The sequence below is a fragment of the Vidua chalybeata genome, chromosome 4 (genome assembly GCF_026979565.1).
Source record: "Vidua chalybeata isolate OUT-0048 chromosome 4, bVidCha1 merged haplotype, whole genome shotgun sequence".
Classification (NCBI taxonomy): domain Eukaryota; kingdom Metazoa; phylum Chordata; class Aves; order Passeriformes; family Viduidae; genus Vidua; species Vidua chalybeata.
Genome location: NC_071533.1, coordinates 94668 through 166756, shown reverse-complemented (window position 1 = coordinate 166756; position 72089 = coordinate 94668). Strand labels below are relative to the sequence as shown.

The window sequence follows — 72089 nt, the reverse complement described above, 5'->3', positions numbered from 1 at the left end:
GTCAAAGCTTATCTCAATCTCATAATTATGTAGTCTGCAGAGAATAATTAATTTACAGTGTGCTTTCTTATATTGCGTACCACAACACTAAAAGCCATTTTACTTGGGAATTTTCTTTTTTTATGTTGCAGAGAGAAATAATATCAAAGGCTTCCAATTTTCTCTTTGGGGACCAGGGGGGGAAGGGGAGGCACAGTTCTTTATTTTCCATAGCAACACCAAGTTAAGATTAAGCACCAAAAATACTGCCTTTTAATTACTAAAATGCAATTCAATTTTGGTGTTTAGGAATGAGATTGCTGTGCCCAACAGCTGCCTCGCATTACAAGAACAGAAGTGTTTGAACAATTTCCATGAAGCAAGCAGTACTGCAAGTATTCAGTTAAAGCACACAGCTCCCTCCAGAGGGTTACAGTGGATATGATATCTGTAAATTACTGAAGGCCTGTGCTGGGGATGGGAAGTGCCATCCAGAGCAGAGGTTATGAAGCTGGAAGCATCACAAGCCAGGATACAAACCTGTGTCTGAGGTGCTGGTGGGAAGTTGGGAAACCAGTGCTCTGTGAGTTCTGTCACTGTAAATCTCATCTTCTCCATCCACTGGGCCAGCTCTGTTTTTCTCTCTCTGCCAAAAAGGACAATTTCTCAACTTTGTAAGAACAGCACCCTCCAAGAGCTGACGTTCAGAGCAGACCATGCTACGTTATGCAAGCTCTTTTCACACCTATTTTTAAATACTCATTACACATACAGAGTTTTTAAAGAGTGGTCCTCTGACCTAAGCCTCAAGAGAGCACCTCTCTAAGTAATAGGATGAGATGTTTGTGTTCTTTCAAATCCAAGGGATCTTATTCCTTACTCTCAAATATTTGATCATTTTGAGCTGGAAGCTAAATAGAGCTGCTTGGGAATCAGATGGGGTCACACTGCACAGATGACAGAAAAACCACCATGACCAAGAAGCAATAATTATGTTACAAGAAGCCATTTTTTACACAATTAACTGAGGGTTAATTGGTCCCACAGGAAGTCTCATTTATAAGGAACTTGAACTCCCCAGTTCCAGCTTCAGTTCCTTTAGCTTATTTTTCCTTGTGTTTTCTAGCAAGCTGCATGCTTGTAGTTGCTTCTAGGGAACCTGAACAACATGATCTTCACGGGACGCAGTGGTCTCTAAAGCTCATTCACTGCTGCTTGCACAGGTCAGAACAACTGTTGTGTGGTTTTTACCTCCTTTATGTGACAAACTTGCACACAGGCAAGCACCTTTCCCCATCCCTAGAGGTCATGTGTCACTGTAACCTCAAGTATTCATCACAAGATGCAGAACTAGACCAGTGGCAACACCATCCAAACTCACATAGATCCAGCTGTCCTCATGTCAGTTACCTTCACACACTCCAAATGCAACACCAGCAAGTTCCAGAGAAGGTGAAAATGCTGCAGAGTAGTTAATGCTGGCAGTAGTTGCTAAAAGGTCATTTGGAGACATTCATTAGTTGTTTGCTGTAGCAGACAGTCATTATTATTGGCAGCAGAAATTGGCAGAAATCACTGTTATTGTCAGAAAGCATTAGAAGGGTGACATTTGTCAATATGGGCTCTTCCACAGAGCAGCAGGTTAAGAGAACTCCATCTCTCAATTTAAATGGAAAAAAATAGCATAAATACCCTGACATGCTTGTATCTGCATCTCCTGATACGGGCATTGAAGATTCTTTAGGAACTCTGTATCAGCCCATATCCCATCTGGGAGCAGAAAAGCAGAAAACATGCAGAAGGATTTTATCCTGAATTTCAGTTTTGAGGATTCTGCTCTGAGTTTTTCCAGAATGAACAATCTCTGTGACTATCAGTCAGGCACATTTAGCACTACACTTCTAAGCACTGATACCTAGATGTTGCTATGTACATGAACTCAAATCTGCTTGCCCTTTATTAGGAAGGAGAAAAATACATGGAGATTGAAGATCGCTTTTTTTCCCCCCTCCACGTATTTAAGCAAATGCAACCTTAATACATTAAAGACTCAGAACGTGGAAGTGTAAACCAAGTTGCATCTGTTTATAATCTTCCACTACAGCAGTACAATAATGGAATTAATAAAACTTTCATTTTAATGCTGTCAAGTAACATGAAAAAGCATGATTTAGCCCTCCCCAAGCCTACACTCTAATAAACATCAAGTCCCCAGTTATTAGGTGTTTAAGTATTTGTACAAAGAGCTTTTAATAACAAGAACACACACTGCAGATACGTGTGCTGTTGTACTATTAAACTGAGATAAATACCTGGGACAGTTATTCCCAGTCTGAATAAAGCTGATTTTCTAATCAAATGTCAATAAAATGACTGGTTTTCAATATGGACACAATTGCACTAATAACTTAGAGTCATTAAATAATGGCTTTCAGAATGAACACAGAAGCGCTGTTATTTTTTTATGACACCCTTCATTCTCCTGCTGGCTTCCTTCACCTCAAGCCCTCAGAATCCTTTTCATTCAGTAAAGCAGTCCAAGGCTGGCACTTAACTTTCATTTCCCTCTTTGTCCTTGTCACAGAAGAAGGGACGAGCAAGAAGATGGGAGAGATAACAGAAGAGAGAGAATGGTTTATAGCACAGCGCCTTTGGTTTGCAGTCTATCTCACTGCTCACCAGCCAGGCCTCCATCTTCAGTTAGATTGTCCCAACACTTTTCTGTAAGAGAGAAGCTGAGCCAATTGCTGTAGCACACTTTCCCTGGCTCAGTCCTTCATTTGACTGTCTGCTGGATGCATTCAGTTTTCCAGAAGTTCAACAGCTGAAAGCCAGTGTAATACCATGGGACAGGAATTACAAAGCAACTAAATGGGAACCGGCAATAGCAGAAGTGCTGATGTAAATCTTATGTCTTCAGGGGTGCTGACAGCTTTGAGTACTAATTCTGACCTTGACCATAACTCTCTTCCTAATTCAAGAGCTTTCCTTTTTATTCTATTCATTAACAATGAAATTGAATTTTTAAATGGATTTACACAGTGAAAGAGGGTGACATGCTTTCACTTCGAAGACTTACATATTCTTAAGGGACTTGTTCATGTACCCTGTTGGTGAATCAATGAGGAAAAGATGGTTACTGTGTTACAAAAGCAATAAAACATGCAATTTACTAAAACACTATCTGAAAATATTATCCTTGGTAGAATGAGTCTGACTAGCTAACAGCAACAGATAGGTTTATGATTCCAAGTTTTATGGCTCTTTGATAACATAAAGCACTTTTTTCTCAAAAGGAAGTTGCAGCACTTAATGCATTTGCTGAGCTTAGTGTTGTCAGCACTATAAATCACTCAACAAGTTACCCTCCTCAGAAATAAACCTGCAGCGTATGGTTAGAAATTTACAGTGTGCTAATAAATTACTTGAGAGACAATTTCTGATTTTCAATATCTAATCCAAAGAACACTTATTCCTACAGTCAAAGCATTTATTACTGATAAAAATGTAAATAATATCACCAGTTACTTACATTCAATAATGACCATAACTGACCTGGAGCAAGTTGTTCCTTACATGTAAAACCAGCAAAAGATGATCTTCTCTGATGATGGGTTTCAATTACACTTGCAAGATGCAATAGCACAAGATAACTAGACTGTACACTTGGCTGACAGTTTTTTATAACATTTCCCTGGTTGGAAATGAAAAAAGAAATTGTTTTCTAGACTTACCTCAGCTTTGGAGCAGACCAAATGATTCAGTTGTTTCTATGTATCCACAAATCACATTTTCTTAGTGTTTGTTTCAAGCTCTGTTGTGTTGATTTTATCACAAACAAATATTAATGGAATGCCATAATCACACTTGCACAGAAAGGAGATCTTGAGGCACTACATCCTGGCACTGCCATACAGTACCCAAGGGCAAGTGATTCCTTGATTGCAGGAATAATATTTGTTTTTATTCTACTATTGCTATTTTAAAGACTGATATTTATTTAAGGACTAGTTATTATTATATTGCCACATCAAAGACCTTACTGACAAGACAGTGTTTGACCCAAGAATGAAGTTCAAAGAAATTAAAATCAGTGCTGCACCATCTCTAGAGTATCTCTTTGACTTGATCTTATGTCAAGGAAAAATTAGCCAGAATGCAGCTGAAGAGGTGGTGGCAGATCAGAATTATCCAAGCACTAAAGAATAGCAATGTAAAATAATAACCTGGCAGGCAATTTAGTAGAAATGACAGGATAACCTTTGCTAGGTGTGTGGTCTGAGGTTCCATTAAGGCAGAAGTTCCCAGACTATTTTCAGTGGAGATGCAGGTATGGAGACTGCAGCTATTCCATTGGCCACACAGTGACACTCTGCTCACCAGGCTCCTTCAGGCTGAGAAACTCCAAAGATGCATAACAAAAACACATTAAAAAGTGTGTTACTGATGTCATATTTATCCATAATGATGATTTCACTATTACAGAGAGGCCTCTGTGTCAAAGGCAGTCCTCAGAGAGACACTAAGTGCTCCTAGAGCAATCTCTATTAGAAGCAGGGCTCATCCTGCAGAGCTCTGCAGCATTCCCACTTGCAGCTGCTCCATTTGCCTCACAGGAAGCTCTCCCTGCAGCCACATGGAAGCAACTGCTCACTCCACCTGCTTCCCTCCCACCTCATGTGCATTAACTGCTCATCTACCAGCACAGGGATGAGTCCTGTCCCATTGCTTTAGCACCAGCCTAACCAATGCAAACAACAAATTTCCTATTTGAACTGACACTCCAAGGCTCATGCAGTGCACTATGAATGACTTCTTAATTTTTTTAAATCTCGAAGGAGCACAAGAAGACATGCAAATGAAGACTATAGAACTTTGGAGTGCCTGATATTGGAATGATGAGCTACTAACAGCTGAAAGTGCAATAAGATTATTTTGTTAGTCTGAATTGTGTTTAATAAAGTATATTTTAAAAAATCAGATTCTTCTCAAATCCATCAGTTTTACTTTACAATGCTCTGGTCTGTCTGACACACAAATCTGCAGATCAATTAGTCCTCTGAAAGAGCTACGTGAACACAAATTTCTGTCTAAATAAAAACCCCTTCCAAGCTGGCTTTCCTGCTTCTGTGGCTCAAGAAACCATCTGTTCAACTGGAAACAACAGATAAATAGCCCTTAACTGCAGCTGCTTGCATGTTTTCTGGTCTATTTACATATCCTTGAAACTATTATGCCCAATTAGTAGTTTGGTTTCTCCCTTCTAGCAGTAAGACGAGAAGAACCCCTTTAAAAATGTGGTGTCTCTTAGGCTTTCCATTGAGTATGCCTAAGCCACCCTTAGGCCACTGCTATAAGGTTAAAAGCTGTGCCTTAATAAACCAGTTGCTCATTTTCCCTGTACCTTGTAGTGTGTACTAGGTGCACACACAGTACAGACACTACCAGCTGAGTACACTCTATAGTAAACAACCTGAAAGCAACTCTAATTTAAATTAGTACAAATTATATGCACATTATCCCTGAAGAAATTGAGAATACTTGTGAAATATTGTTTGTAAGAGTCGTGGTTTAACTACTGAAATGCCTACACACCTAAAAAAAAAAAAACATAGTATAACTAGTAAAATTCTATGCTTTACTACATGGCTACAGTAAAACAAAATCAATTATTTTGGTGCCAGATTGAGTATTTTAACAGGAACATTTAAAGTAAGTATTCTCTTGAATAGCACCAGAATATCAAAATACTTAGTGCCATGCAGGAGTTTCCTTTTACACATAGCAGATAAGCAAAGACTGCACAACAGTACATTAAATACTCAGATGTTCATGTTCCTCAGACCAGTTCCACTTATCAGCTATACATAATTCCAGTGTCTCATAATTCCAATAATAAATAAATTCCCCTGTCCAGTAATTCCAATTCCTCATGAAACCACAGCTCCCTGCAGTTCTCTCCCAAGCAATGAAGACAGACTGAACTCAGAACCCAGGCAATGCTGCCACCCTGGATTCCCAGTGTAACCGCAGGGAGAGCCGGCCAAGGAGCTGTTCCTCCCGCAGTGCTGGAGGGAAGTCCAGGGCTGGCAGAGGGCAAGATGTCTTACAGTCCGTCCTGAGGGGCAGTTCCTCAACAGGAATGGAGAAATGTTTCAGTAGTAGACTCTCCTGTGTATCTGGGAAGGAGTTCAGCAGGCTCCTTACCTGAGTTGACCACTTTGCTTCCTAAGTGTATTCTCCCCATCTGCTCTCCTCCTCCAAGTGATGTTACTGCTCCTCTGAGGCTGAATTCCCACTGCCAGGGCAATGGCTCTTTTGCTGCCTAGCAGCAGGCCTTAGGGATCTTCTGTTGTGCAACTCCTTTGCAAAAGGAGGTGCCAAGTCACCATTTGGATCCCCTGTCAGAATGGCCTTCGGAGATGGGTGATGTGCACCAGCCACCAAAGCCTCTGCAATGACCAGCGGCTGTAGAAGCTGGGACTCTGTCCCTCTCCAGAACCAGCCATCTGCCTTGCTTTGAGGACACATTTTCCTGCTGCTGTCAGCACAGCAGCTTCAGGAAAACACCGTGACTGGTGTTTCACATGGCTTGTTCCCCTTCAGCCCTGGTGTTCAGGCTGACTGCTTGTCACTTTGACTGGCCTCAGACTACACAGGCCTTGGCAGTGCACTCACCTGCAACATGCCTACAAAAATCAGCATCCCCAAACCACTTCACAGGTCATGGGGAAGGTTTTAATCAAGTAAAAAAATCTTCTGAGAACACAGAAAAATCAGTGAATTTGTCAATGGTTACAGTTATGACAGATTGAATTTTCATTTATAATTTTCTACTATTTTACCTGTATTTTACTCATTTCAGAGGGATACAGTTGCCTCAGATATTCAGCATACAAATTTGGCTGCCATTACATGTATCAAAGAATATTTTTGCAGCCGCCTTCTTCATCTCCAGCCCAGCATTTGCAAATAAAGTTCCCTTAGGGAACTTCTGCTTACATGGTATGCCCATGGATTTGTGTTGTCTTCTAATGCACTGCATTTAAAGTCTTTTATTGCAGCACATTTTTCAATAAGCTCTTGCTGCATCAGAACCACAAACATTTTACAGATGTTAATAATCAATATAAATCTTGACTGCATATAAATAAGATGGAATGACAGATCAGTTGCTCTCTGGCATTTCTGGTTTAAAGCAGCTTAGGAAATACATGCCATGATAATGACACAGGAGGGAAGAAAAGGAATCTGCCCATTATTAGAAGTACTAAAAGAGCAGAAGGATAAACCAGGTCAGTGTTGACATTATGTAACATCCTCCACCAATTGTAACAGACACTGTTTTCGGTCTTAAAAATACAACTTTAAAAAAGGGTTGTGTCCCACTCTTGCAGCTGAGCACTTGAGTTTAGAAATTTCTAGTCTAAGCTCCAAGTCAAGAACTCATTTTAGGTACTGGCTGCAGCCAATCTCTACACCTCATTTAAACAATTACACCATTAAGTGCTTGGATTAACAACTTTTGTAGTGCCTCTGCACAATTAAATACCAGCAGCTTTACGGTGGGAAGCCTCTTGCTACACTGAAAGCAGAAGCCCATCACATCGACATGCTAGCCAGCCATCCTCTCATTCCCTACATCACGCACAGAAAGAAAAACTTATCATACTATGCCAAATGCACATGACAACACAAAGTGCTTCCAGCTTTACAGTATCCATTGCAATTAATTATCCAGAAGTCCTTGGCATAAACAGTGAAAAACCCTTTCTTTTTGAATAAGTGGACTCCATCAAAATTCTGCAGGCACCTGAACTGACTGCAGATGAACACCAATACTCACTGGCATTTTGTTAAAGGCCTTTTCTCTATGAAGGTGTCTGACACAGGATTTTACTGCCCTGGATTTCTAATATAACAGAGCATCACGTTCCTGCTAGCAGATAAAGCTAAGAATGTGTGGTTTATGGTATTTCAAGACATAAGACCAGTAACAGGAGAAAATACTAATGTTTTTTGTAATTCTTTGGCCTTCATAAAGTCAGTAGAGCTATTTACCATCACTCAGTTTATTCAGGGTTAATTGCACTGCTCATGAGGCCATCGTAAATCAAGTAATATATGAGAAATCTCCCTTCTCTTCTTGTATTATCAGGATCTCTGATAATACAAGAAGAGAAAGAACATCCAAGTAGACTAAAAGCTAGAAACTTTTAAGTGGAAGGGACAAACTAAATTAGTGTGTAGAACTCACCTAAGCAGTAGAGTTCTGTTTAATTGGAAGGCTACTGAGTTGACAACAGCTCAAAAATTAGTAATGAATTCTTTCTTCCTTCAGGATTGGAATAGCAGAAAAGAAAATCAGCATTTTACCATTTCAGTTCTGTGTTAAATCCTGTCTTTTTGACACTTCATTTGTCAAGGTTATTATTTGTCTTTCATTGTCCCTAAATAAATTCTGCTTATTATACTTACTAAAGTTACCTGGCATTTTACAGTAGAGTCAGCATTTGCTCTGTTTTGAGCTCTGCATTGTAGATATTTTAAACTCACTCCTTCCTCTGGGTGAAATCATTCCTGTACAAATGGCTATTCTAGGTGTCTATTTTGGGATGGGCCGATATTAAAGCTGCTGCAAAAAGGTTGTCATAAAAACACAAATGCAGAAGAAATACACTCCTCAGATTGCTTCACCCTTGTTACGTTTGTATTGATTTTATAATGAATGCACATGAGATGAGGCAAGTGCTGACTTTTTTTGCTCTGCCATGTCCACTTTTCTTGTCTAAGTGAGGTGCAGTGTCTCACTGAACTATTAAAACAGAATGACTAACAATAGGGGAATTAGTTTCTCTTACAGCAAAACCATTACAGAGCTTCTCTCCTAAGGCACTAGGTGTTAAGCAGCTTAGTGCATTTTAAAAAAGTGACCCCTGTGATTTAGTGTTTTCTAGCTTGGAAAAAGGCAGTTTGTAACACTGGTAAAACATGGACTGAAGCACCACTAGCAAGCATGTTCCCATCCCTTCATCCTCAGCATACAGAGATTCCATGGATTGTATTGCGTAGATTCTCCAGGTGGGGATGGTGATGAGTCAGGCTGAAATAAGGTACTAAAACACTGCCAGTCAGAGGTTTGAGAACTTTTCCCAGGACATGAGTCCCATTTTTTTTAGCTGTGAGACCTCCTGAAGATGTCATTTAGAGATAATACCTGAACCATTAGCTGGCACTAGGAAGATGGAGATGGCAATTCAGTGCCAGTGTAAGCACAGCTCAGAATGCCAAAGGAGAGCAATGCTGAAGTCACACTTCAACGCTGACCTTAAACACAAACCCTGCCAATAAGATACTTTCCCAAAGGCAATGCACAAGGCAAATCATCATAATAGTCTTGTTTCTTGACAATTAGTTCACCTAATGGGTTTAATACCGCTAGAAATACCATTTGCCACAAGACAATTAAAACCAGGTGACAGAAAGTCAAAGCTTATTCCCAGGGACTCTGCTTCTGAGACAGTTTCCTGTTTGCTTAGCAGGCCTCATCAGAGCACACTGCAGGCTGACAAGGGCCAGCACATTCACACTGAAATTTGTGCAGGTAAAAAACCCTGAAATATTACACTTTAGCTCCTGAAATGTTTGTTTGTACGGTACATCAAATGAGAAGAAACTTTGGCGGCTGTGCACTCCATGCAAGAAAAAGAAAATAAAATTATTATTACCTGAAAATTCACTGTTATGCTAGAAGGAGTTACAAGTAAAATAAAAACACCCCACCTTTTCTGCTTGACACATGATCAGTTATGAATTCTCCTGTTCTGAGAAACTGCAGAGGTTAAAGACTTCCTGATGTAACAATATTTACTTAACCAATCCAGGTCCCAAAGCTGTTTACAGACACTACTACAGGAATCACAACCAGGAAAGCCAGGCCACCACATCACGTATGCCAACGGCACATGCCCAGGGCTTTTTATAACTAGAAATCTGCTTCATTTTAAACCAAGTGGGAAGTCTGAACCTACCCATAGATACAGAAGGTTTTTTGTAAGGATGTTACTGTAGCTTTTTTCATGCCACCAATTCAGCAATATTCTAAAACTTTGTGGGGAGGAAGAAATAGAAATAGTGTAGCTGCACGAGGTCTGCTTTGGCAAATTAAAAAGTCTCATACTTCTGTTGCCCATTCCAGTACTTCACTGTTATCAGTTACAGATTAAACCTCTTCACAAATACACCTGTGGCTGAGTTTTGAATTGAACACCTTGGATATAGATAGAGTTTGGTCAAGATGTACCTGGTGCTCCATTTCTATTAATTTTATCTACCCCTCTACCTGGGTTTTTAGTACCTTCAGCACACGACCTCAGATCACAAAGACAAGGTTAACTGGCCTCCACAGAAGGCAGAGAAAAGAAAACATTACAATCTTCTGAGCATCACTCTCAAAGGCTTTTTATGTCAAAGAGGCTTTCCTCCTTTTCAAGAGAAGCAGTCCCCTGCCAACTTTCTCACAAGAACAGTTTAAATAAGTCACAAAAGCACAGCAAGGAGTAACAGGCTGCTCCCTCATACCAGTGCTCCCAGCTGGGACACACCTGGGGCTGGTCACTGGCCAGAGCCCCAAGCTGGGAAACAGAAGCGTTACAGAGGGTGCTGAAATGCTGTGCAATGACCTTGGAATGGGATCCACAGCTGAGAGTGAGATGGAATTACAGGACACACTGAAAAGTCTGGGAAACCTACGACAGCAATTGCATCAGTCATTTTAAATTTGGTTAGGTACCACCTCTCTGTTGTAAGCAGGAACAAGCAGGCCCAAGGGTACCTAATGCTGTGATCACCTGCTCAAAATGTAACTCTTCTCCAGTAAATATTACATTATTGACCGGATAAATATGGTCCCCCAGCACTACTGTGACAAGAAGGAAGCTTACATCTAAACTTGTACTTACAGTGCCACTTCAGACAAGTTCTCAGGAAGTCTTTTTTCAGCTGCTGTTCCACAGAGAAGGAAAGAGAATAGACCATTACAAGCTACCCCAGGTTCCAAACTAAGGAGATTTCACAACTAAAATACTACTCAAGCAAATTATATCCTTCTTTTACTTGAAAAAAGCTTCCAAGATAGCTTATTTCATAGATAAAAATGGTTGCAGTAAAATTGATTAAAATGTATTGCATTATTTATAGTTCAGAGTTATCTCTGCTTCAGGCAAGGTATTTATACCTTTCATCAGGATTAACTATTTTTACCAAGTATTTTTTAAACATATGCCACTCAATTTTAATTCAATCCATTACATCTGTAAGTCTACTTTGGAGAGATTTCTGAGGATTTATTTCACAACAGATGAGCTTAATGTGTATTTCAGTGAGAGACAGTATGGGCGCTTGGAGAGATATGGAGAGATGATCCATGTATTAGTCTCCCAACAGAAGAATTTAGTATTAAAAGAGAGAGACAGGAAATGCACACACTGGCAGGTATTTCAAGCTTGTTTCAATCCATCTTCTTTCATACCTGAAAAAATATGCTGAAGCCACTGATAACATTTCCTTTGGGAGCACATATGATTAATGGCTATTAATACACACTGCCTGGTGTGTTTGTCAACTGAATTTCACAGCAGTGCAGTTACATCCAGAAAGCAATTTCTGTGTTGGTTTCCTGAATTTGAACAAAAGGCTCCCATCTGTTGCTCACAGACCATCGGGCACTTCTGTATTTACTTTCTGTTAGCTGCCAAGGGGAGCTCCTATATCAAAACCAGAAGTCTTGAAGAACTTGAGGCAAACTGTACATTTTGATTACATACTGATGAAGCCTGTTATAGAAATGTCACGGTTTTCAGGTCATTCCTAGAAAGTGTGGAATTCTGCTCTTATAACCAATAGATCATACTTTTTCTTTTCCTCATATCAAAAGGAAGAGCTGCATTACATTTCCTTGTGCTGCAACACCTGCATGTTGATTCCATTTTACAACATTTAGGTATTTGTACAGCAACTTCCTCTACACAGAAGGATTTTTCCCCCAAAGCAAAAAAAAAAAAAAAGCCCCAAACTCATCTTCTCCCAAGCACAAATGGAATGCCTGATACTAAAAAACCAGCCAGGCTAGTACTTTTCAGCTACATTTCTACACACACCAACAGAGGAAATGCCTTTCACTCCCAGTCTTCTAAAGTAAATTGATTTGGTTTGGTAAGCACTACCCAGCTGCCTCGGTGTCATCTGGAATAAGTAGATACATCCTTTGCTTTGTAAGATCCATGCTCACAAATTGCTGTGCATCATACCTGCCTCAACATTTCCCTGAGCAGCGTAATGAGATCCTTGTCGACTTCAATCTCACCAGGTGTAAACCCAAAGCTGCTGTTGGAAGCTCCTGGCATTCGTTCAATGTTTACTTGGCACATTGTACACTCAATATTTCAGTTGAGAAATGACTGCTGCTGTGTTTTGCACAACATGCCCAGACAGCTTACAAGGACACTAGGGCTAAACACAGCCCTTCGGCTTGTTTGATTGTTTTGGGGGAGTTTCCCACCTCCCTGCCATACATTTCTGCTTTATGCAGCAGCATTTGTTTACATTTGCATGACACATCAAACACACCAAAATTTCTTTGTCATGTGTTATCAATGTTTCCCAGATTGTGTCCTGCTTCCACACAGACAAATTAGACAATGAAATTTTTGTTGGACAGCAAAGTAACGAAACTCACAAAATTTCTTCATATTTTTGCACATAGATTATAGTCTGCTTTTCCCTTAAGGGACAAAATGCACATGAAGAAAACTAAAAAATATTTTTCTCTCAAGAAACAACTCAAGCTACTTAGCAAGTAGTAAGAAACAAAATAGTGCCAATTGATTGCTTTTGAACCCTTTCACTCAGAAAACAATCCATCTTGCCTTGCTTCTTGGGTGAAGGGTTTAAAAATAAAAATACAGAGGTAAGGCTTAAGAAAAAAAAAAAAACACCTATTGGCAATGGACAGCTAAAGAATACTACCTCTAAAAAAACATGTCTGTGAAAGACACTTTTCCTGAAGCAATGAGAGTTACATTTGTGTCATTCTTGCAGAGACAGTACCTCAGTAACTCACAGCAGATTGTTACTCACCCCATTATCCAGCTTTCAGACAGACTCACATCAGGATTCACTACACCACACTACAGACTGCACTCCCCATGGGAGATGTAACACATCCACCACACTATGTAGAAAGAAGTCATAAAGGTAGCCTGAACTATCATCAAACAAAACTCCTGTTATTTGCTAGTAAGCTGCTTTCATTTCACATAACCTGGATACTCTATTTTTCAATAATAAGTACAGGTTCCTGCAAAAAGCAGTAACTTAGCTCCAAAACTCTGCTAAAAGCTGTTTAATTAGACACTGAATATGCCATCAAAATTCACTTAATAGGTGACACCAATAGCAATTCTTTTACTGTCTATTTCTGATCATCATAATATCTATGTATTTCCACACAAAATTCTTTGGCAATAGAGTTACTTTTGGATTTCTCTCAATCCTATGAAGTTGTGGATGTTACCTTTCAAAACATGGCTTGCTCACAAATTTCAGGACAGAAAAAGTAAACATAGATGACTTTGGATTAGCCTCAGCTTGATAAAGTAGTCAAAGTTAAACAGTGTTTTCTACAGGATTTTGGAGTTGTATACCCCTTCTTTCAAAATCACCTTCTCTAGTTCAAACACTCTACAAGGAAACAAGGAACTTCTTAAAGCAAGAAAACAGACCTTTTTTACTGGTCAAACGCAAACAGAAAGTTTTTAGTTTTAGTAATGCAAAGCAAGAAGTCTTTTTAGAAAACTAATTTCAAATTCTCCAGTCCCAAACTAGAATTTTTTATTCCAATAAGAAAGCCAGCTTTATCTCTAAGCAATGTTGCCAATGTATTCTCAAGGTTAAAGCTGAAAACAGTCACAAAATGCGAGCAGCAAGAGCTGTACTTTGCCAGTAACCTTTTCACTGACAGCAGAAATAAGAAAAGTGACACCATGATACTTGTTACATTAATAAGAGTGGTAATAAAATACAGTTGGGATTTGAGAAGCTAAGGCTTGCAAACCAAAATGCCTGCTGAAAGCTGTGCCTGATCAATTGCTTCTTAACAGAAGTTCTTAAAATAATGAGAACCAAATCTGACATTTAAAGAAGAGAACAAGAACATTTGTCTACTTAATTAAGCCTGAAAGCGTTTCGGTTCTCTAGTTTTTCTTTCATTATACATGAGCAGCATTAGAACAAGAAAATACTATATATTATACTTCAATAATTCCACTTTCTAAAAAAAACCCTTCACACTACATCAGAAGCCAAATAATGTATTCCTTGAGTTTATAATCCTACTACTTTGACTTGCTTATAAATACTTATAAAGGGCTGTTTGCTTGGTTTTGTTTGTTTTAATTTGTCCTTGGACTTCATGCCTCAAGATAATCACAGAGTGATAGCACCTGCTGCTACTGTAGATTTCCTAACACTTGAGTAGAACACCTCCTTAGGCCTGCCTCATGAATTACACCAGTCATGTCAGAGAGAAGCCACAGACATTGTCACCAGGAGGCCGAGATCTCAGTTACTTCTTTCCTTACCTGGGGAGAAAAAACCCACTGGAATTGTTTCTGCAATATTCCTTACCCTTGACAGTGATGGGGGCATTTCACTCTGCTGAGCTGACTTCTACACAAAAATCACTAATACCAAAAAGCTACATGCAGCAAGAGACAGGGTGTTTTTTTATAAACATTTTGGGAAGCAAATCCTTTGTGAGAGATCCAGAACAGGTGTAAAATGGTAATATCTATACATGCTGATATGTAAGGGAGACAGAAGGCACTGTGGCAAACATCAAATGCAGGGTTTTAAAACAAAAAATATTAACCCAGTTTTGGATTAAATAGGAAAATCAGCATCACTTTTTGTCTTCAGTTTGGTCATTGCTGTTACAAATACACTTATACTGCAAGTCAGAGCAGCAGAACCAGAGTTATTCTTGTTTCCTATAAAAAGCACATACCTTCCTCAAACAAGAAACATTTTCCAAATTAGAGTATTATGGAGAGGAAGCTAGAACAAACACTGTCATCCTACTTGGCAAGGTGGCACAAGGAGGGGGTAAAAAGCCTCACGTATGTGCAGGCATAAATATTTTTTCTCAAAGCAAAATTGCCTAAAAGTCACCAACAGAACGTTCTAAACAAATTTCTTAACTGAAATCCCCGTCTGGGTTAAGAAAATCTCTTGTAGGCTGAAATAAAAAAAACTTGCAAAGCAAGGATTTTGCAGAGTCATTTCCCTGCAGGACAAACTGGCCGTTTTGATTCCACCATCTGGCTGAATCATAGTCCACCTCACGAAGCTGTTGCACAGCTAGTAAAATAGATGATATAAATACCAAAAAAGGAATATTTTCTGTGCCGTTACCATGATGAGAGTTTCCTCAAGGCCATTTTCCATAAGCACATGGAATAACTCTGATGTTTAACAGCTCCTTGTTACATTAAGCTGCACCCTGGTTTGGAATGTCTTGTCAAGAGGGCCACAATTGCTCATGAATCCCTTACTGAACACTGGAGGGTCTTCAGCCTCATGGAACCTGACAAACCCAAATGAATTTATTTTCAAAGGTTGCTGTATTTTGGGAAAGAAACACCAATACAACAGCAAGAAATCAAATCACCTATTGGTCAAAAAACAAGCTTCTCTCCAAAATTACTTTCTCATGAAATAAATAAAACCAGCCAACACCAGGCTTTCCCTGCAGAACACCAGTGGACATACATCCACTGTTTTTCATTAAGCAAAACCAGGTTGACTACAAAAATAGAATTCCATTATTTAATGGAGAAGAAAACTTTTAAGTAAGTAATTGCAAAATATCTGAGGAACTCAAGCTTATGTGTTAATTAGTCATGTTTCTGTTTTCATTTCCAGCTACTCTGGAGCTGCTGATGCTAGCACTCTCTGCTAGGCTTAAGCATCCTTTCAGCTCAACTCCGCCAAATTAACCTGTCATTTCCTATTAAAAAATCTACAGCAGGAAGTTTTTAATCTTCTGATTTATACTTTGTGATAGGAAGTCAAAGTTGAAATTAGGACGGTATCAGCTTATGAAATAAAGCCTAAGCAGTGCGGTGACAACCCCAGCAAAGAAAAACCTCCTGCTTCATTTAAGTGCACAGCAGAGCAGTTTTACCTTCTGTCTTTTGGAAAGGTTTTATTAAAAAAGCAGTGTCTGTAGATTCAGTCAGGACACCTCTGAAAGAAGATGTCACCTGCCATCAAGTGTCTGAACTCTCCCTGACTTCATTGACCTGCCACACCCCCAGCCTCTCCACCTTTGGGGTGTGTTAACCAGCCAATGCACAGCTCAGTTGAATTAACATTTCCTTCTGTGAGCTGCTCCTCCTGAAATTTCCTTAAGGAGCTATGGACCACACCATTCACTGTGCTTAAAATTAAACCAAACCAACTTCAGTAGTTCAACAGCTCTATAAATATTACTCTCCCCCCCCTTTTTTTTTTCTGCAATCCTTAAAAATAGAGTATAGTAATATTCCTATTTATTTCCCTTTAACACTATCTCTTCTCCATGTATTTTCCCCCTAAGTATTTCTACTCTATCTTCTCCAGTGGTATCACTGCTGTATTTTCCATCACTTCACAGCTGAAGAAAACTTAGTCCTAAGATGTGCTACAGACAGGCAGAAAGTGACCTCAGTGTGGGAGAACAGAACTTCTTAGGGCTGCTACCACACAACTGCTCATAAAATTATTATTTACTGTAATTACCAGCACTCTCTCCAGCAGGTCATGTCTCATGAACATTGAGGTCATTTTTAAAGAAGTTAAAATTCCCTGTAAGCATAATTTTGTTATGGCATCTTTACCTTCTCACATGAAATCTTACTGCCATTCTCCTTTTATCCCAGGGATCTCCAGCTCACTCCTACTAGTGACATTACCCTCTTGTCTGGCTCAGCACACTCTGCTGGGCTGGATTTCACTACAGCCAACAGCATCAGCTGTGGCTCAGCCAGAATTGACTCCCTCTTGGCACAGACTGAGCCAGAGGAGAGACTGATGAGAGGATTGCAGAGGCTGACCATGACACCTTCAGTATCCAGTGCTGGTAAAAATACTAACTTAGATGGTGATTCCTAGTAAGGATTATATTGTCAATCATATTTTCTCAGGGTTTGAGAGACTCAATACTTGGATAAATTAGAGTTTAAAAGTTTAAATATATTAACTTCCATATACTTGTCATAACATTCAAATTTAATTTGGGCTTTAGTAACAAGAAGTATTCTGGGTATCTATTCAGTAATAATATGTAATGACATCTTTTCATGTCTATAGAATTTTTAAGACAAAGAGCCCATGTCTCTTCTCCCCCGCCCCAGCTAGATCTTATGCACAGTGAGGAGTTCTCAGAACATCATGATGTGATGTTGTGATCTTCATGTTCCCCTCTCCCAGGTCTAGAATGTCCAAGAACTCCAAGAGGAGGCAGTACCAACAGACTCCTTTTGCTGAATAACAATGAAACCTTTCCAAGTGTATTATTGTACAATAATATAATTTGAATACTTGTACAAAAATAAAATTTGAATACTCAAATGTCCTCTTTAAGTGACAAGGCAACCACAGCACAACACAACTGCTGCTTCCTGTACTTGGTTTGTATTTACTGAACTGCTGTGCTGCCCCACAGCTGCTTCTGGTACCCATTCTTTGGACTAAAAGCCTGATCCTCCAAAGTGTGACAGCACTACCTTACTCAGAAAAAAGCCAAGTTGCATTTCAAAGCTCCATAACTTAGATTTCATGGGGATGCATCTCAAAATTCTATTGCAAGTAGTTAAACAGATAAACTACAGTGTGTGAAGTATTCCTGCTTTTGTTTCAAACCCAGGACCAGCTGCTTCCTTTGAGGTCCTCCAGCTACCACATCACTGAGTTCATAATTTCTTCAACCCTTCTTCCCTCTCTGCCTTCCACCCAGTTCTTGCATTTCCAGACTGAAGAGACTGCAAGCAGCTGTTCCTCAAATGGAAACCATTCCGCTATTCTGATCGCTACAAGATCTTACACCTGCTTTTATTCAACTTGGATGATCGTCTTCCTCCCACCACATATAAAAAAAGAATAACCTACTTTCTGGGATGACCACAGCTGCCAGTTCGTGGTTCAGAAAGCAACCAAGTCTAGAACTGACCATAAAGAGACAGGAGTGAAAATCTGGTTCTCATCACCATTGCCACAAACAGTGTCTGACAGTGGCATCACAGACCCTCCTTTCCCCCTCCCTACTTATGCCTAATTCACTTAGCTTACATGAAAATGTGAAACACCCAATTATGTAATAGAAATTCAAGTGACTGAGAAGATCAGAAATTAAATACTGTGATAACTGTTTTCAGCATTGGAGCTGCACAAATGGAGCAGAAAGTCACCATATGAACTACACATTATTAACTTTAATTAATCACCAATTAGAGGAATGTTTTCCTCACAAGGCTTGAAGAATTCCCTTCTCCTATACAGCCATTTCTCACGAAAGAGGCAGTTTGAGATACAGCTTTTTACACAGCATGCCCCATTGGCTAAATTCAACAATTCTCTGCTCACATGTGGGCAGGTTAGATTTTAATCACCCCTCACACTTGGTATAAAGAGTCTATAAAGTCAGCAATAACACTCACTGAAACTGCTTAGAATGTTTTGCTATTATAAGCAGCAGAGAACAAACAATCAGTACAGTAACTCAGACAACTCCTAAGCCTGAACTCCACTAATAAATGTGATATCATCTCTAACTGAAAACATTAAAGCTGTTGGGAATTATTTCCACACAAGAAAAGAGTTTAAATCATCCCATCCCTGCAAGGGAAAACAAAGATCAACTTCTCTGTAGACCAAAGCTTTCCTGAAAAGAGCATGGCCACTCCAGGCTAGAAATAAGTATTGTAATTGCCTTCCTGGTGCCCTCAGAAAAGTTACTCTGTCACTTCTATCCTCACTGGGAACTAAGCATTCTGAGGGTCAATACACACACTCCTTTTTTAAAGGGCACAGTGTACTTACATCAGTAAGTATTCTGCACAAACACTTGGGATGGAGAGGTTTCTTTAAGGTTGCTTCTTGATTGGAAAGCTGGAAAAGCAGAGGAGTACCTCTGGATTAGGTATTCCTACCCTGATGCAGTTTGTCCTGATACGTGATTAATTGTCACTAGGGAAAGAATTTTCTTCACGCTCTGCCAACCCTTCTAAAGGAGTCTTTGTCTGATAATAACCTCAAATGCCAATTGCTGTGACAGACTCCTCTCCTCTGAAAGGTTGGCATCTCTGATGAAGACATATCACATTTATCTTTGCTGAAATCTAAGGTGATAGCCCCTGAAGATCTCACCAGAAGCATGCTTCTGCCCCTGTAAGGTAATGTGATAGTCTACATTTTCTAGGAAAAGATAAAATAAATGTCTTAATAGTTAAACTGACAAGTATAAACTCCATGTTTTAAAAACACAGCAAGACTAGGATCTACACCGGTAAGGATATACCTGAGGGAAAACAACATTCATTATAATGCTGCTCTGTGGGAATTAAGTGGCAGTTATTTACACACACCCCTCATTAAAGGCTTTTCACCCTGTCTTGGTCCACAAGGCACTGCTTGGTAACCTGTTCTCTTTTCTGAGGATTACGAGGCAAAATGCCAACTGCAGGGAAAAATGTGAGCTCCAGCACACCTGTAGTTCTGCCACCTCTGTCATTTGTCTTTTTCATCCTGACCTGAAAAAAGTCAACAATGCTCTCCACGAAAGCACAACTGCAAAGTAGCTGCCCGCTTCTCTCACCAAGCAATTCCAGTAACTTCTTAAAGTAACAGAAATAGGAACTTGAAATATCATGGGAAAAGCAACCATAATAGCAAGTCCATTTCATTGCATGACAAAAAAGCTTTTCTAATTCAGTATCTGCCTCATACGCCTTCTCAAATTCACACATTTAACTCCTGTACCTTTCAAACAACTCTAGAAGAATTCTGCATCTGGAAGAAGACTAGATAATGTTAATATTTTTGCCTTCAAGGTATCTTACAATTCGGTGCAGATCCATATACGTTGCCTGAAAAATCTTAAAGCCTTTTCTAGTTTGGTCACCACCTTGAAGGCTCTTGGAATCACTGTGATCAAATTCAGCAGCAGTAGCCTAAGTGCACCAGATCTTAAGCTTGTATCTGTCAAAGATCTGCCTTACATGTCTCAAATAGAGAAATCAATCCATTGCATTGAACAAAAGCTATCTGCATAGATTCTCACTGATTCATTAAGGGATTATTTAGGACATGTTATTTCTTTCCTCATCTGAACTTCTGAACAGCAAATAAGTTGTTCCACAAGTTCACAAGAGGTAAAACTACAAAGCAGCTGAGGTGTTTAAGTCAATAATGACAACAAGAAGCAAGAGCTAAACAAAACTGTCAAAGATGCATTATTTCCTTCCTAACATAGCTAAGCAACTTGACTTCTCAACTCCTCATAAAAATGTAGTATAGTGAAAGAGGGAAGGAATTATTTCATTTCCTTCAAACAAACATTACCATTTCTACTTTTCAGATGAGTATATGCAGCTTTGGTGCCTTCCTGTGAAGTTACAGATTGATTTTTTTCTTATTATTAAAAATGTCTCACACAGCTCAAGTGCCCTCTGTTTTTCTAGTTTAATAGTTTGTGGGTTTTCACCAATAATCATAAAAGTCTCTCTTTAGGAGATCATATTGGAAAAAAAAAAACAGTGTACAAATAAAGTGGATAAAGTGACATCTCTTATGTTTACCATAACTAACAGAAGCAGATTGAACTGAATTGCTCAGTTAAAAACTGCAGAATGTATACCTAATCTTTTATTTAAATATCTCTTGGTCCTGTATAAGGCAATTACCCCTAAACCCACAGCTAAGGCCCTGTATAGGATGGAAGTTCTATTTCTCAACTGAGGGATCTCAACACCAGTCTTAAAACAGTAAAGCTACTACCTGAATATTGGGGAAACAATGATTTTTCATGCTCCATTTTACTAAAACATAACAAAAAATATTAAATCCTAACACAAAGTCAGATGTGCCATTAAAACCAGCTAAAAATAAAAGAAAAAAACCCTTCTAAGTTCTGAGCCTCCAATACCATCTTTTCTTACCATCAGGTGACAGCATTGTGTAACACTTCCAGTTCCATTTAGCTGGAAGTAAAGGAACATGTGCAACATTGTAAAATTGTGTAAAACAATGCACTGTAAGCCAGAACTCATCAGAAAAACATGAGGACTGTTTTTATTGCACAGCTGGAGTAGTAACGCACATAACCAAGTAGAGAGAGACAAAGCAAGCATGAATACCTTAGGAAACAAGAACTCATCTTAATCTTCCTTCTTTCCGATTTCCTTAATAAAACCTGAAAAGAATTTACATTGTCTGAATATTTGTATACACTTGGATATTGTCCAAAGGCTGCTCCATTTGATCACAATACCCTTTACTTCCAAGGAATCAGTTTAGTGCATCTTAGGATTAACACTTTCGGACACAACTTAGAAAACAAACCCATTATGCCTCCTTACACACTTTTGAGTACTCAACTATCCATACAAATCAGTAGCCACACACATGCCCTCTCATCAAACTAAGCAGTGGCTCTGCACCACATTCATTTTGTCCTTGAGGACTCAGGTGCCTGGCTAGCACTTGGGCTAAGAGCAGGGAACCACTGAGGCAGCTATCAGAGCACCTGCCATTTCTGTGAGGGCACAGAGCCACTTGGGCAGGGTGGGTATTTCTGCCTGTTCTACCATGCAGAATAGCACCTGACAGAACACCTGAGTGCAGGGGTACCCAGGCTACCTCCTGTGCCAGGAGAAGCATTACACCTGCACTGGCACAACACGGTGCCTGCTTTCCGTGCCCTGCTTGGCTCAGGAACAGCTCTGTCACCTCCGAGGCGCTGCTTTCAAGGCCATTTGTATTCCCTTCCTCTCCCCTGCATAGGTTTTCAGCCAGCTCATTCATTGCCCTCATCACAACACAGCCTATTCACTGGTGACTCCCAGACCTCTAGCCAGCTCTGACACATTTTCCTACATCCCATTCAGGATATCAACAACTTTTTCTGACATCTCCCCAGGGATGTGTCTGTCAACTGAGATTTCAAAGGGGTCTGGATGCCCACAGAATTGCGATGGGATTTCAGTTCCTCCCTGCAAGAACATCAAAGATGGGCAACTCGGAACAGTTCTGACTTGTCTTTTCCCCGAAAATCAGCATGCACTCAATCCACTAGTGCTCAGTGCATAAGCAAACAATGCACTGGATTCAGGAAACTATCTTTCTGTAACTACATGCCAGTTCTAAACTATCACAGAGCTGGTTTTCAAAGAGTACCCTTAGAATATGCGCTGTGATATTGACCAAATTAATTACTTTTTCCTGTTGAAGGCAAGGGTGGTGTTTGAATTTAAAAGGAAGAAAAACAATAGACAGAAAAAAGATTTTTACTGTCTTCAATTTTTTTTTGCCTGTGGGAATATTGTCTTTAAATTTGAAAACCTCTGTCTTCACATACAAGTCATTATCTTCCATTTCACGCCCCAGCCCTGGCAGTAAGCCTCATTGATGATTTACCACTTTTGGCCGCTACAAAATAAAATACTACACAAGATTACTGCCTGGCTTACTGAAAGCCAGATGAGTTGATAGGCTGGGGATCTCCATTTATGGAAAGGTATCGATGAACTCCTGGCATAACTGGTCTAACTGCTCTTGCATATCCACAGACTTTAACCACAGAACCTTAAAATGCTTTGTGTTGGGAGGGAACTTTAAGACCATCCAGTTCCAACACTCCTGTCACAGTTCCTGATTTTTAATCCTAAATATTATTTCAGCAATCACTTAAGTGCTTTGTTGGTGCTGTTGATGGAAATAGCCAAATAAGTAATTTAAGTGCCACCATATGTTCAGCTGTAGCACAGTCCTGGGCAGAGACACAGCAGAAATTTTGCTAACAATTACACCTTCAAGTTTATGATTTAAACCACCATGAAACAGTTCTTAATATCTACTGTGGATGTTCTTTCAACTGTAGTGTAAAGGTGATATCAATCAAGATATAACTTTTCACGGGATTAAGCCTTGGCATAAATATTAATCCTTTTACTTTGTCTAGAGCTGTGAAGAACTTCATAATATAGGCCACTTCCAATTTTACATTTAGGAGCATGAACTGCTTAGAGTGCATTTTTATAATGAAATGCACACTGCTAATGTGATTTTCTTTTTCTTTTGCATAACACAATATTAGCTTAAATTTTTGAGCTAATTATTAAAATCTGCTTTCAGTGAGAGAGAACATTCAAAAGCACCATCTGTTTTCCTAGAACTATGTGTTTTAAATAGGAGCTATTCTTTTAGTTATTTTGTTGAAAACTGAATGGTTGTGCTGCACAATAATTCATATTACGTGGTATGCATAAATTATTTTTTCACCATTTTATTAGATCTCTATGGATTTTTCTGAGGCACATGCCATTCATAAGCAATGAATGTGTGAATCCAGTAATTGCTCAGAAAACCTCCAGTATTATCTTGAACTGTGTAACAGAAGTTGTCTTTTTAGTGTAGGCATGGCAGCAGAACAGCTCATCACCCACTAACTGCCTCATTCCATTGTGTTTCACAACCAAGCTCAGTCTGTATAAACTGAAGAAAGGCAATCTCAGTACAGGTGCCTTGACTACAAAAGGAACCCCACATCTTCTCTTCAGTTTCTGCAGCTCCTGATGTTGAATTTCCTGTGAAGCACTCACTGTGTGCTACACAATGGGCAAAAGGTACACTAGTCCAAAAATAAACACAACTTCAGAATAGGTTTGACTACTGTTCAGAAAAACAACTGACAATCATACAAAAAGCAATCAAACATAAAACAATACAAAAAGCATTAAACTTAAAAAACAAAGTCTCCCACTGTGCTGAAACACCATAAATATCTAAAATTGGCTTGGATGCCAACTTCATCAGCCATGTCACTTGTGTTGCATAATAACCAATTCCTGCTTCAGCATAACTGAAGACATGGCAATCATAATTTCAGATAAATATGCTGATTGCCATGGGGCTGTAGATCTGTTGGGAGACCAAGTCTTCTTGCTGCAGAGAACAGTAAATATCACCTGCGCTTCCAATTACACAAACAAAGGAAAGGGAATAAATCCTTCCCTCCTCCTAACTCAAGGCATTCAGCAGTTGGTCAGAGCTCACCACCACAGATCTAGCTAAGAAACAATAATCCAGCCCCACATTTCTTTCCCTGTCTACCAGAAAGGAAAAAGATCCAAAACACACTTCCTCCCTTCCAGTCAGCCAGAGGTGCTTATTGAATGGATGGCAGCAGACATCAGCTTTCAAATAAACAAGGCTTATATTAATAAATTACTCAATATAAGCTGGGTGACAAGGTGCAAAAGCCCTCTCCCTGTGCTTTTCTTCCACGTAACATGTCAGCAAAATGGGAATAAATGGAAATGTCCCTTTTCTCTCATTAATCACAAAAGGAACTACCTTGATACCTTGAGAATGCCACTCTGCTACTACATCCACTGCTACTGAAACCAATAACCTGCAAAAATGCTGGAAATAATTCAGAATATATAATACACTGTAATTACATGAAAAAGCAAACAAAACTACCTCTCCTTTTTTTTCTCAAGTGGCAAAACCAGCTAATCAGTCAACTAAACAAAAAACTCCATTCAGTTTCTACAAGAAACTTGAATACTTAAATATTTAATCTTTTTCCATATATATCCAATTTCTATACAGCTAGGCCTGTTTTTTGCCTTTAACCAAGAGCAAGTATGGAAAAATTATTAAATTTTCATTTAAGAAACCAAACAAGCTCATCTTAAACTGGTAGAAGCTAGAAAACACAAGGGAAATTATTTTTTTGGGGAAAGCAATCAATTTGGCTCCAAAATGGTAAACTACCAAAAAAGTACTTATTGCCTTGATATGGCAATGGCTTAATGTCACAGGGACTACTGTGGAAATATTTATTAACTGCATCACTGGTGTGACTGCAGTTGTACACATGGGTGTCAATTCCCAAAATCTAAAACCACACACAAGCTCTGTAATTGCAGTTGCATGAATAACCAAAACCACACTGACTGTAGTCACGAACAGCAGAAATTTTCACTGCCATTTAAACTGAGATTAGAAAGAGGCAAAACACACCCAACACACCAACTCAGGAAACAGTCAGTCTGAATTAGACTGAAATTTCAAAACTGTTGAAATCCATCTGGTATTCTTACACTTGATACAACCTTTGAAAAATTATTTCCACCAGTCCCTGACAAATCCCAGTCTTTTCCCTTTCACATTGGCTTCAAGCTCTTACCAGGTCTTCCACATAATGTGAAGCAATGTTAAGAGGAAATCTGTGTTAAGAGCTACAACTTGGCTCAGCATAACAATTACTTGTTCCAACACAGTTTGGCAGGAATACAGGCAAGTAGAACAGTTGAAAAAGGCACTTCCTTGAGAGTGAGCGTGATTGCTCCACTGATTGTACTGATTTGTTGACAGCCTTCAAGTATCTTCAAACTAACACCATTTATGGGTTTTCTTAACCTTTCCCAGTCCCCTCAAGTATTGCACTTGATTTTAGTGAAAGATGTAGACTTCCATGCAGTACCAAGGAAAACACATCAATGAATTTTTATAGAAACGCTAATGGGTACATGCAGGAAACAAATCCTAGAGAGAACCATTTGTCACTGAAAAAAGATGTTTTAAAATTGCACACATACTGGAAAGTTCAGCAGTCTACTGTCTGAAAAGGAGGGTAGTTTACAGAAGAAAAGACACAAACGCTAAACAAAACCAGGTTCCATTTGCCCAAATATTTCCTGTTCTGCAGTTTTAGAGTCAAGTCAAACAACACCAGCAGTTTAAGCTGCATTTGGCTCCTTCAGCTACCTAAAACCTTCTGGATTCAAGGATGCAAATATTACCAAGTAATAAAGACAACTATTCAAGCCTTCATGTAATATACTAGACAGTAATCAGCTGCAGTTTTTGTGCCATCAAAGCTAAAATACATATTTTATGTTAGTGAATTGGAATTATACCTAACACTAAAGTTCCCAAGTGTCTTTTTTCCAAGTTTTGTATGATTATGATCCAAAATAAGGTTTTATATTGAGTCCAGTTATATTCAACCACTCTTATTCTGCCATGAACAAGTTCCTGGTGCTGAAGGGAACACCCAAATGGATTTCTTACAGAGTGGATGTACTCCTCCTGCCACACAAGGTGTCTGATCACACAGAGCTCTTGTCTGTCTAATATGGTAAATCACTCATTCTTTCTTTGATAGTTACTTGTAGAAAATCTTTCAGTACTTTGTGAATTGGTGAAAGATCCCTGGCTGAAAGTCCTGGAGAATAAAATTAATAAGTGCAAAGATATCAACATGGCTTTATCACAGCAAAGGACACCACTAAAACAGGAAAAAAAACCTTACTTGGCTTCTTTACAACTCTGTCAACAGAGAGGCTAATTAGTACTCATTATAACAACTGCTTTACAGCATACATTCAAACAGCAGTACTCTGCCCTTGCTGATATTTATCAGGGTGGTCCAGTAACAGCAGCTAAGTGCTATTCACAAGATGTCAGCTTTTCTCTGTATTATGGGGACACACACTAACAGGAGACCATCACCTCTGAGTTAATGCTATGGACCAGACACAAGTTACAAAACCATGTCTGAGGAAGACTAAGGAAAAGAGAAGTGGACATGGTTTAAAGGAAAATTTCTCATATTAAGAAACAAATCTTTCCTCTTGGGAATTTGGGAATCCCAGCAATTCATAAGGTCTCTCTGCTGCATGGACTAAGTGATACTTGTTTTCTTGTACACAAACACTGACTGCCTTGCTTTCTGTTCAATCCTCAAGAGACATAGCCACATTTTCCAAAGTTCTTACAGCACTTGGCTAGAGAACATAAACACCTGGCTTGATCTCCCTCTCTGCCTTCCCCAGCTGAGACTTGTAATGCTGGGAGAGAGAGAGCACAGGCGCCAGTTTCTGTTCAGCAAGATGGGGACTTTTCTGGTAAAATACACTTCAGCCTTGTACAGCACCCTTTTGGTTTGCTTCTACTCTCTGTGACCATTAGTGGTCCACAGCTCACAGCCACTGTAGGCAAGAAAATAGAGTCTTAAAGTGAAGGAGCAAGCAGCTTTGTGCACTTAAAGGCACCAGAAGCTTACAGAAGGGGAACTGCTTGGTTCTACTACTCAGTTTACTTGCAAGTGCAAAAAAACTGCATGAAGGGTTGAGGGTTTTTAAATCAAGCAGGTAAGAGCAATGCTCATACACCACTGATGAGCAAATACTGTCACCCTTACCAGGCAGCTTCTCTGAATAATATTCAGCAGTTTGACACCAATATGCTTTGGTTTGAATGCTATGTGTGGAGTCAACATCTGAGTATCAATACTTTCAAACCTACATGGAAGAGACAACTAGAAATCTGCAACACAGGGCAAAACAAAGCAAATGGAATGGAGGAGAGATCTGCAGAGGTATTACCAAAGCAACACATCCAGCTTTCATCTTTCAGCAGTGTCCATCAGTAATAAATTTTTTAGAGGAAAACACCCAGATAACAACTAGGAACCAAAACACTGGGCTCTTGCCCCTGTCATCCTTAGAGTAAGCCTGCTCCTGAGCCAAGAGCAGACTCTTGGTAACATGTCTAGCCTTTCTCTTTGACTCTGTGGTAGAGAAGCAGAGCCCTCAGTGAGGACCTGCAGCCTATTCTGACCTCACTCTAGCAAAAACTTCATTATCCTGAGATTATTCCTATCACAACCTTGGCATCACTCAAGTAATATCTCAAAAAACTAATGAATGTGATCCTGAGGATTTACTGTCAATCTCTAAGTGTTTTGATGCACATGCAGCCTTTAGATTAAATAACTAATTATCATTAAATTAGACTATCAGACTGAGAAACACATGCAACATACTAAGGCCTACCCTTAGTCCTTCCTATTCCCAAGCAAAGCAAAATCACAAATCAGTAGATTTTTTGAGCTCTGTAAGCAAAACAATATGCTGATACCCTTCCTAACCAAAGTACTTGCTCAAATACTATTTATTAACTAAGTTCCCTCCCTAAAAATTAATAAAATTTCTTGTCCAATATTTTAACAACTTATCTCTGAAGGACTATTTTAGTTGTGTGAATCATTAACAAGTTAATGATTCACACAACTAAAATAGTCACAGCCAAAACTCAAATAGCTCAATCAAGTAAATAAAAATGCCAAGATACACCCACCCCATTCAGTTACTGGAATCATCTCAAGGTATAGTTACAGGCACCTGTCATTTAACACAATGGTGAAACACCATCATTTATTTGCACACACTTAACTGAAGCTGAGTCTGTTCAGACTAGTAAGCTGACTTCCCCTAACTCTAAAATATATTTCTACATGTCCCTTTCCTTCCTAGGAGTCATCTACTGAACTCAGCATTCATGGAGATTGTCTTCTCGTGTCAGCTAAATGCCACCCCTGATAATGAAGATGTCTCCTTTCAGAGAAGGCAGACAGTGCTTACTAGTCTCTGTAAATGAAAAACAATTTTTTCTCTAAGTCAAAAGAAGCAATCTTGGCCCAAATACTTCACTTTTATGGGCAACACTCAAGGATTAATCATGGCATGTTATTGACTCCAGTTCATTTTCATGGACTCTTCTTGTTACATTCTTTGGACTCTACATCAGGAAGGTGAAGAGTTCCGACTCAAGCCATTCAAGGAAGGCAGCTAGGTACAATCAGAGTGGTTGTATAGCCCACGTAGTATTGGATCGCACAGCAGTAGAAACACAACCAAGATCAGATGTGAGAAGAGTATTAAATTGCCCTGAAACCTGCCAGGACAGATGACAGAGTCTGGGCCAACTTTATGCCATTTTTATGACAGCTGTGGGAGGACAAACAATTCATGGTCCAGAGTAAAATAAGGAGAGGTTGGACAGATGCTACCCCGGCAAAAACTCTGGACAAAGAAACCTAGTGCATAAAAAACACTGCAACATTTTGGATCCTGCTCCAGTGAAAGTTTATATTAAAACAACTTTTCACTTCATTTCTTACCTGATTCTGAGTTCTAGTGCCAGATTTACTGTGTGATTTGCTCCTAGGACATATGCAGAGAGATCTTACCAGAATGAATGCATAAACATCCAAGTCTTTTTCCTTTCATTCGACACCAGTGACTTTCATGTCAGTAAGCATGAGAAATGTAGCACACAGGTTTATTCATCAAAGGGTCACAGAATAAATCAGCTGTGAAAGGACCTCTACAAGGCATTTAGTCCAATGCCAGCCCTCAGAAATAATACCAAGCTGAGAATGCTCAGGGCCTCTGCAGCCCAGGTCTGATCTCCAAGGACCGAGGCTTGGACTTGCCAGCCAATGTCTGCTTTCCTTCAGATGAAAAAAGTTGTGCCTTACACTCTCCCATGCCACAACTTCCAGAATTTTCTGTTCCAAATTTGGTTGTAATTAGCCACTAAGTTCAAATAAACTCAGCACAGAGTGACAGAAACTGATTGCTGGTAGGCTCTCACAAATTAAATTTCTACAGGAAACCAAGTAAAAAAAGTCGTTTTATGTCAAAAGGAAACAAAAACCAAATCATCCCTTTATTATCCCCAAGAGAAAAAAAAAAAAAAACTAAACACACCACCCCAAACACTCAGTATTATTAGAACTACTGGTATGGAAATGCATCCAAAAATTGCAAAGAATATTTCCACAAGGAGCCAGTTTCTTGTCTACTACAGATGCAAGATAGACAACCATCTGGCTCTGAAAAAGGCTATGCCTCTCCATAGGCTGCTGTGAACATGCTAAAGCATTAAGCAGTCAGTATTACTAATTATCATCTTAAATCTAAACAGGAAAACCATCAGGAAAAGCAAGAAACCTTTTCTGTTCCAAACATGAGCTAACCCATGAAAAAATGTTGATTACCCAGTAAAATCAGAGGCAGTTTTAAGCCAGAAGAAACCAACACTGAAAAAGTGGTATGAACTCCACAGAAAACAGCTTTTGAGCAGTACTGTGCTTTTTCATTATTTTATTAATAACTGCACAGCTAATGCTTTGAAAAAAATAAAAGCAGACCTTCAATTTACATAGATGATTCAAAATCCACAAGTGTGTAACACACTCTGGAGGTATGCCTTATGAGAAACCTAAGAGGTTAAAGCTATGTCTGAGTGGCTCAACACACCATCCTGAATCTGAAGTTATTGTCCTCTTAATTATTTCCAAAAGAACGCAATGATTATGATTATCCTGTTGGATTGAGACTCCAGGATGAGCATTAACTCTACTGTTCAAATTATTTATCATTCACCAACTTCAAAACTCTCTGGAAGGAGGACAAGCATATTTGGTTTTTCATCTGCAAAGCTGTAATTCTTTTCTTTCTCCCATTTTTTACCCATCTCTAGCCAACACAACAATATTTAACACGCTATGAAATGGGACAAAAAATAACATTCCTTAAGAGAAAGATCTTCTGGTGAGCTTCTAAAGCTGAATTCAAAATATTCCTACACATTCTCCAAAGAAACTCATGGCATTCAGTGAATTCCCAGTTCCTGCATTTTTCCTACCTCAAGGGTAATTAAAAACTCCTTTAACGGACTTGGAATTAAGTTCTTACCTTGGGGTGCTGTGATCTTAAATGTGTTTAAACAAAGACAGAACACTGGAAAAGAGTACAGCACTCTGTTTTCAGCTATACTATCAGCATTTTTTGTTCTTTGAAGAGCAGGTGTCCTCCTTTGGATACTTTTCCCCTGTGTCAGCATATATGGCAGTCAAGACAGCCACAACACACAGAGTATCCCCACACAATTTCAGAAGGCTTTAAGCACTCACCCAAGCAGAGTACCACCACACCTCATCAGAAAGCTTCAGGCATCTGCCCATACAGAGAACCACCAGGCCACCTCAGAAGGCTGCAAGCATCTGCTCCTCCTGTTCCTCAGCCCAACCTTTTACAGCCTCCTGTTCATGCACTGCACCTGGGTGCCCTCTGCTCCCTTTGGTGATTGGTCAGTGCACACCTGGGCACTCCCTGCCTCGTTACCTTCAATGCTGCTCACCTGCTTGGCACAGCTGTAGCCCATTGGGGATGAGGCTCCAGCCCCACTCCCAATTACCACAGACTGGGCACCTATATTCCTCTAAGTTGGAGATTGAGCATCTCAGGACTGCTTGGCAAGCCTGACTTACCAGTTTGTGTGAAAAGACTTTTTAAACATCTACCTTAATTTAAAAAAAAATCACCTTTCTGCACATGATGCTACAATCCTTGTGACATGCTGATAGGATTTTAGGCTACTTTCAAAGTGAAAATTGTCCAGCTGGATTCTGTTCAGCTGCCATTCAGCTGTCTGAGTGAGTTTCTATCAGGATACCAGGAGTAGTTTTGCATGTTAGGTGGCTTTGAAGTTTGAAAATACACACACTGGGTTTTTTTTAATATTAACTTCAAAAGATGGGTGCAAAACATCATTTGTTCTGTAGTCATACTGCAATTAGTCTTCTATTAATTTCTGTTAAGCACTTTAAAAAAGTGGTGCTGCACTTAGTGAAGCAGATTTTGATGCAAGCAGCACAGAGGGAGAAAATTTGGGTAGAACAGTATGCAGACTCAGGAAAGACCTGCCAAACTGACTCTGATAATGCAATTCTTCAATACAGTACTTCTGAACCCAATTCTATTTGGCCCTTATCTGAAGGCAGATAGGCATTTTCTTAAATAGCTGCAATTCCTCCTAATGCTCTCATTGCAGCAGCTTCTTACTGGTAACAACCAACGAGGTGCAGAATGTTACTTCATGTGACAGCTCTTCAGCTGAAACAACACAGTTCAACTTGTACAATCTGAATAAAATATTGAGGCTAATCTGGACATCCAAAACAGAAACAGGGGATAACACAAGCCATTTCAGGGAAGCAATCACATGAGAAGTCAACTCTGGCACAGCTACAGGAACTAAAAACAGTGGCAAGAAGAAAACAGAGCTTTGCTCACATTCACAATGGCACTCACATCAAAATAGTACTCCTAGTAGCTAGAAAATGATAGATTTAACAGTACGCTCTGGAGAGATTATTAATTGCATTTAGAAACCAAACAGTAGTAGTTATTGTTGCTCAAAGACTCAGCAAACCTTGGGCTGTTTATTTAAGGTACTCAGAAGTATAATACACATGAGTATGAAGAGCAGCAGGTGACTGTAAATGAGATTAAAAAAAAAATCAGAACCATCTTCTTACCTTGCCATATTTCACCAAGAGCTGGATGTTGAGGCCTCCACACACTCATCTTCCCCCTGCCTCTGCTGACCTGAATTCCTGACACACAACAGTGGTGCTTGCAAACTAGCACCCAAATTGCTGCACAACTCTTTTTATCAGCTCAGAGTCCATTTATGTAATTTTCAAAATTTTGGCAAATAACCTGCACCGGCTCTACAATATGATCTGAAAGCCACAATATTCTCTTTTTGTTAAAAGACTTGCTATGGATACAGTGAGTAGGGAAAATAGAAAGAGAACTTTGGTATGCTCAATGTTCCATAAGAGCAAGTTTTCATCATTAAGACATCCTCCTACAAGTAAGTGTATCACTTTGTAATTATCTTCCTTGAGATAATACTTTATTTTTTTTTTTTTTTTGCTAAGTGGGGTGTTCTCCTCCAAGTGTTCAGTTGACTCTGCCTTAGTCTGCTTAGAAATACTCACTGGCACTACCTCAAAAAGCACCAGATGCACCAATGACATCAGCAGGGTGTTACCTGTGAGCTCTGCTTTTCTTTGTCCATGGCTACAGTTTCCTGGTAGCAAATGGGTTTGTTTACAGGTGGACCAGAAATTACTGAGAACCTCCCACGTGTCAATGAGCTCACCAAGTCACCAGGAGCACACCCAGCTCTGTTGGACAGGCTGTGACAAAGTCACAGAGAAAAGGATTTCAAGCACTAAGTTCCACTGTCATTGCATCGATCCAGTCATTTCAATATACCATTCAGTAATTGATGATGTTCAAAAACATCTCATGCCGTTAAGCTTTCGACATTCCTTCAGCCCCCAGAATTACAAAATCGCTAAAGACAGTTTCACAAAGAGAAACAGATTTTCCTTTTCAATAAAAGCTCAAAAAGGTGTCTAATGTTGAGATTTTCTTAACAGAAAGAAATATTTTTATAATTAGAAAATAAAAACATAGAATTGCCATTAATGCAGTAATAGAGGACTCTACAGAAAATTAACCAGGAACAGAGTAATAAAAACTAATATTTCAATTATGTACTTCAGAAAACTATTCAGTAATTACCAATAAAACCAACAGGTGTCCTATAGGGAGCTGATTTACCCATTAAATTGAGTCAGAGAAAAAGGAATTCAGTACCTCAAAACCCTTCTCCAAGGTAGTCATAGTGATGGAAAGCCCAAGCCATAACTTTATGGTGCATAGTTGAGGAACACTGCAATTACAGCTGTATTTGCTCTGTATCAGGCTCATTACAAGCATAAGGATGAAAATTGCTTTTCACTTGGTACTAATTCCATTTTGTTGACATCTTATTAGCCATGTGGGTCTTAAATGCTGACAAGACCACTAAAAAGGGGGGAATTAATGAATTAGGTAATTTAGAATATTTTGAGTAAATAAATCTTTAGAGTAATTACCCTCTGCAATACCATTTTAAGACAGTTAATGTGGCACATTTTTACTGAAGAAGCATTTTTAGTAATGTAAACATATTAAGATTTTTTTCCATCAAGGAAACACAGTCAGTAAAAGGTTAACCAGACAATACTGTTAAGGCAAAAACATTGGACAGATTATTACTACATTAGCTTAATCAAATACTTGCTAGAATAGCTTTACACTGTCACAAAAATCTCTGAATATGACTTATTTCTACAGAAGGTCAGCCTAAAAAAAACTAAGGAGGGGAGATAAAGATTTTTTTTGAGAGTAAATTACTCTAAGTTGTACTTAGCAGTGCAGTGAAAAGGGATTCTCATTTCAATGAGAAATCAAAGCAATAGCGTTTTTATCTTTCAGTGAAATAGCCTTCTTTATGTGCAGTAGAATTCCACAAACAATGCCTTATTAACTCTATTTACAGTTAAATACCTATGAAATCATAGCTTCACTGAAATTACTACAGGACCTAAGACTACTGTTTTTATTGGTGATCAGAGTAGGTAATTACAGAGCCAACACTATTTACAAGTCATCTGAATGCAAAATACACAGCAAGAAATGAAACACTTGAAGTACCTGTGAGGAATAAATTCATCATGTAAAACAGCAATACTACCTGACTATTTCTGCCACTGACTCACACCTGCTGACCTCAAACAAGTTTTGTGTCTGTTTTTAAGTAAGGGTTTTGTGGGACTCACACGCATTACTGTTTCTACAGTTTCACAAAGATTCTGGTTTCTGCTGATGCTTTCCATAGCCAGGTTCCAGCTTAGGTACATCCAGCAGCAGAGCACACAAATCTTCCTGCCTTAGCTGTACTCTGGAACACCAAACCACTCACTTCTGCTTTGATTTTTATTTGACAGATTCCTTTACTGTGTCAAATTCCATCAGCCACTGTGAGTCATCCCCAAAGTTCACGTCACTGCTTTGATAAAGTTATACAGGTGAAGGTTTCCTGAGGCCAGGTGGCATCCAGCCTCTGAAAAGGACTCGATGAGCTATTAGGAATTACTTACATGGAATGAGCTGCTGTGCTCAGATCACATTCAGCACATCGGCATTTGTCAAATCTTTGATTATTAATAGGGCCAGAATTTCATTCCAAATATAACTAGGGAATTTGTGCTTTGGGCTTTGGCAGAACAAGATTTCACATACTGAATTGAAACGAAAAGGCTCACATGATGTTAAGCAGCACAAACCTGAATAAGAAAGAAGCCTGAAAATAAGCTTTACTCATGTGCAAGTTCCCCTGGGGGTTTCCTGAGAAAGTGATTAATATTTACCTACTCATATGGAAAAAACAGTGTTAGAAACCACTTTTCCCTTGCTCAAGTCAAAAAATGTGAACTGAAATCAAAGCATATTAGTGACAGTAAAATATTAATGCTCTGGATTTCTTATGCAAACTTTTTCAACACTGCATTATTAAAGATGCCTAATTGTAGTGGAGATTGCCAGAGGACAAGCTAATTTTACTACAGACTTTATATTTTTAACTATAAGATTCTTTCTTGTGAAATCTACCAGGACCCTAGTAGAAGTTCATCATGTCCTCCAACATTCACTTGTTAGTATTGAGTCAAAATTATTCACAGGAGCCAGTAACTTACCAAAATATTATGCAATCTATCCATTTTTTGTACAATTTTCATTTGTGTTAGAAAGAACAATTTATTTTAAATGGTTCTTGCGCAGACTGCATTCAGAGAGTGTTATATCCAGTCTCATTTACCATAGCAAGAAATGTCTCATAATTAGTATTGCCAATATGTAGGCACACAACTTTGATTTAGGCAGGGGTGGGTAGCATTAAACTACTCCAAGCTGCTGAAGCAGATGCTGGAAGCCAAAGATCCCCAGAGCAGCAGTATAATTTAAACATGTCACATTCTTCCTACAAGATCTAAAGGGACTGGCAGATCACACAGAAGCTCCTTTACCCAGTCTGTGCTATCTGGGGACCCTCAGCTTCTTTCAGTGGCACAGCAACATAGAGAGCACCGAAAAAGCAATATCATATTTATATCAGGAAAGGACTGTATTACTCAAGAATGGGGTCACTGAGCTGCAATTAAGACAGATTTCAATTCAGAAGAATTCTACTCTCAGATATGAGTTTTTCATGAAAGGCCCAAAGTATCCAGCCTTCATCCCCAGCCTGGAGCCCCCTCTTCATTGTAAATGAGCATATCCGTCCTTTTAAAGGAGGACACCTCTCCTGGAGCAAAAAAGACTTTCTTCTATTTGGTACAAACTAAGTCTTCTGAGGCACTTGCACAAAGTTACAGACACCTCAGTAACTGTGTCTCCTTACTACAGCCTGGGCACAGTAAAGTTGGTCAACTCCTCAACAAACCACAGCTTCAGACATCTGTGCCTGGGAAGAACAGCACAGAGGAAATGTATTCAGGGAAATAATGGCACAAACAGCCCTGCAAATCCAGGGAAATGAAGAAGGTACCATATTGTAATGATTCTTGTTCATTGCAGATCACTCAATTTTTACTGGCATTTTACCATTCTCTGATCTGCAGAATAACTAGAAACAGTTGTAGATGAATGTTCAATTTCAGCAGAAATACTAACTTGTTCAACAGAATCTGACTTGTTTCATTACACAGATTAATAATGGCTCTTTTCTACAGTGTGCTATGCAGGATTTCTATTAAGCAGCTCCCTGCTTATTTCACATTGCTCCAAGGAAAAGAATAAATTGACTCAGCTCTTCTTAACCCAGTGGATTCATGACCCACATCTTAGTCTACTGCTGGTTGCTTTTCTCTTTCCAGTGTTACAGTCATAGCTGTGGTGCATTTAGTTAGAAAACAGAAGACTTAGGTCTCCCTAATTAGAAAATTCAGTCATTTGAACAGAAATATCTTTGCTTGCTGAAAATGGGAACAGGCACGTCATCTGTTGTAATGTCAGCCTCTGTGTTCCTTATTCCTACAGCAGATTTGCTTTCCCTCATGGCACTTGTACAACCCAAAAGCTGCCCCTAAGTACTAAATTATACACTATGGCTCTTGTCATTCAAGGCATGTAACACACTGAGCACCGCAATAGTTATCTCTATTAAATAACATGAAAGTACAACAGGCAAACCCAAGTCAAGTAGAAATTATGGTGCCCAAGATAAAGCTGTTGGTTGTACCCCTGTTATTCACTGCATTATTCCTTCCTAAGAGGAACTCCATGAGAAAAACCCTGCTATCTATTACACTTACAATTAGTTCCTAAATATTCACATTACTAATAGCAATCAAGTTAAAGAGAAAGCATACATATTTGTGTAATTAAACCCCAGCACATCTGTGAACCTAAGGTAAAGATACATAGACTTCATAAAAACCAGCAGTTCTAAGAGAAAAGGATCAGTACAAAACTGAAAAAAAAAATCTGGCCTTTTTTTAAATGATAAAATTAGGGAAAGAATCAAGCAAAGAACGTACAAATAATACTGTCCTTGAAGTAAATTGAAAATTTGCCAATTATTCCTAAAAGAAACAAAACATTTTAGACCCTGAGTTCAAAACACAACTAAGACCATGCCAAACTTTATTCCAACCTTCCTTTTATCCATGAAAAAGCTTTATTATTTAGGCATTCTAGAATTTTTGGCTTTGTTGAAGAAAAACACCCAACAGCAGTAAGCAATTATGCAGACTCATTTGTACTGTAGAAGTTAAATATTTACTATACTTTCAGATTAATAAAATAATTGCCCTGTGTAGAGCGACCCAATCCCTTTAGAAGTTTGCATTTCACATTTAACCTAATCCCATAATTTAATCCTGATAGTCTCATGCATTACACCAGGGCTGAAAGAGTGTGCCATTACCTGAAAGCAAGATTTTTATGCATGAGATAATTACAGTGCTACCAGCTAGCCCCACAGTGTAGACCGGAATAGATGAACCAGTTATTCTTTTTTATGCTTTTATTTTACGCAACTCTTTCCTATTCCTAGGTGAATAAAAGAGATAATACAGACTGCCACATTTACATGAATTTAGACCTTGGACACTTGCTGTCTCTCAGGAGAGCCCATTTGGAATTTGATTGAAAGGTGTCAATGTTGTTTTAGGATCTGTACCCATCCTTTCCCCCGAACACAGTGACCTGAGTGGGACAGCAAGGACACTCCCCATCACAGTTGGATGAGAACAAGGTTAGGAGTCTCTGCTTCCTTCTCCTTCCTGCCTGGCTCAGCCAAAGCAGCTCAGCTGAGCTGTGCAAAGATGACTGCTCCAGGGAAAAGGCAGCAAAGCCAGCACAGCTCAGAACAGGTAATAAAATAACAAGAACTCAAGAATAAATATTTGTCATGAAAGACAAGAAAATATTTCATTCTGTGCTTTAGTCGTGGGCAAAAGAGAATATAGGTCCTGTCAGACATCCATCAGCCAGAAGATAAGTAGAAGGAACTGATTTCAATTCTGTCACATAACTTATTTTCTTGGCAAACAGGTAAATTTTTTTGTATTTATTCAGTAGAGAACATATCCACTAAAGCAATCTTTTTTTCAAGTACTAACCTGAAAGGGATTATCTACTGGTTTATAAATAAGAAAGAAACACTGCCTGAACGCTTAACTTTTTCAGTTTTCTCTCCTTGAACTCGGGAGAATTAAACCAGGTAGAAATTCACTCTTCTTTGATGTTGCCAGAACAAGGTCTGCAACACAGCATCAGGTTCATGCTGCATGCACAGATATTATCATCCTGCTACCTAAAACTTCAGCTGAAAAATTGTGCTAAACTGGCAACATACTTGCATCCTTTTCAGGGAGGAGCTGCAATGAGTATTCAGCTTTAATGAATATCAGTGCAGAACAGAACTGTAAACATGAAGGGTTTCCTACTCCTCATGGTCTACTTCAGACTTAAATATCACTCATCACAAATCAGGATGATGTAATGCAGTTCTCCTAAAAACACATTACATGAAGAAAATGAGCTGATTTCCATTACTGACTTGCCAATCTCCATTTCTGTAGCAGACAAACCATAGAGGTCTGGGTTTGCTTTAATGTAACTGAATAATTCTAAATTGATTTACAGTGAGGCATAAATGGGTAAATACAACAGCCAGTATTCATTAAAGGTAGAGACTCAGAAAGACTAACAACTCTTATAAATGCATATTCTCTTTCTGAGAGGCACAATCAATCAGGAGACAGGTGTCACCAAAGACCACAGGTCGCCTATATCCCATCACACAGCCAGTACAAGGGAATCTGGCAGTGCAGACAAAGGTTTCACACTCACACCCTGGAGTTAAATACCCAGTCTGGGCCCCCAAATCTGGCACCTCCATAAAGGGAATAACCAACCCAGTAACCGCTGGATGAGCTGAGAACAAGCCTCTAACCTGGGGCTCAGCTGTGCTTCCTGCCCAACTCCAGCCTCGGAGCCTGCCATTTCCAGCAAGTTCCAAGCAGCCTAGAGATAAGTAAAACATGGCTGTAGGAGCTACTCAAGTGTTTGAAAAACTGAAAGAACATAGAATTTAAAGGATCTCGACTGTGTACTCATATCTCTGGGATTACACCTATGTACAGTACATATAGAAATGCCCCTTGACAGAGAAGTATCACTAACACCAGGAACAGTAGCTGAACACAGCAACATTTTTATCTTTCACTTTGTATTAACTTTGGAACTCCGCAACAAAGAAACAAAAACAAGGCTCTCCTTCCAAGCACTTACCTGACAAGGATGAAGTTGGCACCTACCAGAGACACCTTACAGTAACACTGGGGGCTCACTGCTGTTATCGACACACAAAATCACAGCATGAATAAGGCCAGGAAATACAGGACACACTTTCAGTAAAGCACAGGGGTCAAACCTCAGCTGCTCTGAATCTTATGAGATAAAGTCACTACTTTCTGGGCTTTTATTGAAAACTGCAGGCCAGCAGAGGCTGCAAAAGGTGCCTTGAACAGGCAAAAGCAGGATTCTCCTGAAAAGCCAAGTGAGCTCTTTGCAATCAGGCACTCTGAAATGAGAAAATATGTATTATTATCTTTCACACAGATTCATATTTGCACTGAAACAAACCAAATATTTCTAACAAAGAACAGAGCATTTTTGTTTGTCTCACTTTTATTAGCACTAATTAAGCCCGTTTGTTAAAAAAAGCTGCAACAGACAAAGGCATATGGAAAAACTGAAGGATTCTCATCTATCATAGGAGCCAAATATCCTGGCAATATTCACTGAGCTTTATACAAAAAGCTTGAGCTAATCATAACAAAACACAAGTCATGTCAAATATTTGCAGCTTCCCTAAGCCCCTAAGGGAACATAGTTCTATAAAATCAATGTATTAAAAGTATTAACACTGAACTTTTTCTGGTTGATGCCATAAGAACCATTTACACAGGCACTTATGGTGTTAACATCTGAAAGTTTCCTTTTTGAAGCCATTAATACCATTTAATACAAGATCATTATTTGTTGTGCGTATGGAATTTCCTTACACACCATTTGATGCTTGTTCTCGACTCACACTTTCTACTTGCGAGCAACTCTCCTAATCTCTCCTTCTAACATGACTTCTTACTATTCAGGTGAATAAATGTCAGCAAATAAAATGCTTACCCCCACTACTTACAATTTGCTTTTGTAGAATGGAAACAATTCTGGAGATGGCCTTTCTGGCACCTCTTTGGCTGATGCTGCTACTTGAACCCCGGGAGGGTTAAGGACTAGCACAGACCTTCCCCTGGGAGGCTGCCAGCAACTACAAGTGTTTATTTCCAGGCAAAGATTGCTCTGCTAAGTCAGTTCCAGGGAGAAAGAACCAGTAATTCACCTGTTTGGGCCCCCTTTCAAAACAAACAAATAATTCGATCAAAACAGACACACACACTTGTCTCCATCTAATTCTAACCACCAGAAGGAATAGCAAAGAAAACAAAATGCCAAAGTGATAAAACTAACATTATACTGCTGTGTAAGAGCCATCTGTGCTACAGAAATAATACACATTTACCAGTGGGGCAAGCAAATCTTGTACCTTCTAATGTCCCATATTTGCAGTTTGAATAACAAATAATAAAAGGTGAGGCAGTTTTCCATTTTGTATCTGTAAAATTTTAAGTAGATGTCTTCAATAAAGCAGCGCCCAGAGCTCAAATAACAACCTGAAACAGCACTATTTTACCAAAATGCTTCTATAAAGCCATGGGGCTGCTGCTTTTTTAATCAAATTTCATTCCCCAGCAATAATTTTAATAGCTACTTTAAACCCACGCCACTCCCTCAAAGCAATGTTGAGGTCTGATAAACCCAAAATCATGGACTTGCGTTCTTCTATGAGAGAAAAAAGTTTTAGTAATAGCTATTTCTTTTATTAGCATCCTGCTGGTTAGTTTATTAAGTATACAAGATAAGGGAAGCAATTATCCCTCACACATCAGTTCGACAAGCAGGGTTAACCCTCACCCGCCTGAAAGTGCTCAGCAGGGTCTTTTCTCCAGCCTCAGGGACTGACAGATACACGTACAGTGTATGTAGATATACACGCCTATGCAAAATTATATATAAATATATATATATATAAACCCACAAGCAGAAGGAAAGAACCTCGTACCTCACCCAGTGCCACAGCCAAAAGCAAAACAGCCGCAAGGGGAGGCGGCACGGACCGTCCGTAAACAGCCCCTCGGAGCGCTACTCTACTTAAAAAGCCAAAACTTTACTTTCCTGAGACAGGGAAGGAAGCTTTTCGCAGCCACACCGCGTTCAGAGCCAGAAAAGAGCCACCAAGCCGCCCGGGAGAACGCCAGCGCCTCTCGGCAGCCCTGAGGAGCGGGCACCAACCTGCCGGGAGAACGCCGCGCCCTCACAGCCCTGAGGAAAGGGGCTCAGAAGCCTCTCAAAATGCGGGAACGCCGTCCCGTCACAGCTGCCCGCACGCAGAAATCCTCAAAAGAGTGGGAAGAAGCTCCAGCATGCGCCTTCCCAGCCTTTTGAGGACTTGTGCGGGCGAGCAGCTGTGAGGGGCAGGGTCTCGCCGCCCTCAGAAGTCTGAAAAAGGGCGGGAAGTCGTGAGGGGGCGGCGTTCCCGCCCTCAGCCTCGCCTCGGGGACGGCGGACAGGTGGGGACGGACGGGCGAAGCCCAGCTGCCTTTGGCAAGTTCTTTTTTAGCCCTCGTTTTTTGTGCGTTTTCTTTCTGTGTGTTTGTTTTTGGTGGTGTTTTTTTGTTTTTTTTTTTTGTTTGGTTGGTTTTTTCGGTTTTTTGTGGTTTGGTTTTGTTTGTTTGTTTTGTTTGGTTGGTTGGTTTTTGTTTGGTTTGGTTTTGTTTTTGTTTTTGTTTTTTTGGCCCCAAAAGCCCCCTCAGTGCCCTGTGAGGGGAGCCGGCTCCTGACAGGGCTGCCAAAGTGAACCAGCCCTTCCATGGGGTGCCTCCCTCAGCCCCCAAACCAGAATAAAACACCCTCAGAAAGCCCCATTTAACACAGAAAGCAGAACAGACTTTCCAGTGTTCCTAGATTATTTATGGAGAATCTTTTCCTATGTTCCTCAAACGCTGGAAGTGTTCCTCAAATGGTAGAAGGCAGATCAGCAGAAAAAGTGGTTTAGAACCAAGCTGGCATCACTGGAATCTCAGTCTAAATAAGTTCTGAGAAAATATGAAGAGAGTGATAACAATGACTTGCATTGCTTATGCAAAGTCCACTAGAAAAATTGTAAATGCATTTCTTTGTTACAGATAATTGCTGAAATGGAACTGAGAAATATCACGGCAGCATTGGCATGAAACTTGCAAAAGAAAAGGATTGATTTATACAATGTGTGCAGGTGTTTATTCTGAGGAGTTTTTTTATAAAGCAAGTTATATTTGTAAAATATGAATGTTATTTTAAAAATCTGAAGAAACAGGGAAAAGCAGAAACTGACAATCTGCTTTAAATCTAACATAGCATCTCCAACACCAAATGCTATCTCATGCAATGGTTGCTTTCCAAAGTAATTTAACAAATACATTTTTGAATGTGCCATCTATTATCTATCTCCTGCATGTTTAATGACTGCTATATAGTTAGAAGTCTGGAGGATTCCATGAAGTTTCTTATATGTGGCTTACAAATCTTCGTAAACTCTTAAAGAAGTTTACTGTGGTCTATGAGTGAGTGTGGAGAAAAAAGGTTTGGGTTGATTTGTTTTTTTTTTAAATTTGCTTGCATGTTGCTAACTTAACATTCTAAATAACTCCAGTATGTTTTCACAGGTTCTTGCTGGATTTGAACAGTTTCCAGAGAAGAAATTGTCTGATCTAGAGTATGATTTTCATCTAATTGTAGAGGAAAGATCTTAGGAAATTTGTAATACTCTCTCAGGTTCTGAAAAACCTTTAGAACAACTTTATACTGATGACTGGGTTTAATACTCTGCTCTTCATTCATGAAAACAAAAACTTGGGTCAAAATTAATGTATTACAAAGTAGGTCTACCTCTGCTTATCAGTTCTGCCAAAAACCTTGTTATGTACTAACAGATATGTAATGTCCTTTTGAAATCCTGTCCATGAATTCCATGTTGGAGTCCCCAAGTTCAGGAAAGGCTTTTTGGGAAGTCTTAGTGAGATAATTTTGTGTGAAGGCTTAGCCTGTGCAGATGAACAGTGGCATTGCAGGTAAGCCTGCTGAATACATTTCCTGAGCACAGGAACCACAACAGTCAGTCATGTCGCAGATTTTTCACTTGACACATTTGCATTTGTTCCTTCAATGAAAAATGCTGTGTTCAGTCTGTGCGAGCTAGCAGCAACTGGAGTAGGATTTGTGGCATTCTGGTTTTGCTCCTGGCGTGTTTCACTGACCCGTGGTTATCCTGGTTATTCCTGTACAGAAGGAGCTTTACAGCTTGGGCAACACTTTGTGACTTCCCTTCTCATAAATGTGGTGGAAGGGCAGGAGAGTGGACATGCGAAGTGAAGGGGGTGGTGCCAAAAGGAGGAGGAGAAGACAAAGCAGGAGTGTAACAAATAGCACGCTGGCTTCAGCTGCGGAAGGCGGCGAAGTCTGCTGGAGCAGGGCAGGGCACACATGGGTGAAAGGCTTTCTCTGCAGCCAGAGCGCCGAGGCCATCATCACACAGACAATGTCTAAGGACTGATTAATTTGATTGTGTAATTGCCAAACTGTTGGATTGATTAATCAGCCAGAAAGAGGCAGCTTGTGGAATATTGGGCCATCCTCTGAAGGAGAAAAACGAAACTGGGATAAAACTGGCAGCGCAAGGGTGATTCTCCATTCATTAAAGGGTGTGTAATGTAAAAGGTTTAAAAATGGCTTGTTCCTGAGTTAGTGGAGTTTCTCTGAGGCAGTATTCTCACACATGTTCTCTGCTGCTTTTTGTTATAAATGCAATTATTCTTTAACACAGCATTCAGTTGGACTGCAGGTTTTAGTGTTGCTTAGGTAATCTGAGCTTTGAGAATTTATTTCTGGACTAGAGTAGATCTGCTGGCGTTGACATCCTTGAAAAGGTTGGCTACTTGAAATTCAGTTTTGCCTGGGTGATCCTGCCATTTTCCAGAGATAAGGAAAGTGTGACATTAACAATTTTAACATTTTGTTACAGAGTATTTATTATGAAATGACATCTCAAGTATTCTATATTTCAACAAATTATTGCTGGGGATGCATTTTGCTTTTGAATTCATGGGATGATGTTTAATTTAATATTCATTCAGAAGTACTCGGTGCCATTTACCATGACAACCAAAAATCATGAATAATATATTTATATCATCCATTAATAACCATCCAGCCAGTTCAAAGTTTCATGCTAATACATTCTGGAAATCTGAAAATTATTTATACAAAACCCCGAATGAATATAAAATTGAAATGCTTAAGAATTTAAATGATGCAATGAAATGCCATTGCATGTTATTTTCTTCTAATACTTACTCATCAATCCTAATTTCGGTACCAGCATTTAGAAACAACATCAGCTCTTATATCTTCTCAAAATACTGGAATTTTGAGCAAAGACTATATTCTTATTCCTTTGATTGCATTATTTCCAGACATGAATTGGAAATCTTTATTTAAACAAAAGTGGTCTTTTTAAAGACGGATTGCAATGCTCATCAAATAAGGAGGGTGAGGTCAGAGGTGTCAATCCTTGTTCTTTAAAAAAAACCAATGAATCCAGCCATGAGAACTGGTCTCAATCTGTAATCACAGCTACCTAAATATCCTGATTAAACTCTGTAGTGATGGCAAATCCACACACAGCTGGTACTAATAAGTAAGGTTTGCTGACCAGGCTGCCTGAGAAGTTCATATGTACATAAATACCTTTATCATTATCACAGTTAATTACCTAACAATAGCCATTGAAGATTAGTTTTTGCAAAAAATAGCTTAGACTGTAAAATACTGAATAAATCGGCGGTCATGCAAACTGCATCCCAGTTAAAAACCAGCACAGTGGTGCAGAAAAGCAAAGCTGTTGAGTGTGTGCATCAGGTGTGCAGTGAAATCTTCAGGCAGGTCAGTTGCTTTGAAAAGGAAAAATATTTGTGATTTGAGGGAAGAGCCAATTTTAACAGCAATAGAGAGGGTATAGGACCCTAAGGAAAAATACCTTGAAGTGTCAGGAAATCTTTGGTTTGCTTATTTCTTTTTGCTTCACTGATATTAAGGATTTTTTGTTAGCCCAGTCATTTTGACCAAGGCCAAATGACTGTGCTTAGGTAGTTCTTTTTTGGTACTATAAAACCTGAGAAATACAAAACTCAGGAATATATTTTTATCAGAAGTTCCACTTTCTCTGTGTATCCCTTTAAATCAGCAATTAAGGGGAGTGAGACAGTTTTAAAATCTCTTCATAGTGTGGACTGGAAGGCAGCTCAGGAAGCTGAAGAATGTTACCTCACTAGGTCACCCTCACTGCTGACACATCAACCTGGAAATCAAGGTTTTGAGGCAAAACAAGGAAAAATGAAAATAAAAGCCCAGGTGAAGATAAATTGTACAGTAGTCAGGGCTGAAATATTTTTGCTAGAAAAGTTTGAAAATTATTTTATTTAAATAATCAGGTTTAAACTCTAGAGAGAATGTTTTCTTGAGCGTGAAATTATTGAAACAATAATTTTGAATAACAACTTGTGAAGGATATCCATCTTATAGACAATAGATTTCTTTCTGTATTGTTTTCCTTCTCTTTTCATGAACAACAGTAAAATACATGTGTTATAGTAGTAAATTACCAGATTTGGCTGTTTTCAAGCCAAATTTAGTCTAACAAAAAATGCGGGGGAAAAAAGTAATAAGAAAGCAAAGCAGGTTTTTTAAATTATGTGGTTTTCATCAAATAATGTTTATTCTGATGTTGCATTATCTGGCCATACATTTTTGGGCTAAAACCATTAATTATTTCTCATATATCCTTAAATAAAACCAGCCCAAGTCTCTCAGTACAAACACTCCTGCTTTAAATTCTGAGAACCTGAGTGTTGTGTGCAGTTTTGCAGTAATACAGGTTTTTAGAATGTCTGATTTTATCCTTACATTATGTTATATGTATCAGACAAAATCTAGCATTTGATCAAGGTGCTGACTGCTATTTTTTTATAGCTTTTACTGAAATTTCTGTATGACATTATTTGACCTGGAATTTTCATTGATCAGTTTTGATTAGATTTTGGGTTTTTTTTAATTTGGTAAAAAGAATTTGATATTATTCTAATTCTGCTTTCATTTTGAAAGCAGAGCAATGAGTCGGGCAGTAGTCCAAGTTTACAGAGCTGTGCTGTTGCTGATTACAAAGGGGAGGTTTTCTCTTTCAGTGAAGGAGAGAGGGGAGCGCTGAAGCATTTGGGAAGAGGAAGCCCTTTGCTGACAGGCGGTGTTGGCCGGGCGCTGTAACGCAGCATCGGACTGTGCCGGAAAGGTAATCCGTGTGCCGGGCTCCATCTCACCAGAGCTCTGCAATGCCATCAGGAGCACAGCAATGAACATCCACCTTCCTGCCCCTTATCCCCTGCCACTGAGGCTTTCTGGGTGCAGGGCCTTAGCCTTTGATCAGTTTATTGATCTTTCAGTGTAGGATCTAACTTGCTGCAGGGGCACCATAAATACAGTATTGCACGAGTCATTTATTTTTATTGATTAGTTGCCACTGCTGAATTCTGGCTACTGAATTAATGGATGCTGAATAACTACTTTGATTAATGAAGCTAAAATGGGCTTTAGCATCCTGCGCTAACTACAGGCAATTTTTTTCTATTACAAAGCTAATAATTTCTTTTTTTATGATCCACAATTAATTTCATTATTTGACTTATCCTTGGCACCTCACTGGAAGCCACAGAGTAATGAAACAGGAGCTATTTATAAATGTTCATAATTTACAGTATCACACAAGAACATCCTTACTCTAAGTGCATACTTAAACACTAGAATTAGTAGATGAATTTGACCAAATGACTGCATTTCAGAAGGTAAAATTTTAGAAGATTAATTTGAGGTGCTGCCTCTTTTGCCACTGTTTTGGCACAGTCTAGATGTGTCTTCACAAGGTAGGTGAAAACAGTCATGAATATGTGTTCTGACACACAGTTCAGGTGTCATAGTGGTGTTGTCTTCCATATTTCCTTTTTTACAAAAAAAGTTCCATCTTTATTTATTTGGCATTTGATTTTTATTGAAACATATTTTGGAAGATATGCATTTTCCTTTCTTCCTTGGTAAGTATAAGGTGGGCCCATCTTTTCTTTTTCCTGAGCCTTCTCTACACAATAAAAACCCCTAGTGGAGGTGAACATTGCTCACCCTCCATAGGTGGTCTAGAGCCTAAGCATCAACATTGTGAGAGTCACTAGGAATGTGTGTAAGAAGCAACTCATCACAAGGGAGAATAAGACCGTTGTAAGGCAGAGAATTCCCAGATCTGTTTGGCAAACTACTTTGTTAGGGCTGCTTGGAAAATGTGACGCACCGTGGTGACTTCCCAGTGTTGAGGAATGCAATCAGTGCAGGAGACCAGCGGAGACACAGCAGGAGAGGAAGACTCCAGACTGTCAAGTACTCAGACTGTGAGGGTGTAAAAAGCCAGGGATTCCTTTGTTTGGGATTCCTCATTCCAGACACCAAACTGGAGCTGCTATTTCTCTTATTGCACCATGAATAAAGTATTTTAAGGGTTGTAATATCTGAGACTCTGCCGTGGGGATCCTGGGGTCCAGCCGATGAGGAGACCTGGTCTGGCTGTGAGTGTGGAGTGCCCAGGTGTGAAGGGGCCTCAGTCCCAGGTGCAAGAGTGACTCCAGGGTGTCCAGACAGGCCATGTTCCTTAACAACTGCAGTTAACAGCTCTCAAGGTTTTCATTAATTTTTATTTGACAAATAGCCCAGGTAAGGTATCTTTATCTGTGGCAGTATTTGTTCATGTCCTAGACTCTTTTGACTAACCTGAAGCGATTGGCCCTTTGATCATATAACAAAAATGCAGATAATCATTTTGAGAGAGAACCCAGGAGTTTGAAGGTGTGTTAATTTATCAGGTGTATTGGGCTGGAGTTCTGTAGGGTTTGTGATAAGGCATTATCATGAGAGATTCTTTTATACAAAGAAATAAAGCCATCACACCTAATCTTGATGGGTTTATTTAGATATGAATCTATAGCTGACATCAAAGAGTATGACTTGTATGTGTATTTATAGTAATGAACATTTTTCCAGTGGGAAATAAACTTAGCTTTAAAGTAAAAAAAAAGAAAAAAAAAGCTTAGATTGTTCCTATATATTCATTTACATTTTTGTAAATAAATTATATATATTTATATAAATATATATTATATAAATATATGTTTCACTCTTCATGGAGGGATAAAGTTATGTCCAGTACATTCATGCATTTCTAGACTTCCCTGTTAAACAAGAATACTGAATTCTGGGTTTTTTTCTTCTCAGTAAGTTGTTAGATTGTACTGCCATGCTGTATGGAAAGCCTTCAGCTTGTTTATATAAGTAGCACAGGCATGGGCTTGCAGTGAGTGTGGAGCTCATGCCGTCTCTTCTTGGTTTGAACACAAAGATGTGATGGCAAAAACAGACCCTGCTATGGGAAACTGTCTTTAGGCAGAATTAAACTCATAAAATGGAAGGACAAAGGCCTCTTTTGGAGACTGATGATTCATGAATGTCAAAATTTGGGAAGGACCCAACAAGACCCAGGCATGTGCACTGGATTAAGAAATAGAAATTGTAAACTTTGGGAAAACTTGTGAAACATTTTCTTTTCCAAATACCACCATTTCACTTTTGCTTAGATCTGTTTCCACCAGCTGCTCTTCGAGGAGGTGATTTTCCATGCCAGTCAAATATCCATGGAGGAACACAGACTGAATGTGCTTCTGTCACATGACCAATAAATACAGTGGTACAGGAAATGACACACAATCAAATGGAATGGTGTCATGCTGGCAGATAAAGCAAATCCTATCTTAGAGTTTCTCCCCAAAGAGAAAATCTCTCAGACTCTCCCAATCAAGTTAAGCCACTTCATATCAGACAAGAATATGATCTTTTGACTTCTCAGGTATCTCAGTAATATGAGTGTTTATGACATCCACTCTTAGCTACATCATTGATGCCTTGGTACATGAATTGTAGTGTAATGTGATGGATACAGCCTGATCTGCAGAGCTCCCAGTGACAAATTGGCTTGGGGAATGGGTGAAAAGAGAGAATTTCTTTGATGTTATTTTGAAAGAAAGAGTCTTTTCTATAAGAACAACTGGTTTAAAGGATTATCAAGAACTGAAGAGGATGTGCTGTTACATTAGATACAGGTCAAGAGTTTGGGAGTTTTAAAACTAGTTAACATTGATGAGAAGTATTTAACTGACAGTCTGTGTATAAGGGTGTGTTCTGCTGGGAGCTTATAAATCCAGTTGTGGCTTGCAGGTGTTACTCAGGCACGTGTTACTCCAATGAAAGATGGAGCTGTTCTCGCAGCAGCTTTGCAAAACACAAATCCTCACCAGCTTCTGCTTCAAAGAGAGCCTACCTGGATCCCATTCCCTCACACACAAACCCAGTGTTGTTCTGGCAACCTGCCTATTACAGACTAGGGCATTCTAATTCTTTCCCAGACACACACTCCACTTTCAGCTGCCCTTATTCCTAAATCTTGGCCTGTTCCAGGGAGAAAACTCATGATTCCCTTCTAAATATCTGATTTATCAAGGAATATCTGATTTTTCAAGGAAAAATAAACAAACCAGAATCACAGACAGATTAATGAAACCTTTCTAAATTTTATCATATTAATGTCTTTAATGGAGAAAGTCCATGAATTCATAGCTGATATAGAATGTACAGAATAAAGTTTTTGTTTTGAAGTCTGTAATTTGCCTGTTGAATAACATAAGTATTTAATTATCTTATGCCAGAATTGCCTTATTCATAAAGTAGTGGTACAGATACTGCTTACTTTGCAAAATGCTGTCAGATCTATGGTTTCTGTCAGATGATTAGTTTGTATTGCTGTCTGCAAACCGACTTATATTAATCAAAATCCCAATCATACCACCACTTATTTAAAGATTTGGGTTTAATTCTTTCATTAAGGCCAGTTTCTGTCAGTCTGCAGACAGCACCAGAGGCACTGATGTGTCTCAGAAGCTCCTCCATCTCTTCCCAGCTGCAGCTGCATGTTGTGGTGCTCCTTCTCCCTCCTGTTCCTGAGAAAACTTCCTTTCTATTTCAGTGAGTCAGACAACTGTTTCCAAAACAATCTTTGGATGATGCTCTGTTAGCAGTTAAGTGGAAAGAGAAATCTGCTGTGCAAAGCTTCTTTGTTTATTGCTTTTGCTGACTGGCTGGAAGTGAGGTCACAGTAAGCTCAGAGGGCTTGATATAAATGAAATAATTTAACCAGAAAATACATTTTCAGAAAGATGACTCTGCAAAATGCCACACTTACCAATCTCACATTCATACCTTTAATAGTTGTCATTAAAATGTGATTATATATAAATGAAAATGTATATTGTTTCCCGATGTATGCAACTCAAGCATATTACTACTGTAATTTTGCACAAAAATGCATCAAGGTATTCTCAGCCAGCATCAAAATTAATGAATGAAAGCAAATCATCTCAATTCCTAGGGCCATCACAACTTCACTGATATTGGGCAATCTCCCAGTGGCACAGAGCCATGAGACAGTGGCAGCATTCTCTTCCTGCTGCTGGCGCAGGGAGGGGTGGCTGCTCAGCCACGTGTCCTTTACGCTGGCTCACTGAGTGCTGTGGCTGGGGATGCATTTACACGAGCAAAAGCAGCAGTCTCTCTTAGGAGGTTCAAGGGCCATAGGTTATCAAATATTGTTTATATTGGCTAATTGGACTATAAAATATAATATAGATTATATCTGCAATTCCTGTGCCAGGAATCAGGTGTAGAAGTACAAAACCTCTTGGATTTTAGCATATGGTGTTATACAGCCCAGTAAAGTGTGTGTAGGAAGGTGGATGCCTGTTCACACACGTTTTCTAAAGCAGACATGACTAACTTTCTGTGCATATTCTCAGCTCAGTCAGAGAGAAAGAGAAAAGTTTTCTAACCAGGCAAGAGCCTGGGAAACAGTTGGGAAAGAATATAAATAATTCTCTAATCTATCTTGTTATTCACATTGTTTATAGATATGCTCTGCCACTGTGCATCATTCACTGTACACCAATGGCGTGACATGTTTTTACTCTAAGACCAATGAAATTAGTCTTCTCGATGTCCTCTATATATAGAGCGGTATATTTGAAATAAATCAGAGCTCATTTTCTTTGCCTTCTGATCTGGAGTTCTCTGTTCCCGTCCTGCTCGACAGCGACACTTTCAGGCTGGAGATCAGAAGTCAAAGTTTGCTTCTGTAATGGACTGTGAAGAGTAGCAATATTTTTGTGCCGGTCTATAGAAACCTGTGCATAAGAAATAAAAATGGCATCTTAGGTGTGTAAAAGTCAGCCAAGAACAACTGCTGTCCTGTTCCTCTCTGAACAAGGGCTAAGCTGGTTTGCTGTTCTTTTATCCAAGAGTAACAACTTCCAGATCAATGCTGATTTTTTTATTTGCCATTTACCAATGCCAGGCACATGCCTCCTTCTCTTTCATTGCTTGAAGTATATAGGCCTTCACTGCTCTGTTTTTCATGATTTCTGCTTTTCCACTGAAGCTTGAGCCTTTTAACAAGACCTGTATGGGCTAATTTGCAGTAAAAAAGTATGGATTTTTTTTTACTATCTACTTGTTTCTGACTTGTACCTATTGCACTGAGCTGTGTTTGTAAATGTGAAGCTGAAACATCAGCAAATATTGCAATATTGTAAATTTTTGCTTGTTATTCAAAATTACTATTAATAAAGTCCTGTTCATGGATGGCTAAGCAAAAAAATTGAAATGCAATTGCGAAAAAAAATTGGCCAAGAAGAAGCAAAGTCTTGCTGACCTATGCTTTAAAATAACAGTGATCTGAGTGGTGGCCTCAGGCAGATAATGACATGTGGAGTGATGGGAGCAGACCACTGGAAATAATTATAAAAAATTGATGAGTTGATAACATAATGCTATAAAGCACCAGCTTCATCTATAGCTTTTTAGAATGCAGGAAACTTTGGCACATTGACACATTCTAAGACACATGCTTAGAATGGCTGGAAGGGATCTGATTCAAAAAAGGGGAGATATAAAGCTTAAAATAAGAAGCAGATTAAATTGCTGGTGAAGTTATCCTTTCAACTGAGCTGACTTTTATTAGACTGAATTCTTGTAAACTGTCTGGTGCATAGAAGTAAAGCAAAAGTGTAACTGAAACTACATTTTGTAGCATAACATCTTTTATTTCAATTTAAGTAAAGGACAGCTTGAACAGTAGAAGTGGAGTTTTTGAGAGGAGGGGCTTTGCTTTAATGTAAGTTTCAAAACTAGAATGCCAGTGGTGAACAGTTTGAGAAAAGCAAACATCTTTGAAGGTATCTCTTATGATTTTTTGTTTCTTCTTGTAAAGAAGAAACAAAACAGAGTGATTCCTTTGAAGTGCTCTAGCTAGATTTTATCTGCACATGTTGATAACTGCATAGCAAAAGTACTTTATTTTTTCTTACTAGCAAGTGGCTGAGAGAAATAGTTTGAAATTTTCAGTTGCAAGATGATGTTCACGGTAGTAATGGCTATAAGTTGTCCTAGTCTTTTAAAAAATATTTCTTCGACAAACCTTGTCCAAATCAGGAAAAATAGTAGCTAACAATAATCTCAATTCATGAAAATATATTTAAAAGGCCACTAGTACTTTAAACAAAGTTTATAAGTATTCACTTTCAACCTACCATTGATCTTTTTCATTTTTCTAATAATAATAATTTCAATAATAATAAATATTTTCTTTTCCATCTTCCTGTTTATCACTGTACATATAGCACCATAGCTGTGCTTCTTCATTTATGGCCATAACAGACACCCAGGAAAGTTGTGCAGTACCTTATTCTAAATGACATGTTAACCAGGCCAAAAACATTAAGTCATTAACACTGTGTGCACCGAGTGAAAAGAGCACAGCTCTGGATTTGCTAGGTAATGCAGATTGGTACAAGGTTAAGAAACAAGCCCCCTTTACAATCTTACAATTGTTATGAAAGTGTTACTATTTTTAAAACATTTTTGTCTGCTCCGTTTTTTAAGATGTAGTTAAACTACAAGAGTCAGAGGCATGCTAACTTTTCATGTGCAGGAACAGATGAAAATAATTTAAAAAGCAGTATTTGTATTTCATTTAATTAGCTTTCTCTTACTTAGTGACATTCAGACTTGATGCCTACTCATGCTTACCCACACACCACCACCAATATCACCACACATTCCCTAGCCCTGTGAGCTCCCAAGGAAAGCACTGCAGGAGTTCATCAATGGAATGAGCAGCTGTCTGAAGGCTGTACACACCTGCACAAGGACTGGGGTTTAGCAATTATCCCACTCTCCTGGCTTGCCACAGCTTCTTGCCTTTGTTCTGGCTGTCAAAGCTCAGGAGGAACACTGGTTCCAGAGAGAAATTTGTGCTTCCTGGGTTCTTGGCAGCAGGCAGAGAATTCTGTCATTGCTGGGAGCTCAGACAGCAGCACAGCAGAGGCACTGATCTCCTGGGGATGGGGGTCGGCGTGATCCAGTGACAGGGATATCAGCAGTCAAAATATAATCACAGTTGTGTTGTTTGGTAATGTGGGAATCCCAGTAAATGAACATTGGAAAGCTGCTTTTCAGAGAAGGATTCTCTTTCACCAGAGATTTCATTCAGAGGTTTGTAAGGCGTGGTGCTTGTTTTGGAATTTGCTAATGTTCCATTTTCTCTGGCAATTAAAATGTACACAATTAGTGATGGAAGTAGAACAATCAAGGTTATATAAAGACCCGGCCTACTCAGATTTTTCTTGGAGCAAGAGAAAAGAGATGTGGGAGGGGAATCAGGTAAAGAAGGCAATAATTCTGTCACTTACAGTGTACATCAAAATTCTTGTTTATTTAAAAAAATAAGCTGTCACTGTAACTTTGGTGGATAGTTCCCAAAAGGAGGATGAAATTCAGGCATTTTTTCATACACTTGTGGCATAATGAGTGGCTGTACTTCTGGCAGGGTATCACAGAATATAAAGTAAGTTCAGGCTACCTGTAATCTTTATATCACAAATGATCTAGCAGGGGTCATAAATCCTTTAAATTTGAGGTTGCCTAAAATAGAGAGCAAAATGATCAGTCACTCTCATAACCTGTTCTAGCCTGGGTAATCACAAGGAAGAGTTGTGACAGGAGCTACAGGAAAATACAGTTCATTGACTCTTTCTTAAATTGATAAACTCTTGCAGCTTTAAAGGAATGACCCTTTCAAAGCAAAATAATTAAATCCATCTCTTGTCTTTTTGGGGAGATTTATAATTGTAAGCTGATGATTTTTTAGCAATGCTGTCAGTCTGCTTTTCAGATCAATGCCAATGAAATATTTTGTTTGTGATTTAACCTCCAGTTCCCCTGGAATTTGTGAGTTTTAATACTAGAAGTAGTTATGTCTAACTCCATCGATCCAATGGTAAATTAAATGGCAAACAAAAACAACCATATTATTTTGTCAAAATGCTCTCAATAGGAAGAAAACTCTTTATTAAAACAGGATGTGTAACACTGAGATGAAAAGAAAGTTTCATTTCAAGAATGATCTTATTAAAAAAGAGAAAGACCTTCACACAGCTAGATTTATTTGATGGGAATAGTACAAAGGTAATAAAACTGAAATTGTATATTGAATTTCTTTTCCCTGGAATAAAGACAAAGTACCCAAAAAAAAGTGTAAAACCTACCTAAAATGCACATATGATAAATTTGTTCAAGCAATGTATTTTCTTTTTTTCCTTCGAGTAGTTAATGAATAACTTTTCTATTTGAAATTCTAGGGTTTATGTATTCATGCCAAATCCTCTATTGATCTCTGAAATATGTTGTGTAATGTATACACATACACTGTGTGTAGGTTGTATATTCACAGTGGCATTACTGTGGTACAAGAGCACAAGGAACACCTGAATAAAGAGCTCCCCAAGAAAGGGAAGGGTGGTCTGTTAAACCAGTAACAATCTTTAGGGGGTATTTCCAGTGATGAGTAAGTTAATATTTCAGCCATGTTCCAGACCATGCGATCATTTACTTTTGAAAAGAGCTTTAAGGTTATCAGTTTAAAATTATCAAGTGTGTTGACCCTGCACTGCCAAGCCCACCACTAAACCATGTCCCCAAGTGCCACATCTAGGTGGCTTTTAATTAATTCAGTAGGAGAGTAGACTCCCAAATAATGACTGCCACATAAATGTTTATTCTAATGTGGCATGATAATTCCATACGAGACCAAGTAGTTAACAAAATGATAATAACATTTTAAAAAACCCAAACCTGTACATAATACTAAACCGTGATTTTAATTTTTTTTCTTGATCACACTAGCCTGAAGTGCTTGCATCAGTACCAGCCTCTTAACAAATTTCCAGACATTCAGATTTGTACAGCTTACAAAAGCCAGTGGTTATAGAGTTTATCCATCTGTAAATACCTCTTTAAGATGGTATTGGCTATTTAGGCTTGAGGCAACGTGAAAAAAAATGGTATCTTTATGATTAAATTCTACCTGCTACAAATAGGACATCAGGATTCCTTTGAAAGGCAATCATCTGCCTTTGGGATGCTCCCATCTGTCTCTGGGAGCAATATTATTGTCCAATAAGTAAAAGCACCACAACATAATTAACATGTTTGTAAATCCTACATTTTAGACTCTTTTAACCTTTAATGTTGTGTTTTTCAAAGCAGTTTTTTTAATGTTTCCTTAAGTGCTTTGCTGTGCTGAAGCCCTGGGTGGAAGTGAGGCTACATGTCCGTGCAGGATTAGATGGGCTGTGCCTGAGGAGCTTTTTCCCGCTGCTCCAGGTGTTAGTGCAGGTTTTGTGCTGCCTCAGTGGCAAAGCCTTGTCTCCACACCCTGGGAGAAGTGTCAGTGCTCCAGGAATTTTCAGCCATTCCATTACGTGGAAACACAGGATGAAAATGCTACAGTAACGTTATTTAAATTGAAGGTGTTCAGCATTTCAGCATTCTGTTAGCAGAATTTGAAATGTCTCTTTGAGGAGACATTTCTGAAGCCAGCCATACACCTCGTGGTGATCTGGTGAAAATCTGTGCAGGCTGGCTAAGTTGCAAAGGCTCTCAGGTGAAATATGTATCTGCATGGTAACACTTAGTGGAAATATTCTCCTCCTGGCTTAGCTCCTGTAAATACTGCTTTCAGTAAGAGTGGAGGGAGAGGGGAAACTGGAAGGATGACAAGACAAACTATTTATAAGCATTCAAGTTACAAATTTGTGTCTCTGTGCATGACATATCAGAGAACAGTGTTTTGTTTTCCTTGGAACAACAAAATCCAATTGCAAGTATAGAAAAGGAAAGTATTTTAATTCTTTTTGCTTGCCTCAACCAAAAGTTCTTAGTTCTTGATGGTCTGAGCATTTTTACAGCTCAGAAGTGGTCACTAGTATTAGGAGATTCAGATATGCCATCTGACCTGCTCTGAAAAATTAGGCTGTATAGCAGCATGGGGCAGATCCTCAAACCTTCTCAGTATAAAGAAGTGACAGACGTTCCCTCTCTCTAAAGCTGAACATCTTATGTGTGAAACAGAGAACTTTGCCTGTGTTAGCCTGACAGATGTTTGTCTCTAACGGCAGCTGCTTAAGTGCCTTGGCTAAGTAAACACTTGGTGTAAGTGAAAATGGATCCAGATCTGACCCCCTGTTCTTTTGGATATACTTTCCATGTGTTTGCTGTTTTAATGGTTCAGTTCTTGAACAGATTTTTTTTAAGAAACAGAACTTTTACAAAGCAGTTCAGTTTTTTCTTTTTTTTTTCCTCCTGGCAAGAAGTATTCTTAAATTAGACCCATTAAAAATCTATTGTATTGCAGAGAGTGCACATGCCAGATTTTTTTTTCCCTCACTAATGTGGAGTGGGAGAAACAGAAGTTTCACTGCACTAATGGATTGTAGGGAATACACTCAGCTACCCTCCAGCTTACAAGGCAAAATGTAGCAGCATACAGAACTACAATAAAAGGAACTGAGCCGCAGGAGGCTGTAATAAAATGATGGTAAATGAAATCTAGCTGCATACCACCATGACAAGTAATTCCTAATGGAATCCACTGATCAAAACTCTGCTGCCCTGCATAAGGAAAAGGAGCTGTTGAAGCCTGCCCTGAAGGCTTTGTGCTGATAATCATTGGTGAGATAATCACACTCAGTAGTAGGGACCTTCCTAAGTGTGAGACTTGCACATATCAGAATTATGCTAGTGTTGGAAATGCTGGGATCTGCAAGCATTTCCCTCGAAATTTCCCTCCAAATTAAATCCTTCTGTTAAAAATAAAAACTTTCTTGGCAAGCCACTACTCTCTTAATTTCAATTATTCTTTTTAAAAAAATAATCTAAAAGGTCAGATAACTTTGCCATACTTACCTGTTTCACAGTGTACAATTAGTTGCATACATTGAAAGATGCAAGATTATCAGTACTATAACTCATGGTGTGAAAGTATGTTCTAAATGAAAGAAATTAATTAATCCATGCTGCATTATGATCCTGATATTTTTATCTTCTTAAATGTTTCTGTGAGGAAACTATGACTTAAATAAAGGAAAACTGTAGCTGGATGAAAGGATTGAGTTTCACAATGACTCCCCTTACAAAAGACATCCTAATTAAGTGTTGTACAATATTTGAATGATGAGAGAAAGAATTGTTTGGAATGTCAACAAAAAGTATTTTAAAGCATTTCAAAAGTTTTCAAGTTATTTAACAAAGGTTTAGGTATTATCTACTTTGTTTTCTTTTTACAAAGATGAAGGGAAAATTGGCATGCTGCATCACAGTAATTAGTGTCATTAAGCTAATTGTTACACAGGCAGTGTAGCAGTAGCCACTGTTTGAGCAGTTCCTGGCCAACTTATCAATATCAGAGTCCTAAGACTTTGATTAGAATCAGATCCATATGTCAAGTGGAACCTTGATTTTCTTGCTACATGATAATAGGTATTTGCTAAAATGGATCTATATAAGAGGTTTTTTTGTTTTGACAAGTTGAAAATGTGTCATATCGAGGCACTAAGGCAGAGACTTTGAATCAGCTGGTGGAATGACAAAAAGCAGAATTATATTTAAGGGAAAGAAGTAAAGTTTCTCTTGGATGAAAGATCAAAATTATTTCTGGCAAGAGAAATACCTATTGCCAAGGAGATGTAAAGGCCCATCTCTGCTCTCAGCTACCAGCACGTCTAGGGTGGCTAGTAACAACTTCTGCTATGGAGTCATACATGTCTTTGTGACCTTTGTCCTTCTCATCAAAACAACTTTAATTCTCTAATAATTTGTATGAGGGTCACTATTCCTGGTTCTTTTCTGAAATACTCCATTTGTGCATAAACATTACTAAACTCTTAATTAATGTGCCTGATCTATTTTCACTTCTATTTAATTTCAACTCCCCGAGGGAGAAAACTGAATCCTTTCTCAAAGCATATGACAAAAAAGGATACAATGTTTTGGTAAGCTTCCTTACTGTCAGGTGACCCTGCTGATCCTCATTTATCAGGAGAGCAAGAAATAATATAAATAAAATATTTTCAGCAATTTTAAGTGGTTACACAAAGACCTACTCTCACAAAGCATATAGGTCACTTCAGAAATCAGAGCCTCAGTAAGGGAGTACCTGACCTGAAAATGAGAAAAACCTGGAGAAGTTAGACTCAAGGTAGTTATTGTAGTGGTCCAAGCTCACTTAGGTGGCACACAGTATGTACTGCTTTGGAATAATCACCTGGAATGTCAATATGAATATATGTTATATTGAATGAAATAGCACAGGAGAATGGTTAGGAAAAGAATAACGGAAATGAAAAAATTACTGTTCCAAGGCCAGCAATATCTAAAACTCTGAGGAGGATTGGTTTATCAGTGTAGGTAATACAACCATGCAGACACACACACAACAGGTCTCACCAAACCATCTTTGGGTTCTCCATTCTACTATTCCCAGCTTCCAGCTCCCAATTCACACTGGTTTTAGCTGGCACTTGAGTTTACATTTTGAAAGGCAATGGAGATACAATTTTGTGGCTGGCCAATCGTTCCTTGGTCTTGGTGCAAACCTGAGAAAGAAGGGAGGGTGGGGGTAAGGCAGTGATCATCCACTTGCTTGTAGCTGCTGCCTTGTAACGTGAAATCAGGCACGACTTGTGCCCCTCAAAGAATGATTTCATCAGGCCTAGCACAGACAAGCTGGACATGTCCTGCCCTCTGAACACAGATAGGGGCCTTTGTATTATTTTGTGAAAGCAACACTAATATCAACATTACAGAAAGCAAAGTAATATTGCTGAAAAATAGCACACTCATCTCTAAAGATGAGATATCTTTATATCTAAAGATATAAAAGATATCTCTTTTATAAGAGATAAAGACAAGATATCTTCAGAGTCCAAATCTTGAAATTCAAGGAGAAAAATAAAAGAGTTTGCACACTGGTGAAGATGCTGATTTTTATTTCAACCAGAAAGTGCAATAAACATGTCTGAGAAAGAGTTTTTCTACTGATCTGTGCAGTTAATCCACTTCCTCACCTCTGTTTCCTGGTCACAGTGTTTCCCAATTAGATTTCTATTTCAGTACAGTTTCTATAGCAAGGAACTGGCATAAAAGAGAAGGAGGGGGAGATTTTCAAAGTACCCTTGCTAATTAGGTGTCCAGCACTCATTGATTTTGAATAGGAGCTAGGTCCCTCAGAACTCCTCATGCCTTTGAAAAATTCTCCTGTAATCTCTGCCACTTCTCTGCACAGCCTCTGGCCTTCAAAGACTTCCAGTCCACAGAAGAGACAGTGCAAGATGCCTGGGCTGCATTCCCCTTCCTGTCAGAACTGCTGTTTACTGCTGGAAGGTTTCAAAAGGACAGCCCATAGGTTGTTGACAGAAAGGAACTTTAGGGCTCTTAATGTTTTGCACATTAACTTCTTACCTGCTGCAATGCCTGCTTTAGTGTAACTTTGAACATAGGGTTTCAGTAGGTCTGTGTGGGTTCAATACATGTGACAATACCCTGAGCACCCCTGCTTAATGCTTAGGGTTTAATCAGTTTAGGAAACATTAAGTCAGAATCACAGCTTTAAATGACTCTGCTGTTTTCTAAAACTGTAACTCATTTGTTAGGCCAGACAAGCTGGGAATTAGGTATTTCATGTACCATGCTCAAATATCAAAGTATAAATCTCATATGTTTAAAAAGCACAAAACATGTATTATTTCCCTTTAAAAAAAATCCATTCTACTGGCCAATAGTCAAAACTATTTCCCTATGATTCTAAATATTCTCCTAATCCTTCTGGAAACCTACTGAAAGAACAGAACAAAAAATGAATGAGTCTTTTCAGGAAGCATTTTAGGAAAGGATTTTATTTATTTTAATATCTAAAGGGATGTACACCACACAGTGAATGTTCATTGTCACACACCATTGATGCAGGAAAGCAAAAATTGTTCACCTCTCACTCTTACCTGTGGGGCACTTCTTGACTTACGGGATAGGGAGAGGGAGAGGGAGGATTCTGTTCTGCAGATAGCACCAGTAACAGGTGCACACCTCTCATTCTTATTAATGCCCGCTTGAATGCATCGCTGAACAAAATGTAATCACATCATGTGCAATCAAATTAGAAAGGACCTTGTTCTCCTATCTGTTCACTCATCTATGGTGAAATAATTGCTTCATCAGAATGAAATGTTAATAATGGCCCTCTAGATTTTGAATGCCACTAAAATGTTACGTTCAAAATAAGCCCCTTCACTTACAGCATTCTGTTATTTCAGCTGCTTGCAACAACTCCATATGAAGTGTCTGGGTTTATGCCACAAGGATTTCCTAAGTTAAATGCAGTTTTGGTGCTTCTAGTTTTAGTCAGGACAAGGAAAAATAAAGCCAATAAAAAACATTTCCATGGTTTTCATCTCGTCTCAATCTGCCTCTTGAATGTCTCCACTGGTCTAAGAAATGACAGCAAAAAATCCAAACAAACAAAACCCAAACAACCAAAAAAAAAAAAAAAACCTCCAAAAGAAACCCTCGTGCTACTATTGTCCACAGATGCAGTAACTGGAATGTACCAGGCCTATCCCAGGTGTGATCTCAGCTATTAAGAGGTAGGTAAAACGCCACAAAAACCTCTGAACAGCACAGTGGCAAACATTCATCAGGACTCTGATTATTTCTACAAGTGTTCAGTGCACACATCCTTCCTGTGGTGAACTGCCAACAAGAATTACTGTACCATTTCTATTCAAATTCTTGAAAAAAAAACCCTGAAAGTAGTGGTGTAAAATTCAAAAAAAAATTTAAAAAAACAAAATTAACTAGGCTCGTTCACCCAAATCATAAGAACAAAGCTGAATTTGGGGTATTAAAAAGTACTTTTGCTGTACTTCTGTTATTTCAGCTTTTAAATAAATTTCCAACATTACTCAGATGTAAATAAATATATTTTTAAAATAGTTTTCTAGAAAATTATATTTTTAATCATCCGATTATGCAATAAATATAGCCTTTTATCGGAACACAATCAAACCATTAGTGCTCAGAAATTTTACTAGGATTGTTAGATGTTAACTTCCCTTTTCATTAAATCAGCAGCAGGAATTTTAATCATTCATCTCCTGGCTCATTGGCAGTCACAATGTCTTTTATTTGATCTTAAAACTAGCAGTGAGGTTTCAAATAAATTTCTGTTAATATAAATGAAAAAATACTGTCTGATGTTTACTGGACAGAAGTTCTGGAAATGTTAAGTGCATTATTCCTCTTTTTCACCACGGCTGTTGTGTGGGTATTGCTGTATTTTCTGAGCTATCAAATACATAAAAAATTAAAGCCTTACCTATGTCCCTAGACTTTGTTAGATAAATAATTTTAAAGGATTTTTTAATATTTTTAATTCGCCTGGTCTTCTTTGGAAAGAAAGAAAAGATATGGCACTGCCACCTTTGTGACTGCGACAATCATTTTTCCTGCAATTTTCCAGCTAACCTGCAATGTCTGCTCTGAAATAATGTACACACAGTTGCCTGAGGCCTATGCAAGGAGTCTGAATATGTCTTTTGTTCTAAATTTTCCAAAATAAATTGAATGAAAACCCAGTGTTTGCTGACATTACACCTCTAAATAGAACATGGTGTCTCAGGCCAGAGTTCAGGAAAGGGTAAAAAAACAAGGAGCCTTTTTCAAGGACTTTTTTTCCGTACATTTTCAGGTTTGCTTACCTCAAAGATTCCCCCAAGCCTATAGGAAGGTATTTCATTACTTCCTTGTAACATTTTATGGTTTTTAAAAAATATTGCCTTTATGTTTGATCCAGCGTTAGGGAAAGGATCATTTCCATTTCTGGTTCTGCATCATTTGACCTTCCTGAGGTAAGGAAATTGAAAGCACCCTTGCAGTCGTTGTGCAGATTTCTTCCAGGAGTGCTACTGATTAATTAATTTGGCTTAAGGCAAGCTGAAGTTTAATCTTACCTAACGATAAATAATACAAAGATCACAAATACAGATGATTTTCTAGATCTGCACTTAAGAGTTTCTCTCCCTTTTGACATCACAGGGGACCTTGGAGACCTCTTTCCTTAATTTCTGCTATAAGTGTTCAACAAAGTAAATCTACACTAGTTCTGTGTCTTGACAGTGACTTTTGATAATAAATAAGATTTTTCTTTTCTAAAATATTGTAGGCCAATAAAAAAGGATGATCAAAAAATTACCTCTAGGTTTGTGGATACAATGGTAAGTTGCTCATTTTCAGATTTTTATTTTTTGTTTACTTGGAGCGATTATTGACGCCTCTGAAAAGTAGCACATTCTGTTTACTAAATTTACTGTAAGGAAAAGATTTACATGTTTTATACAGACCTAAGTCACTGTCACAGAACAACAAAGCTACCACAAGTGAATACATTTCACTTAATTGTGGGAGATATGTGATTCCTCAAGGGGAAAAATTCAAATAGGTAGCACTTCAAATGCAGGAAATTTTTGTTTCTTTAAACTATTAAATTAATAATAAGCTTAACATTAAAAACCCCCAAACTTTTATTATTTTGATGACTAGAGGATGCTGATTTGTCTCATTTATTTAGAACAACAAACATTTTAAAATGTGATAGCTTTGAGTTTACTCTGTCTGTTTTCTTGACAATTCTTCATAACCCAGAGTGAGGGTCGAGAATAAGAAAGGTAGGAGGTGAAGATGGTAGGGCAATATCACCAATTCCATTGAAGCTTAAATTCTAAAAGCCTTTTCAAAATCAAATCAAATATAGAGGGGAAAATTAGCATAAGAATCACCAGCAATAAAAATAAGGAGAAAGAATAAAGTAATTACTTTTCACTAAAGTTTAAAGCAAAGCAATAACAGAGAAAATACTGCAGCTTAAAAAATTATTTTCCATGGTGGTGATTCATGTCTAGCCTCCAATAGGTGTTATTTCCCTCCTTTGCAGTAATGCATTCATTACATGCCCAATTTAGAGCAAAGTTATCCACAGAATTCTTCATAAATATACAACAGTCACTCTTCAGCTCATCTTCAATGCTACATCAGCTCGGCAACCCAGATGGTAACAGTGCAGCACGGCAAGAAATGTGCACAATCCTTGTCTAACACTGCCTTGTTAGCTGAAAGAACAGGCAAAAGTGACAGCAGCTCCTTGTATAATTCATCAGTCCAGTTCCCAGTCCCTTTGGAATCAGCAGTAAAATGCTTGCTCTTTGGAAAGAGTGCAATGTCAGAAGCATTTGCTTTTCACAGGCCCTCCCTGGATAATGGTTAGTGCTGTCTGGGAACCCTGATCTGGTGGAGGTCTTTGTGTTCTGGCACATGTCACGTGCTGTGAGTCCACGCATGTCCTGTCAAACAGGAACCATTGGCAAGACCATTCTGATCTAGTAATGCTTCCGCACAGTCTTTGTGTCATATACAGGGTGAGGGAAAGGTGTACCCATTCAGGCCAATGAAATAACACTGAGGAAAGGTGCGCTTGGCTGTAATTAAACCCACAGCAATTTACCACCATGAATTCCTACCCATTTATTGGGACTGTCAGTACAGTTATTCTCAGAAGAAGAAAGATGTACTGGTTTACTGAAGTACATTCCTGAATAAAGAACCTTTTTATCTAATGTAGGTAGCTCTCTTAAAGTCTAGGAATTTCCAGAGTATTCTACAGCAAACAGACAGCTAGGAGTTTTCAAAGACATCTCTGTCTTACTCTGCTGGCTGCCTATGAAACTCTCACATTTATTTTCATTGCCCCAGTCTTTAGGGAACTTAAAATTTAGGTGAAATCTGGTGAGTAGCTTACGATAACTCATTTACAAGAAATTGTTAAGAGAAACATTTGAAATGAAACTTTTGTTTCAGGAATCTTTTAAAGCACCTGTTTTTTTTTACAGGTTATCAATGGTATATTGTATAGGCACTGACCTGTAAATACGAGGAATGCAGTATCTATGTTTACAGGTTAAAAAATAAAGCATTATAAAACATGTCACTCAAAATAATACTCCAAAAATATTGATTCTACTATTTCTAACATGCCTTTGCCTACTGTCATAAAATGACTTTTAGAGCACTCTCAGTTCCTAAGGATTGTCTGTTGAAGCAATAATATGAGGGAACAATCTATCTGTCTGGAAATGCCGTTGTCAAAATAAAACAGACATTTTCAACTCTGGGATGTAGCATTGATGAAAACATAACAGTGCTGAATCAATGGCAGAATTGTCCACGAGTTCAGCAGGACTGAGGTTTCATCTCAGAGCTTCTCATTTTCATGATTTTATATATTCATTTTCAACCCTAAAAGGACACATCAAGAAATACAAGCATTTAGTTATTCTGATGCACAGACCAGGAGAGCAGGCCAGGCCATCTGGCATCCAAAATCATATTATAATTACTAGAGATTTGTTTCCAAAAATACGAATTGCTGAATTGGTATTTTCATTTCAGCAAAAACAAACAGGTTAAGAGCTTCCTCTCTGAAGCTGTTGTTATTCCTGCACAATACAACAGATGGAAGTGCTATTCACCCCAGTCATCACTAAGCAGGAGGACTGAGCCTTCTTTTGAGAAGTCTACCAGCTGAAGTTCACAGCTGCATCAGGAACATATTCTAACTTCTGGTATAATTTCTTGAACAGGTTACAGCTTTGTGCATTGTGTTTTGTCTGGGAAACGTTCCAAGTTTCAGAGACCTGCTCTCCACTAATTTAAAGTGGACTTTCTGTGAAAAGTAAAATGTCTTTCTAATACGGGGCTGCAAAGTCACAGGAAATTAAAGCAGTCAGCAGTGCACAGAATGACACATCTGTGCCAAGTACACCTTTGTGGGAAGGCACTGGCTCTCAGTTAGCTGCCTGGGAATCTCTGCTGCTCCTGGACAAGGTCTTCTTGCTGCAAGCTGGCTACAAAATGGGATTGTTTAAACCACATTTTTTGAAATTTAAAAAAAATATATAGATGCTATTAATCCAATCAGCCGGAAAAAAAAGCCACTGACTCAGCTGCCACCATATTGGGTTCCTGACTCTTAGATATCCAGTATAAAATCAAATCAAATCATTGAACACAAAGGGCAGTGGCCTTAGGTCCAAGTCAGATTCCTCCCTTGATTCCACTTCCTTTGTAAGTCCTATGTTTTAAAGGCAATAATTCATTTTTTCTCAGCACTCAGCAAGTGCACGTAAATCCTATCTGTACCATCCATATTTCTAGGCTGTTAAAGAGGACTGGACAAGTTATTAACTCCTAATGTTCTTCCCAGCACTGGACAGCAAATTACATTCTAACAGGCAGGCCATGGAAAGGGCAAACATGATGTGGTTTTGGACTGAAGGCCCAGATTCACAACATTGGGAGGGGTAATAATAATAATATTTTGCTGTGTAGCTGTAGAATAAGTAAATGTACAGAGAAAGAGCAAAAAAGAACAGAACCAAACAGAAATAATAATACCACATTCTGATAGGTGACAGTATTTGGTATCCAGTTATAAGAGCCATTTTTCTAAAGTGTATAGAAGTGCTGGAGATACTTATTTAAGAGTTTCTGCTATAAAAGTTTAATAACAGAGTAATATTATGAAACTGAGAAAATAGGCTAGCTATTGAAATTACCATTATAGCTATGTATATTTGGCTGTAAGTTGCTATTACTAGTAAAGGTACAACATCTGCACTCAAGTCAATGAAAATTTTTTAAATAGGAAATCCCATAGCAACCAAACCAGGAGAAGTTCAGCAGCTGTAGGCAAGCCAATAAATATCACTGAGTTTTATTACCCTGAGAACCGAGGAATGAAGAAAGCTGCACCATAGCTCTGTGAGCTTTTGAGAGAATATTCAAAAATTAGGTTGATTTTTTTTTTTTTTTGGAACTGAGCTTGATAGGTGGAGTACACTGGAACTGAATTCATAAGAACCTTCTCTGTTACAAGCCATGGCTAAAACTGGCTAAAAATGTAACCCAGGCAGAAAAGAATGAAGGCATTGGGAAATCTCTGCCTCCTTCTGCCCCTCAAGTTTATACATTACTTGTATAAATACTTAGGAGAGAAGAGGGTACTGTAAGACACACTGAGACAGAAGACAAGTAATTTATGACAAATTAGTTTCAGAGATGACAGGAGTCTGTATGAGGAAAATAAAGGAATGCAAAAAGATTTTACCATGGCAGCCATTTAAACCATTCTTCCGCGCTGCTGCCTGGCTGTGTGCTCAGGACTGCCCTTGGTGCATTCAAGTAGCAGAAGGACTTCTGTGGTTTGTCATTATTGATTGGTGGGGCAAAAAATATCAGTTTATTGTAATTTCATTTATCCAGCCCTGGACTGTGGAAATGGGCAATCCTCAAACACATTTACAAAGGGCTGTAAATGTAATTAATAAGCAAAGCCACTCTGCAGCATGGGTGGAAAAGACCACACCTTAGGTCAAAGATGCCCAATATACTTTCAATCTCGTCTAACCCATTGGGACTTCCAGACTTGTGTTTCCTGAATGCAAAATCTGAGAAACTGAAGAAGTATTTTCACTTACTTCAGTTTAAATAAGAAGGTGGTCTCTGTTCTCAGCTTCTGCAGCAATCTGTGTCTTGTGGACATATCAAATCCTACTGATATTAATTTAAATGTTAAGGAACACTATAATGAAGGGTTAAGTTTATCCGTCAAATCGATAAAAATAACAATCCCACTTCAAAAGTGATGTAGCTAAGTCATAAACAACACAGCCAAGGAAGAATAATTTGAGACACATTTGCTTGGAGTTGCTGCTGCTGGAATATCCCTGCAATTGCATTTTGCTTCCTGGAAGTGGGATGTACGTGAGCAGCTCCTTTCCTGGCTGTAGTACCAGCATAGCAGCAGGCTGTTCTCCTTTGCAACAAGAAGGGAATCTTAGCTGTAAAGGAGAACACACACTGCAGTGTGTGTTCTAAGTTACTGTTGTATTTCCTGATTTAGAATCAAGATATGTAGCACAGAGTGGAAATCATCTCACTTGGGTATTTTGGTAAGCCAGAAGCAGCTGTTGACAAAAGGCTTTCCTGTGTTCTCAGCAGTACAGTTGATGTCTCCTCCTTAGGCTCACTTTGTGGCTAGAAAATGTTATTCTGACAGCTGTATGTCTTATTTTTGTTTGCTTTGTTTTCTGATCTTGATCTTTACTGATTCTTCCCTGCAGTGTATCCTTGAATTTGAATAAATAGACAGTTTATTGTGGAGGAAGAGGAACGATGTATTCAGAGGACAGAGAGGAGGGGAATCTGAAGGCTTTGTGGCCTTTAGATTCTGTCATAGCAATTTAATTTCTAATCAGAGACTTTATTTATTATCCTGACATCACCTGTCACCCTGATGAGGATAATGATTCAAGTGTGGTACATATGTACTTTTTTTAAACTAAAAATAGGCTCCTTGTAGTTCTGTGTCTTTTCAGGATGTCTTTCATTTTTCTTTGACAACTTAACTCTGGTTTTCATTTTAACTCAGGAAATAGTTCATAAAATACAAGTAGACAAATTCTTCCAGGGACCATGATTTTTGAAAGCATTTAATGATGCAAGTTTTGTAGAGGGATGCACATTCTCTGAATGTTTTGTGTGTTAAGTAGCTATTAATCAAAAACCTCTATATGTAACAAACAACCAAAACAAAATTGAATTCACCTCTTTTCTTAAAAAGGAGCTGTTAATAATGATGGAAATTGGAGATATTTTAGCAAAATTGAATGCTCTCAATGACAGAGCTAAAACCCTGCATAATGCACTAAACGCTGTGAAACCCAGCTGGAAATTCTTATTTTCAGATCCTATTACAAACTTGATGGATAAGGAAATCGTGGTTGACCTTTCAGGAAAAGCAAACAATGATGTTTTCTTCAGGAGCATTTATTATGTCCCTACAGGGTTCCTTATTTATCTGGTATGAAGAAATCACATCCATGACTTGTGTTGAAGACCATGTGTAACTGTGTATATTTCTGCTGAGGTTTTCCCTTTATTAGTACTATTGTGTGGATCACCTTGTTGTGATGCATTTTTCCATACAGAAAGAGAAAAAAAATATTTTTTAATGTAAGGAATGCAAGTTTTCCGTATCTTGAGGCTATCTCAAACATTATTTCGGTTAAAAGAAACATTATTATGGTTAAATTAGGATTAAATGTTAGGATTCCCACTTTGAGGGAATTGGCCTGCGTTGATCTAAAGGATTAGAGACTGCAGCATTTTCAAAACCATTCTGAGAGGTTTCTCCCCCTTGTTTACTCTGTGTCACTGATATAATAAATATATCATTTTTGGAGTTCATATTTGTCATACCAGACTATGTACATTTAGAAGGAAACACCCACATTCAACATCACAACAAAGCCTAAACACCAGCAAAGTAGTGACGATCCTTGAAAGGAAATTGTAATTAAGTTTTAAATTATTTATTATTACTTCTATAATAATTTCATGTCTGAAGAGTAGCTTCTGATAAAAAAATCTCTATCACCTAGAGCTGTGAGGCAAAGGCTTTCCATTAGTCATCATACCCTGCATAATGAGCAGCATTGCTGATGAGACACAAAGCACATCAAAGTTATTCAATCAGCAGTCTGAATAATGAGATTTTACACAAAAATGTAAATAGTGAGCCTGCAACAAAAGCAGTAAGGTGGATTATAGCTTTTTCTTTTAAGCCACCATGAATGGATAGAGTGAAAGAAATTTAATTACATTTTATCAATAATATAGTGCTCCACAGATTCCTAAGAAAACAGAATAGGTCAGGGCACTTGGTGCTTTAGAAGAATATGAAAATAAATAATAGACATACCTGCTAAGAATAAGTTTTATTGGAATCTGTAACTTTGCATTTAAGTTTTTGTGGGAAACGTCTGCAAAATATTTCTTATAATAAATCAGAAGAATATTTATACCATATTTGACAATTATGTCAGACTTAGAGATCAGCTTGTAGTATACATTGATGCAATTTACACTAAAATATATGTAATTAATATAATATAATATAATATAATATAATATAATTGATACAATTAATATAATTAATTATAATATAATAGGCATCAAACCTGTTGGAATTCAAGGAGCATCCATGCAATGCTCCAGTCATTCTGCTTAATTTTAGGTAGTCCTGTGAGGAGCACAAAACTGGACTTGATCCTTCTGTGTCCCTTACACTTTAAGATATTCCATGGTAAGAAAATACCACATCACATAACAGCATCCCAAGAAAGGATGATGGGTGTCTGAGACTTGAACATAATTTTTTCACATGTGCAATCATATGGTTTTTAATCCTGCTACTTGAGAGAAGCAAAATTAGAGGACAATGTTTCAGTTTTATTTAAAATGCCATGAAAATCAGTATCAGAACTGTTAAAACGAATGGCAGCTTCATCATAAGTATTACTGAAAAATAAAAATTTTTACTGATGGAAACCAGGAATATTTGGGATTTGACTTTGGATGTTTTGGAAGGTCTGTGTTGCAGGATCACGCTTTTTTTTTCAGAATAATTCTTGTATATTTATATGAAAGAAGAAATGTCTTTGATGTAAAATTCTGCAAATGTTCAGGTGGAGCTGTATAAATCCATCAGTAGATTATGATTGTTAGCAGTAACAAACTCAATTTTATGGCAGTGTGCTCCCTTTATAATCATGTCAGCAGGGAAAAGCTTTGCTGCTGGCCATCTGCTGTTCAGGCAGGCTGCACTAACCTTTCACCTGCCTGAAAGAATAAAGGTGTCCTTTAGAAAAAGACACCAGAAGTGTATTTGAAATTATTACTTAGAGCTGCAAAAAATTGTCAAAATCTGAACCAGCAATGGATAGAGTATGACTTAGAATTACTGAGTTAAGCTGCATTTAGGAGAAATACATGGCATGGGTCTGAATTTGTTACAAAATCTATTATCCCTTATGGAACAAACAAACAAACAGACCCCAAACAAAACAAACAATCGGTCTGAAAAATAGATAAATTTCTAGTGAATGTTTTGACATTTCTGATTTCACTAAATCTGTTTTAAAAATGTAAGCCACTGCTTATGTGTGGTTATTAGACCAGATTCACTGTCTATGAGCTGCAGTCCAATGCGTTCAAACTTTAAATGTCAACCATGAAGTTTTTACTATCCCCAGTTTGAGGAGCAGCAACTCAACCAAAATCAGTAAATAAATTTCAGTTGTAAGAGGCTTGTACAGAAGAGACTGGGATTACAATTTCCAAGTTTATCTCCTATAAAGGGCAGAAAACTTAGTGAGCTTCACTTTTTGCTGCTCATAAATAGCTGATGGTTTAAATGCCACTCCTCCCAAGATTCATTGCTTCCAATGATGAAATGTATTTTTAGCTCAGCAGCACATCTCCTGGTAGGGGATAGGTAGCTGTAAACCGGACCAAGACTTAAAATAATGGCCCAACATTTTAATAATATGAATAGTTGTTAACTCATTTAGTATTAATTTGGTCGTTGTAAAATGCTTATATAGATCCTCTCAACTAATTAGCTTGACCTTCATTTTGAAGGGTAACCAGTGGCTGACTGGTGTTAAAGCTTGACTTAGAGCAGAAGGCAGGCTGGGAACAGATTCCTGAGCCCCAGGTTCAGCCTTTCCAAATTTCCTTCCCACCCTTTGACAGGAACTTGGCTGGATAAATGCAACATTGACCCAGTCTGCTGATTGCACATGAATAATGAGACTTTATGTTCAAAATGGAAAGGTTTTGTGGATCTCCTGTACCTATGGATCTCCTTAATCGCTGTGATGTTTGAGGGAGTTAAAACTTCTCCATTCTTGTGGGAGTAATGATGCTTGTGCATCAGCACAGGAATGTTCAATTTAGAGTGTTTGGGATACAAGCATATGCCTTAACAGCAAGTTTAAACATAAAGAAAATAATGTATATTTAAGATAAGTTTCTTCAAAAGGGGCATCA

The 72089-nt window shown here is 38.5% G+C and overlaps 2 long non-coding RNA genes across 3 annotated transcripts; one reads left to right on the top strand and one right to left on the bottom strand.

Moving 5' to 3' along the window:
• Positions 1-39814: 39814 nt before the first annotated feature.
• On the bottom strand, positions 39815-41956 carry LOC128787353 (uncharacterized). Its single transcript, XR_008430696.1, has 3 exons — positions 41530-41956; positions 40549-40762; positions 39815-39930 (listed from the first exon to the last, which is right to left on the bottom strand). It is a non-coding gene; the product is annotated as an uncharacterized LOC128787353 (long non-coding RNA).
• An 11-nt stretch (positions 41957-41967) lies between these two features.
• Positions 41968-48106, top strand: LOC128787354 (uncharacterized). Of its 2 annotated transcripts, XR_008430697.1 has the most exons (5): positions 41968-42037; positions 42653-42741; positions 43172-43221; positions 45788-45914; positions 46745-48106. It is a non-coding gene; the product is annotated as an uncharacterized LOC128787354 (long non-coding RNA). The 2 variants fall into 2 exon arrangements; XR_008430698.1 differs by lacking the exon at positions 45788-45914.
• The last annotated feature ends 23983 nt before the right edge of the window (positions 48107-72089 follow it).